At 38.6% G+C, this 56,268-nt stretch overlaps 1 long non-coding RNA gene across 2 annotated transcripts; it reads left to right on the forward strand.

Moving 5' to 3' along the window:
- The first annotated feature begins 21,406 nt into the window (after positions 1-21,406).
- Positions 21,407-38,188, forward strand: LOC124960017 (uncharacterized). Of its 2 annotated transcripts, XR_007104016.1 has the most exons (5): positions 21,407-21,763; positions 22,310-22,433; positions 26,837-26,995; positions 35,204-35,258; positions 35,606-38,188. It is a non-coding gene; the product is annotated as an uncharacterized LOC124960017 (long non-coding RNA). The 2 variants fall into 2 exon arrangements; XR_007104017.1 differs by lacking the exons at positions 35,204-35,258; positions 35,606-38,188 and adding an exon at positions 31,051-31,105.
- Positions 38,189-56,268: the final 18,080 nt, after the last annotated feature.

The raw sequence follows: 56,268 nt of genomic DNA on the forward strand, positions 1-56,268 counted from the left end.
ATCATGAGGTCCTCAGAGGAGCTGAGAACATGCCAGTGCCATGCCCTTGAACCTCCAGAACCACCTATATAAACCTCTCTTCTTTATAAAAGTATCCAACTTCAGAAATTTCATTTTAGCAACTGAAAACTAGTACAAAAAGAAAGATTCAAAGATACTACAATGACTGGCTTTTAAGATGGAAGAAGGACAATAGTCAAGGAATGTAGGTGACCTCCAGAATCTGAAAAAGATAAGGAAATAGATTTTCCCCTAGAACCTCAAGAAGGAACATAGTCCTTTCAACACCTTGATTTTAGGATTTCTGATTTCCAAAACTGTGAGGTGATAAACTCATGCTGTTTTACACCATTAAATTGTGAAAATTATTCACAGTAGCAATAAGAAACCAATACAAATATATAAAACTTTTATGATGGAAAATGTTATTTGACTAAAACAGGCTTTATTTGTTTAAAAGGAGTTTTAATATTTGTGGTCCGGGGTTACTTCACCATTAAATGTCACAAAATATAAGCAATAGAGCTTACTATGTTTCAGATGAATATATCTTACCTTTTCATTCTTGTTATCTACATGGAAATACCTTATTATGCAACAACAAACACTGGGTTGGGGCAATTTGCTTAATACTGACATTTAGTACATAAAACTCTGAGAAGACAAGCAGCAGGAAGGAGAAGCTAAAAAAAGGGGAGAGTTGATGAATCATAAACAAAACACACCCCCTGAGTTGAGCAACTTTAGATTTATGCAAATTCAACACTGCACAGATTTTTCCAAAAGGCACATACTGCAATTTTGGAAAAATAGAAAATTCTAAGACATTTAATACACAATGGAGATACGAACAACTGTAATCATCTCCTTACTTACTGTTCTCCCTCAATTCGGCCTCTTGTCCCACTCTGGACCCTCAGGTTGATTTCCAGTTGACGTTCTTGCTCCTCCTCCATGGGTCTTTGGTCAAGAGTGTCTGACTCCTGGTCTTCAGCTCTCTCACCTCCAGTAGCCCTCCACCACCCAACTCTAGTTTAGATTTGCTCCACCTGTTTTCCCCACCCAGACTATTTCTGGTTTTAGGGCTGCCTAAGCTCACCTCTCAAGACTCAACCTCTAGTCTTGGGCTCCAGGAGATGATGAGGGGAGAGGAAGATGAAGGTGGATGAGTGGGCAAAAGTATCTCTGAAGCAAGGGCAGAAGAGAGGGCAGGAAGAAAAGTCAGAGAGAGGGCTAGAGAAGGGAGAGGAAGTGAAGAGGGAGGTGGAAGGAAAAGAAGAAAGAAAAAGAGGGCAAAGAAGTGCACCACATCAGTAACCTTAGGGAGTAAATACACTGAAAGTTGTGGAAACCATTCCATCACCTTCGCGAAATGTTTGACAAATACTTATTCTGGGTAAATGGCTCATTAGCAGACTTGGCTTAGGGTTGAACTGGTTTTAGTGAGTTGGCCTGTTTTCCAAGGATACCCTAGCTCAAGTACACATGTGTACCACTTGGCAGGTTCTGTACACCCTGAAAGTGAAGAAAAATGTCTCTAGCCATCCTAGCTTGGAGAAAGACTGCTCAGAACCCCTAATTATCTGGCTCTGTGTGCACTCATCAAGCAGACTTCTCATTATAATTCAGCTTCCCATGTAGATTTTCCTACTGGGAGACAACAGGCTGACCTGTGAGTAGTCTAGTCCCATTGGTGGTTACTCAGCATGGAAATTAATAAATCAGCATCCTCTTGGGAATTGTATTTACATGTTCATTCTTCAGAGTCTAAAAGAATTTTACTGCACACACACAAAAGTTATGTTAGTGTTTTAGTTAAGCCCTTTTGTGCTGCAAGTCAATGAAACCCACTTTATTAGACACTAATAAAAGGCAGGAATTATTTATAAGACAGAGGTTGTATGTCACAGAATTCAAGAGCAGAGGACAGTTGACACTGAAACCACAACCTGGAAAGCAACCAGCACTGAAAATTCTTGTCCTGCTCTTTTTCTGTACTAGAAGAAGGTGTTTTCCTCTACTTACAGCACCTCCAGCAACAGCCGCTTGGGTGTCCACACCAGGTCACTTTCTAATTCTCTATGGACACCAGCTGGATGTCCTATAACTTAATTCAACTCTGATACTCACCAGAGTCACTTCGTACCCTACAAATTAAGGGTTCAATCCCACAAAGGTGCCCCTCATTCGAAATGCCAATTTCAAGAAGTGGTCCCCACATTACCAATGCCTCCATCTGTCTTGGTTACAAACCAGGGTCTACACATAGTAGGTCCCCAGGTAATCCACACTTCAGTCTGATTTGGCTACAACCCCCTCATCAGTTTCAATAATTTGCTGTGACAGTTCATGGAATGTAGGAAACATTTTACTTATTTTATGATATCAAGGATATCATAAAAGACAAATGAACTGCCAGATGAAGAGATACATAGGGCAAGGTATGGAAAGATCTGGAGTTTGTGAACTTCTGTCCCCATGAATTTGGTGTTCTCCATTCTCCTAATACATGGAGGGTGGAAGCTCTCCAATCCCTTTATTTATAGTTTTTAGGGATGCTACAGTTTTGATGTGGAATGTCCCCCAAAGGCCCATATGCTAAAGGCATGGTCACAAGTCTGTGGCACTATTGGAAAAGTGGTAGAACTTTTAAGAGATGGAGCCTAGTGGAAGAAAGGTAGGTCATTGGGGACTTGCCCTTGATAAAGATATTGGGACTTTGGCCCTTCCTCTCTTTGCTTCCTGGTCACCATGAGGTGAGTAGCTTGGCTCCACCATACCCTTCCCACCATGATGCCCAAAAGCAAGGGGGCCAAGTGACCACAGACTGAAACCTCTGAAACCTTGATCCAAAATAAACCTTTTCTCCTTTAAGTTGATTTCCTCAGATATTTTGTCACACAGTGGAAAGCTGACTAATACAATGTAAGTTACATTTCATAGGAATGATTGGCTAGAACATTGGCCATTGGTGATTGAACTTAATCTCCAACCCTGCTCCCCTTCCTGCAGGTTGGGAGGTGACCCTGAAAGTTCCAACCCTCTAATCACAAGGTTGGTTCCTCTGGTGGCCAGCTCCTTTTTTCCAAAAGTCACCTCACTTGCACAATCATAGGAAAGATCAAAAGGGACTTATGACTAACAGATGTGGTTCCTCTCACCCCCACACTCCTGAAATCCCAGCATTTCTAAAATCTCTGGTCAAGAACCAGGGACAAAGACCAAATACATCACAACATCACAGTCAGAACCTCACATTCCTGCTATGGTCTGCCCTCTTCACTCCCAGGTGCAGGGACATTCACTTCTATCTCCCTCTTTACACCTACTTTTCATCTCTCTTTGGAGATCAACTAACGTTTTGTCACAGGTATATACCTAAAGAAAGCTGCTTTCACCTGCTTTAGTCCCAGCCATGAAGAGAGATAAGCATCTATGAATCCCAATTCTAAATTCCCATAAAGAGAATCTGATGGTTCAGGTGTTTACCTCTGGTCAAATTTTCTATGACTGGTTGGGTCAGCTGGGAGTAGGAGAAAAGTGTTTTCTAGCTCTGTGAAACTGAGAAAAATTCTCAAGAGAGAAAAATTTTGGATGGGACAACCACCCAGAAATTGCCACAGGTCCACAAACTCTACAAATCCCAGATGCTTCAGAATTTTTTAGATTCTAGAATATGGTCATGTACCTCACAAACATCATACCCCAGCAGTCTAAGGCAGTTTCCCATAATCAAATATACCAATATTTTTGCAATGAAAACATGAATATTTATGCAAACTAGGAAATAAGGATTTATAAATAGTCTTACATAGGTTCAGATCAGATATTGCCTCAAAAGGAGTCATGAAAATACTCTTGGTTTTTATCACTTCTGGATTTCAAAGTTGCAGATAAAGGATTTGAACTGTACTATTCCAGAGTTAAAAAGCTAAGGACCAGACTGATGCTCTCAGTCTACTTTCTCCAAGAAACTCTCTAGGACCTTACTTCTCCAAGTGTGGTCTCTGGACAGGCAGCTTCAGTGTTACCTGAGCACTCATCAGAAGTACGAATCTCAGGCCTTATTCCAGATATACTGAATCACAATCTGCATTTTTAAAATATGCCCTGGTACTTCAAACCCACATTAAAGTTTGAAAAATGCAGTTATGAGTGACAGTCAACCTCCTTAAGTCATCAATTTTTGCATTCATGTACATGAAGTGCAGGACACATGTACATGAAGTGCAGGACACATTTGCACAATCATCCCTTCTTATAGGTTTTTGAAAATAGCTCCAATTGTGATTTTTACAATACAAAGAAACAACCTTAACACCAAGTGGGTGGCATACTATTCACCAGCCTGCTCAGCTAAATAGTAAACAGTCTCTGTCACCACCACCATGCACCCTTAATGAACACTTCATCCTGTTCTAGTATTTAAGCTTTTACACCTGGGTAGGGGCTTCTTTTTATGAAACTACATCTATCAGAAAATACTTGTATAATCCTTCACGAAAATGTATCAAATAGGATATAAAGCAGCTGGAGCTATAATTAAGAAATATTTGATAAAGAGCACAAAGAAGTAAAATGCAGAGCAGTAGTCAGAGCATTAATTTTCCTTGCTGCTTACTGGGGAGTAGAATTTTCTAGAAAGGTAAGCAATACATACCCAGGATATTTTTGCAATAGGGTAATAGCTTTTTTACTAAATACCTTATACCTTACACCCTATAGTTTTGGAATTCATAAGGGCAATTAAAAAAAAGGAGTAAGGAGATAGAGGAGGTTTTTCTCAAAGAATATATTCATTGAATTTACTTTAAAGTTCTTTGAAAACAGAAGAAACTTTCAAAATACCAAATAAAATAAAGTATGAGCACAGAAGTGTCCCTCAGACTATAACTTCTTCCCACCTGCCAGAAGCAGCAAGAAGAAAATAATTAAAATAACAAAATGGTGACATTGGCAGCTTTTTAGGACAACTCAAACACAGGGCCCTGAGAATCTGCTAAAAGCAAATGACTCTTCAGCAAACTAACGTCAATAAGTGGTTGAGCAAGCAACAGCAGCCAGAAGTACCCCACTGGATGCTCTCTAACCAGCATCCCCCCACCATGGAGCAGATGGTATGGTTTTTTGTTTTTGTTTTTTCAATTTTTTAGTTGTCAATGAACCTTCATTTTATTTTATTTTTATGTGGTGCTGAGGATCAAATCCAGTACCTCACATATGCTAGGCAAGCACTCTGCCACTAAGCCACAACCCCAGCCTGGTTGTATGGTTTTTACCCACCAAAACTGTGAGATAGTAAATTCCAGTTGTTTTAAGTCACTTGGTTTATGGAATTTGTTTCAGCAACCCTAGAAAACTAATACACCTCCTGAAGGCATGACCTCTCCAGAAATCCTCATCTGAGGAATTATCAAATTATCCCACTCCTACATTCCTCAGACTTGGAAGTTGTTATCAGTACTCCTCACTATCCAATGAAGCTTCTAAAACCCATACCTCCACTCCGCCTCCCGTAATCCTTTGCTCCTTTACGGTTTATGACATCTCATCATTAGCCTCCACTTCATTCTTATCCATCATTATCTAGCCACCTCAAGTCACCTCTATATGGTCAAAACTGAATCCTTCTTCCACTCCCAGACTTTCCATCATCTTCTTCCTAATCTAAACCTATTTCCCTGCTCCTGTCCCAATTAACAGCACCACCACCACCTACCCTGTCATCTAAAAAACTGAAAGTCAACCTTAACTCCTTCTTCCTTACTCTCAAATCCATCACCAACTCTTGCCAGTTTTATCTCTTAAAGCATTTCTTGACACCATTGTTCTTTTACATTGGTGTAGAAGTGCAACCTCATTCCCACCTAAATCAGACTAAATTATCAGTTACAGAATTTTTTCAATAACCACTTAAGGGAGATTACCTGCCTCCAGGATTATGTCCCTTTAACCTGTCCTTCACAACACATTTGAAGTCCCCTACCATAGAATAAAATAAAATTTAAATGTTTTAAAAACCTCAATATTCTTAATTCCAAACCATATTCGTAGTGTGGATGGGGCTCCAGAATATGTATATCCTCTAAAGTTACCTGTTAAATTTTGAATGTATGGTTATTTTTCTAGGAAAAAGTTTCATAGCTTCCATTCATTTTTCAATGGGGTCTGTGACTCTATGAGGATTATTATTCTGGTAATTCTCAACTATTTATGGTTTTCCATGCCTTTTTGTGCTTATAACTTTTCCTCCACTGATATTTCTTTTATAAATTCACTGTATTGAATGTTTACCATAAACTAAACCGTGTACTAGATGCTATGATATGCTAAATGTTAGAAATTTCACAGTCAACAAACCAAATAGGCTCTTGTTGCATTAATCATCTTTTGTTTCTGTGACAAAGATACCTGACAAGAACAATTTAGAGAAGGAAAACTTTATTTTGGGCTCACAGTCTAAGAGGTTCAGTCCATGATTGACTAAATCTATTGCTCTGGGCCTTAGATAAGGCAGAACATTATGGTGGAAAGTCTGGTATAGGAAAGTTGCTCAACTCATGGCATCCAGAAAGCAGAGAAAGAGAAATAGCTCACAGAGCCAGGAACAAGATAGAATCCTCCAGTGGTACACACCCCATGACCTACTTCTTCTAGTCATGCCCCAATCTGCCTACAGTTACCACCCAGTTATCTGTTCTAATTATCAATCCATCAAAAGGATCAATCCACCAACTAGTTTATAGTTCTCATAATATATCATTTTACCTCTGAACATTCCTACACTGCCTAACATGAGCTTTTGGGGACACCTCTTCTCCAAACCATAACATTCTGCCCCTGGCTCCCAAAAGTTCATATCTGTATTACAATGCAAAATGCATTTAGTCCACTTTGTTTTGTTTTGTTTTGTTTTGTTATTATTGTACACAAAAGGGATACATGTTGTTTCTCTGTTTGTACATGGCGTAAAGGCATACCATTTGTGTAATCATAAATTTATATAGGGTAATGTTTGATTCATTCGGTTATTTTTTTCCCTTCCCCCCACCCCTCCCACCCCTCTTTTCCCTCTATACAGTCCTTCCTTCCTCCATTCTTGCCCCCCTCCCTAAACCTAACTCTAACCCTAACACTAACTCTTCCCACACCCCATTATGTGTCCTCATCCACTTATTAGCGATATCATTCTTCCTTTGGTTTTTTGAGATTGGCTTATCTCACTTAGCATGATATTCTCCAGTTTCATCCATTTGCCTGCAAATGCCATAATTTTATCATTCTTTATGGCAGAGTTATATTCCATTGTACATATATACCACAGTTTCTTTATCCATTCATCAATTGAAGGACATCTAGGTTGGTTCCACAATCTGGCTATTGTGAACTGAGCAGCTATAAACATTGATGTGGCTGTATCTCTGTAATATGCTGATTTTAAGTCCTTTGGGTATAGGCCAAGGAGTGGGATAGCTGGGTCAAATGGTGGTTCCATTCCAAGTTTTCTAAGGAGTCTCCATACTGCTTTCCAGAGTGGCTGCACTAATTTGCAGCCCCACCAGCAATGTATGAGTGTACCTTTCTCCCCACATCCTCGCCAACACCTGTTGTTGCTTGTATTCTTGATAATCGCCATTCTAATTGGGGTGAGATGGAATCTTAGGGTGGTTTTGATTTGCATTTCTCTTATTACTAGAGATGTTGAACATTTTTCCATATGTTTGTTGATTGCTTGTAGATCTTCTTCTGTGAAGTGTCTATCCATTTCCTTAGCCCATTTGTCGATTGGATTATTTGCATTCTTGGTGTAGAGTTTTTTGAGTTCTTTATAGATTCTGGAGATTAGTGCTCTATCTGAAGTATGATTGGCAAAGATTTTCTCCCACTCTGTAGGCTCTTTCTTCGCATTGCTGATAGTTTCTTTTGCTGAGAGAAAGCTTTTTAGTTTGAATCTATCCCAGTTATTAATTCTTGCTTTTATTTCTTGTGCTATGGGAGTCCTGTTGAGGAAGTCTGGTCCTAAGCCAACATGTTGAAGCTCTGGACCTACTTTTTATTCTATAAGATGCAAGGTCTCTGGTCTGATTCCAAGGTCCTTGATCCATTTTGAGTTTAGTGTTGTGCATGGTGAGAGATATGGGTTTAGTTTCATTCTGTTGCATATGGATTTCCAATTCTCCCAGCACCATTTGTTGAAGAGGCTATCTTTTCTCCATTGCATATTTTTGGCCCCTTTGTCTAGTATGAGAAAATTGTATTTATTTGGGTTTGTGTCCGTGTCCTCTATTCTGTACCATTGATCCACCTTTCTATTTTGGTACCAATACCATGCCGTTTTTGTTACTATTGCTTTGAAGTAGAGTTGAAGATCTGGTATTGCGATACCCCCTGCTTCACTCTTTCTGCCAAGGATTCCTTTAGCTATTCTGGGTTTTTTATTCTTCCAGATGAATTTCATAATTTCTTGCTCTATTTCTGTAAGGTGCATCATTGGGATTTTAATTGGAATTGCATTGAATCTGTATAGCACTTTTGGTAGTATGACCATTTTGACAATATTAATTCTTCCTATCCAAGAACATGGGAGATCTTTCCATCTTCTAAGGTTTTCTTGAATTTCTTTCTTTAGTGTTCTGTAGTTCTCATTGTAGAGGTCTTTCACCTCTTTTGTGAGATTGATTCCCAAGTATTTTATTTTTTTCGAAGCTATTGTGAATGGGGTAGTTTTCCTAATTTCTCTTTCTGAAGATTCATCGCTCATGTATAGAAATGCCTTAGATTTATGTGCATTAATCTTATATCCCGCTACTTTACTGAATTCACTTATGAGATCTAAAAGTTTTCTGGTGGAATTTCCTGGTTCCTCTAAGTATATAATCATATCATCAGCAAATAGGGATAGTTTGAGTTCTTCTTTGCCTATTCGTATCCCTTTAATTTCTTTGGTCTGTCTAATTGCTCTGGCTAGAGTTTCAAGGACGATATTGAATAGAAGTGGTGAAAGAGGGCATCCCTGCCTTGTTCCAGTTTTTAGACGGAATGCTTTCAGTTTTTCACCATTTAGAATGATATTAGCCATGGGTTTAGCGTAGATGGCCTTTACAATGTTAAGGAATGTTCCCACTATCCCTATTTTTTCTAGTGTTTTGAGCATGAAGGGATGCTGTATTTTATCAAATGCTTTTTCTGCATCTATCGAAATAATCATGTGATTCTTGACTTTAAGTCTATTGATATGGTGAATGACATTTATTGATTTCCTGATGTTGAACCAACCTTGCATCCCTGGGATGAAACCCACTTGATCATGGTGCACTATCTTTTTAATATGTTTTTGTATGCGATTTGCTAAAATTTTGTTGAGAATTTTTGCGTAGATGTTCATTAAGGATATTGGTCTGAAATTTTCTTTCCTCGATGTGTCTCTGTCTGGTTTAGGTATCAGGGTAATATTGGCTTCATAGAATGAGTTTGGGAGGGTTCCCTCCTCTTCTATTTTATGGAATACTTTGAGAAGTATTGGAATGAGCTCTTCTTTAAAAGTTTTGTAGAACTCGGCTGAGAACCCATCTGGTTCTGGACTTTTCTTTGTTGGTAGGCTTTTGATGACTTCTTCTATTTCATTACTTGAAATTGGTCTATTTAAATTGTGTACGTCCTCCTCGTTCGGTTTAGGCAATTCATATGTCTCTAGAAACCTGCTGATGTCTTCGAAATTTTCTATTTTGTTGGAGTATAGATTTTCAAAATAGCTTCTAATTATGTTTTGTATTTCAGTCGTGTCTGTTGTGATATTTCCTTGTTCATTCCGAATTTTAGTGATTTGGGTTTTCTCTCGTCTTCTCTTTGTTAGTATGGTTAAAGGTTTATCAATTTTGTTTATTTTTTCGAAGAACCAACTATTTATTTTGTCAATTTTTTGTATTGTTTCTTTTGTTTCAATTTCGTTGATTTCAGCTCTGAGTTTAACTATTTCCTGTCTTCTACTACTTTTGGTGTTGGTCTGTTCTTCTTTTTCTAGGGCTTTGAGCTGTAGTGTTAGGTCGTTTATTTTTTGAGTTTTACTTCTTTTATTAAATTCGCTCCATGAAATAAATCTCCTCTAAGTACCGCTTTCATGGTGTCCCAGAGATTTTGATATGATGTTTCTTTGTTCTCGTTTACCTCTAAGAATTTTTTAATTTCCTTCCTAATATCTTCTGTTATCCATTCATCATATAATAGCATATTGTTTAATCTCCAGGTGTTGGAGTAGTTTCTGTTTTTTACTCTTTCATTAATTTGTAACTTCAATCCATTATGATCTGATAGAATACAAGGTAGTGTCTCTATCTTCTTGTATTTGCTGACATTAGCTTTGTGGCATAATATATGGTCTATTTTAGAGAAGGATCCATGTGCTGCTGAGAAGAAAGTGTATTCGCTCTTGGTTGGATGGTATATTCTATAAATGTCTGTTAAGTCTAAATTATTGATTGTGTTATTGAGATCTATGGTTTCTTTGTTCAATTTTTGTTTGGAAGATCTGTCCAGTGGTGAGAGAGGCGTGTTAAAATCACCAAGTATTATTGTGTTATGGTCTATTTGGTTTCTAAAATTGAGAAGGATTTGTTTAACATACATGGATGAGTCACTGTTTGGGGCATAGATGTTTATGATTGTTATATCTTGCTGATTTATGCTTCCCTTAAGCAGTATGAAATGTCCTTCTTTATCCCTTCTGACTAACATTGGCTTGAAGTCCACATTATCTGAAATGAGTATGGATACTCCAGCTTTTTTGCTGAGTCCATGTGCATGGTATGTTTTTCCCCATCCTTTTACCTTTAGTCTATGGGTATCTCTTTCTATGAGGTGAGTCTCTTGCAGGCAACATATTGTTGGATCTTTCTTTTTAATCCAATCTGCCAGTCTATGTCTTTTGATTGATGAATTCAGGCCATTAACATTCAGGGTTATTATTGAGATATGATTTGTATTCCCGGTCATTTGGTTCATATTTAAAATTTTATTTATTTATTTATTTATTTTTTGACACATCTTGGTTCCTCCTTTATTTGACAGTTCCTTTAGGATAATTCCTCCCTTTGCTGATTTGCTTCTTTGTTTTTTATCTCTTCCTCATGAAATATTTTGCTGAGAATGTTCTGTAATGCTGGCTTTCTTTTTGTAAATTCTTTTAGCTTTTGTTTATCATGGAAAGATTTTATTTCATCATCAAATTTGAAGGTAAGTTTTGCTGGGTATAAGATTCTTGGTTGGCATCCATTTTCTTTCAGAGCTTGAAAAATGTTGTTCCAGGCCCTTCTAGCTTTTAGGGTCTGGATTGAAAAATCTGCTGATATCCGTATTGGTTTCCCCCTGAATGTAATTTGGTTCTTTTCTCTCACAGCCTTTAAAATTCTCTCTTTATTTTGCATGTTAGGTATTTTCATTATAATGTGCCTTGGTGTGGGTCTGTTGTAATTTTGTGTATTTGGAGTCCTATAAGCCTCTTGGACTTGATTTTCCATTTCATTCTTCAGATTTGGGAAATTTTCTGAAATTATTTCATTGAATAGATTGTTCATTCCTTTGGTTTGTTTCTCTAAGCCTTCCTCAATCCCAATAATTCTCAAATTTGGCCTTTTCATGATATCCCATAGTTCTTGGAGATTCTGTTCATGATTTCTTACCATCTTCTCTGTTTGTTCAACTTTGTTTTTGAGGTTAAATATTTTGTCTTCAATATCTGAAGTTCTAGGGCTGGGAAGATAGCTCAGTTGGTAGAGTGCTTGCCTTGCAAACCCAAAGCCCTGGGTTCGATCCCCAGCACCGCAAAAAAAAAAAAAAAAAAAAAAAAAAAAACAATATCTGAAGTTCTGTCTTCTAGCTGTTCTATCCTATTGGTTATGCTTTCTATGGAGTTCTTAATTTGGTTTATTGTTTCCTTCATTTCAAGGATTTCTGTTTGGTTTTTTTTCAATATCTCTAACTCTTTATTGAAATGATCTTTTGCTTCCTGAATTTGCTCTGTTAACTGTCGATTGGTGCGATCATTCAATGCCTGCATTTGCTCTTTCATCTCATCATTCAATGCCTGCATTTGCTCTTTTATCTCATCGTTTGCTTCTCTGATCATTTTAATTATGTACATTCTGAACTCCCTTTCTGTCATTTCTTCTGCCATGCTGTCGTTGGATTCTATTGATGTAACATCTAGATTTGTTTGGGGCATTTTCTTCCCTTGTTTTCTCATATTGTTCATTAATCAGTGGGTCATTGAGATATTGCAGATTTCCTCTATCGACTTATAATGTCCCTGAAGATTGCTAGTATATCCCCTCTTATCCTTCAGTAGCCTGAAGTCTTGGAGGAAGTTGATAATGCAGAGCTCCACGAAGAAGCTGCCTCTCTAGGGGTGGTGACCCTCAGGTGGCATATATTCCCTGCTAGTGGTCAGAGGTGTCTCCACTTGTTGACCAATGGTCATCCAACGGGGAACTAGGCTGTGGGCTGAGGCAAGTCCTGTTTGTGCCTGTGTCTCTGGTTTTACCGTCCCTGTGGGAAAACCTCTCCCGGCAGGGAAGACTCACTCAGTGGGGACTTCTCGCTGGTCAGTTCCCCTCCTAGAGGTTCCCCTCAATCTACAACTACCACCTGGGCTGGGCTGTCGTCCTCTGCAGCGTTCCCAGGGGCCCGGACCTATCTCCTGGGCCTGGGAGCCTCACCCTCTGCAGGCGAGTCTCCTTAGGCTGCCTCTCCCAGAGAATCCACCCGCAGTCCTGGAAACTTCGCTCCACCCCTAGGCGTGTCTCTGTGCGGCTCTTTCAGCAAGAAGCCACCTAGCTCCTGGGACCCTGCTCTGCACCTAATCGCCTGGCTATGCAGCCCCTCCTTTGAGCCGCCACCTGGAGCCCCGTACAATAGCTCCGAGACCCAGAGACCCGCCACACACCTCCTCCTCCGGACAGCGGCCCGGTTTCCGACGCAGTCACTAGGAGCCCAAGCAACTCACTTCACGTCTCCTCGTCCTGCCAACCGCCCGTAGCCCTAGGCAGTCACTCCAAGCCCAAGTGACCCGCCCTGTTCCTCCTCCTCCTCCTTGGGGTAGCCCCCCCGGTGTTCAGGAGCGGTGGCTCCGAGACCAAGCAACCCACCGCGCTCCTCCTCCAGGCAGGCCACTGGTGTTCAGGAGCGGTCGCTTTGAATACAATCAACTCACCACTCGCCTCCTCCTCTGGCGACCGCCTGTGGCTCTGATGCAGTCACTCCTAGACCAAGCGACCCACCGCGCTTCTCCTCTTCCTCCGGGCAACCCCCCGGGTGTTCAGAAGCGGTTGTTCTGAGTCCAAACAGCTCGCGATGCAGCTCCTCCTCTGGCAACCGCCTGTGGCTCTGATGCAGTCACTCCTAGACCAAGCGACCCGCCTCGCTTCTCCTCTTCCTCTGGGCAACCCCCCGTGTTCAGAAGCGGTCGTTCTGCGTCCAAACAGTTCGCCACGCAGCTCCTCCTCAGGCAGCCGGCCGGAGCCCCAGTGGTTGCTCCGAGTCCAAGTGCTACTCCATTTAGTCCACTTTGAAGAGTCCCAACAGTCTTAATAGTTCCAGTATTACTTAAAAGTGCAAATTCAAAAAAAATATATACTCTGAGACTCAAGGCCAACTTCGTTATGAGCCCCTGTAAAACTCAAAAGCAAGTTACATACATCCAATACACAATAGCACAGAGTAAAATGTTCCATTTCAAAAGGGAAGAATGATGGCATAGAAAGAAGAGATGGGGTCAAAGCAAGAACAAAACCCAGTTGGGCAGATATTAGGTCCTGTAGCTCCATGGTCAGCATCTGGAGCATAGGGCAGTAAGATATGATCTCCAAAGGGTCCCACAATTTTGGCCTTACTGGCTAGATCCCATATGACCTCTCTCTTGGCCCAGCTCTGCTTATTTTCTGCAATTTTCCTCTATGGATGTTCCATATTCCTGACATTGCTTAGTTCTGGGGGTCTACATTCCAGCTTTGGTTTCATTCCCACAACTTTATGCATCACCATCTCATGGGCTATCCACAGAGATTCCAACTCTACTACAATTTGCCTGGCCTCCCAGACCTTCCTTTGAAATCTCTGTGGAAGCCTCCATGACTCCCTAACTCCAGCATCCTGCATTCCTACAGAACCAGCACCACATGGACATTGCAGTGTTCTGCTGCTAGATTGAGTGGTAGTCAGGTCCCCTGAGATCATGACCGCAGAGGTCTCTGGGTGCCTGGGAAATTGAGCATGGTGAATTGAATCCTAGGAAAACAACTTCCCAGGAACACTTGTGTGAGCAGGGTACCCAAAGGTCTCTTAAATGGGTTTTCACCTTTGTACCCTTGAGACTGTGGTAGTTGTGGTCTTTCTGATTCCTGAGATACCCTCAAGCCATCTTTCTTATTGACTCTGCAAAGTATTTGGCTTCTCTTCTGTAAGGTAGTCTTTTCAGCAGTCACACTTCGCCTGGTCCCAATTTTACATGTTTTTCTTCTCTGGTTGAACTAAAAGGTTTTCAAACATTTCTTTTCTACATTTTGCTCTCAATTCTCACAGTAAAACTGCCCAAAATTCACCAATACCCATGCTGCCACTTGCATGCTGTGTCACCTTGAAATTTCCTCTGCCACATTAATTAGTCCATCATCTTTAAATTCAGCCTCACAGAAAGTCTCAAGACATGGGCAAAATGTAGACAAGTTCTTTGCCAGGATGTAACATGAATGACCTCTAGTCCAATTCCCAATCGAGTCCTCATTTCTGCCTGGAACCTCATGAGCAAAGTCATTACTGTCCACATTCTTCTCAACATTCTACTCTTCTGAGTTCCTGCCAGAATCACTCAGTAAGCCCTGTTTACAACATTCTAAGTCTTCTCCATCCTTTATCTCCAAACTTTTCCAAAATGCTCCCTCAAAGCAGTTCCAAAGATTTCTTCCCCATGTGGTCAGATTAGTAACTGCAAGGACCCCACTTCTGGTACCAATTTCTACATTAGTCAGCTTTTTGTTGCTGTGACAAAGATACCTGCCAAGAACAACTCAGAAGAGGAAAAGTTTATTTTGGGCTCATGGTTTAAGAAACTCAGTCCATGGTTGGCTAACTTCATTGCTCTGAGTCTGAGGCAAGGACAGAACATCATAGAGGAAGGTGTGGCATAGGAAAGCTGCTCAGAACATGTCAACCAGAAAGCAGAGAGGGAATGCAAAGAGCCAGGGACAATAGATAATCCCCTGAGGGCACATAACCAATGGTATACTTCCCCCAGGCATGCCCCACCTGCCTATAGTTATCACCCAATAATCTATTTAAATTATTAATCCATCAAATCAATTAATCCACTGACTAGGATTTATCTAGCTCTCATAATCTAATCATTTATTTACCTCTGAACATTTATGCTTTGCCTAACATGAGCCTTTCAGCAGACACTTCATTTCCAAACCATAACAGCTCTTCTTGTCCTTTTTGCTCATCCTGCAAGTTAGCACAGACCTCATCTTCCCCAGAAGTGAGGGTAGAGTTATGCCCTTCATTTCCCACCCCTTGATATATAGAATCTGCCTCAACCATTTTATAATAAAAATATCTGTTTATGTCTCTTCTACTCCCAGGGCCTAAGAGAGTTTTCCTGGTGTATGATAAGATGCAATAAACATTAATGAACTGAAAAAAGAAAAAAATCCGAGATATTTTTTCCCTTATGAAATGGAACCCACTAGTCCACTCCCTACTAAATTCATGAGACTATTACTAAAGTCACAACAGGATAGAAACTATAAGACTATTCAAAACCAAGAGGAATTTCATTAGATAACTTGTTTTTCTACAAATCCCAGGGATCCGTCAATAGCAAAAAAATGTTAAGGAAGGATAATGGCACTGCTGATAGATGTGAATAACTGCATGATGAACTTTATCCTCAGGGCCTGATGTTGGGAAAGGACCATGGTTCCACATGATGCACATCCAGGAATGCAATCTGGGGCTCTGAGAGTATCCTCCAACTCTTTTGAACAAGATCTTTGCACACCTCCTGTGCTGCTTCTTGCTTCTCACCTGCTTCAGAAGCCTCATCCTCCCCAACAGGTGACCAACAGGTGACCCTGGTCTTTAGAAGTAATGCTTAAAATGTTAATTAAGGTGCTTTTCATTTTCACCTTTCCTTATACTCTGTTTCTCCCCAGTGAGAGTTGTGCATCACCTCAGGGAAGATTAGGAGTGTTGTGGCAGGAATACAAAGAGCAAGACTCAGTGCTTAGATTTTGACTTTCAAAATGGGTATATGAAATAGGTCAATAGAAACAGCTCTAGGAAAAAAGGCAATTTACCAGATAAGCTTTTTGAGGAAAAGAGAACATGTTGAAAGGCAGACTGTCAAGGGCATAGGGCATCATGTTTATCTGTTTAAAAACAAGCCTCATACCAAAATTCTCAACCAAATCTAATAAAGCCTTTAAAATTAATTCCCAATTTACAGAAAATACAAGAGATATATTTTTTAAGTTAAGTGATACCACAGAAATAATCAGACAAATTAGAAGGTGGGACATTCTGCGTTACAACTGGTCTGGCTCGTCAGATGCCAATGTAATAAAAAAGAAAAGTGGGATTGTTTTAAAATAAAAGAAATTTAAAACCATAACTAAATGTGATACATGGACTCTGACAGTATCCTGGTTCTAAATAACCAGTTTAAAAATTCATATTGGGGAGAGTTGGAGAAATGTGAACATATAATTTAAATTAGATGATACTAGCAAGTTACTATTAATTTTCTTTGGTCTGATAATGGCATTGTCATTATGTAGATAAATGTCCTTATTCCTAGAAGAGACATACTATATACTGAGGTGTGTAGGAGTGGTTCCTATAGATGTCCTATTAAGGAAAATAAGAAAGAACATTAAAAATTATTTAATCACAAGCAAATACAAGGGTCATAATTCTGTTCTTTTCATTTTTCTGTATCCTTGAATATTTCTGTAATAAGTAATTAAGAAAACAGTTTAAAAGACAGCAAATGAAGATCTAGACCAACCCAAAGGGTTAAGAGTGGTGTTGTTATGGGTGAGAGAACAGGGGCATGAGAAGGGAGGAGTACAGCCTCCAGGACTAGAGTGGCCAAAAAGAGTCAGCATCAAGATACTGCCTCCCCAGGACCAGGTAAACACAGTCAGCGGGCAACACCAGGGGACCACATGGGAGCTCAGCCAATGCCCGTGGTCAGCCATTTGTTGCCTGGGCTGATAACTATGTTAGCTGCACTCATTTTCCTCAAGCAAGGGTATCCCACCACCAGCCACCTCCACGTAACCACCCAATGCCCGACCAGAGTTCAAAATGTTCTTATCCTAAAAGATCTACTCTCTAAGGAAAACCCAGGTTTTAATGGCTCAGGTCCCTCATCAACCCCACCAAAGGAAGGACAGGGACCTACCTAGCACTCCTGCCCTCCTGTGCCTGCATTTGGGCAGGAATGAATGAAACAATTTTGAGGTATCTCCTGTCATCGAGTCATTAAAACCCACACACAAGATATGCAACAATAAACATGTTCCTGAAGGAAGGTGTAAAGGAATGGCTCCATAAAAATGTGTCGCTTCTGAGCAAACACCCCTCAGTTCCCACAGTTCTAGGAGGATGGTAAATGAAGCACTAGGAGAAGCAGAAACCAGTCTGTAAGCCACTCTGAGGTGGAGATTGACCACACAAACCTCCACGCCAAAAAGTTTGAGTCCATAGGTTTCAAGGCTCTCCCACCTCCTGTTTTCTCCGTTTCCTTTTGTTCTCTGAAAATGTGACTAAACCCAGAACATAGTTAATAATGGTTTCATCTATTTCTCAAGGTCCCTCATGAGTATCATAATGTAGTCAATAGAGGTGTACAGTCCCTACACAATGGCACTTTTGTGGCTCCACTTGGAAAAACATTTTAAATTAAATGAGATGAATGAATTGGCAATAGAATACACCACATAATTGTGTTAGTAACAAATCAAAACATATGTTACCCAAAGGTTGTTGGCCCTCACCAGCCAACAGGTACAGTAGGGCCACATTCACTTTAATATCTGAATGTCATTGGCTTGGCACGCCAGCTGGTCAGTCAAGAATTAGTCTCTTGCAAAGTTCTCCTAAGACTCTCCAGGAGTCCCATCCCTACGGAGGTCAGCTCAGACCTCCCCAGGCTGCTGACCTGTTTCCACACAAACCCAAACTGCTAACTCACCCGCTGCCAGGCTTGAGAACAGAAGTTCCTGCCTGCTTTACACCATCACAGTGCCTTAGAAGCCCACTGAAGCCACCACACTGCCCCGGCTGAGTTGCATGGAAACTTCCCTCCAACACCAATCGCTGAGCCCCTGATGCTCACAAAACTGCTACTCAGCTCGCCAGTCACTACCAGGGAAAAGAAGAGATTGGGGCCCTTAGTCCTGTGGTACCTTTCCTCAGCAGGTTTGCTGTGGACCCCAAAACACTATAGAATTTAGTTAAGCAGGTCTTGTAGCATTCACACCTGGTCCTCCTAGAGTGCTCTGAGGACCCTGGAGCGGCTCCCCTCATGCCTGGGCTTACTGGCTCCATTTGCCCTGCAGTGATTTCTCCTTCAAGGGCCAAATTGCCTTCCTGAAACGTGGCTGCAATCAGATCCCCTCAAACTATTAGTGGAAAGAGTGCATGCCTGAATCCCTGAATGGGCATGACTTAAGAGTCTTCAGTTCCCAGGTAAATCATCAGGTAGAAATGAACACGTGAGAGGAAAGGAATCACCCCATTCCACATGTCACATGTTGGCATCTCAGGCAGCTCCTACTCAGCGGAGACCCAAGATGAATGGTACACAATGTATTTTACACCTTATTTAAGAAGGTAACTTAACATCTATCAACACCTAACCTAACAAAGAGGTGTACAGTCCCTTCACCTTTTCCTTCTCAACTTACAATAATTTCTGGAAGAAAATGTTGTTTTCTATCTACTGCTTAGAAGCTCTGAGAACTTTACCTCTCAGTTCTCTAGGAAGTAGACGCAAATGATCCTTGGAGATGCTGCACTAAGTGAAATAAGCCAGTCACTGTGCTGCATGACCCCACCTAGGAGAGGTTCCTGGAGCAGTCCAAGAGAGAGAAAACAGGACAGTGGTTGCCAGGGGCTGGGGGAGGGCAAACAGGGTGCCATTGCTTCTTGGGTGTGGAGTTTCTGTTTTTACAAAAAATACACGCTCTGGAGATGGATAGTGGTGAGGGTTGCCCAACAGTGTGGATGCACTAAAGGCCACTGAGCTGTACACCTTAAAGTGGTTAAAATTATAAAAGTTTAGTTATATTTTACCACAATAAAAAACAAATAAATAAAAAAACGAATTTGTACACCACCATGGTAGGGGTGTGGAGAAGCAGCAGCAGCAGCAGCAGCAGATGCAGAATGGAGCAGAGGGTTAGTCCTGCCTCTGAAAGCCAGAGAGAAGTGATCTGCCCAGGTCCCCAGAAAGCACCATCCACAGGCAAGACTAAGTGGAATGTGAAGAAAAGAGAAACAGATTGAGGTGGGGGCTGGTGTGCGTGATAATCACCCCTCACAGGAATGCAGCATATCAGTTTTACATGTCCCTGAGTGGCCTACCCGGCTGCCATGACAAGCCCAGGAGGTGAAGGTCAGCAGTGAGACTCCAGGGCTCCAAGGAGGGAAGGCTGTCCTGCAGAGCACTGGCCTCCGCATCTGCCAGTGAGAAGCTTCCAGAGGTAGACTGGCTCACCCTAAATCCCATGGTTACTAACTAGCAGGGCAGAGGCTCGGCCTCACTTCTCTCAACTCCCGGTGCTCATGCCACAACCAGGGATGACTTAAAACAGAAGAAGGCTGAAAAAGTCCAAATTATTCCCTACTGCGTCAAAGAATAGAAGGATTCCTATTGTACGTTAAAACTCAAAAGACAAAAGTATATAATTTGAGGATATATTTGAAAGCGTACAGAATCCTCCCACCCCTGCCTCTGAGTAGGACAGTTGGTAAAAACAGAATCTGGGGTGAGAAGTCATCTGACTCAGCCATGAGGTGGTGGAGAAGAATCTGCAAGCAAACACCCTGAATTTATTTCAAGTACTGGTCTCATTCTGCCAGCCTTGGCAGCCAGCCTACTGTGTGTGCTTCGGGGGCCCTCCTTTGGAGACATGGCCAGAGCCCAATCTTAGGAGGACACTAGAAGCCTAAATCATGTGGCCATTAAGCTAGAATTTAAAAGGACACACACACACATACACAAAGGACACACAAAGCCATCTGACTGCCATGGCGGGGAAGCATCCAGATGAGAGCTCAAGGCTTCTGTGACACAGGGGCAGCCTTCACATCGTCCCTGTGTCCTGACCTGTTCCAGGAAGAGCCAGCGAAACTGCCTGCAAGAGAAAGCATGTGGCCTCAGAGGTGAACCAGGGACATCCACCGAGGTGCCAGGGATTTATCTGAGCAGCCAAACATTCGTTCACTGACAGACAGGCCTGTGTGTGCTGGAGAAACCCGTCCCACAGCTCAGATGAAGGGCTCGTTGCGGAATTCGCCCACAAGGGAAGTGAGCTAATGACTGGGGCGTTTCACCTTCTGCCTAGATGCATCATAAAATCAACTTGTACAGCCTGGCTCAGAGAATACATTTGCTCACCCAGGACTCTGAGGCCTTTCACAGAGAAGCGGGTTCTTAGGTGTTCTTTTTCTATGTCAGGAACAGGGCCAGAGGCCTGAGCCTGACAGCTGATTCAGACTGTGGTCAAATCTTCTGACGAGCAGCCCAAATCTGCCTGGGGCATCTGCTCCACATCTGGAACTTGTGATTCACCAGCCACTCTCTCCCCTAGCTCTACTTTTTCATGCAAGCCTGAGCATGCAGGCCCCACAGAGCTGAGGCCCCAGTGCCCAGACTTGTCCCTCCACCCAAGCACTCATTAGGATTTGTCCTTATCTCCAACACAGCCTTCCCCTCCCCTGTAGACTCAGCCTGATTCACCAGCTTCAGGTCCAGGTGAAAACCCTGCCTAGGCAACTCAGACCCATCCTGAGCAATCGTAAAAGCCTCTCAGGCTGGAATGGATTCAATGTCTCCTGGACACTGGTGTCTATTCTGGCCCTTTAAATTTAGCAGTCCCACACTGCTGCCGTGCCCAGCTGGCCCACCAGAGACATCAACAAGTGGAGCATGTTCTAGCCAATCCTGTTTACCCTGGACCTACTATTTTTGCTCTCAACTCCCTGGTTCTCAGAGTCCTGGCTCCACTTCCCAGCTGCCACAGCTACTTCTGGCCCCTTTATTTTGGTGACCCTTGGACTTCTCTTTTTAGATCATAACCTCTCACATGTTTCTGACTCAACTAGTTTCTGCAGGGCTGGCTTTCCTCCTGGACTGAGGGAACTCAGTGAGGACTCCTGATCCAGCCCAGACCCTGGGTACCCCTCAGCTGGGATCCTGCTGAGGAGAGGAAGAGAGGGAGGATTTGTTCCTGTGCTCTCTGCCTGGCTTCTGATCCTCAGTCCTGCCTTGCCCTTCAATTCCTGCACCTGGGCTTCCCTGGTCATGCTTCTGGCGGCTGGCTCTTAATGGGCCTTGATCCCTGGAAAACCCTCCCCTGCCCAGGACAGCTCTATCCCGGGCTTGGCTTCTGGTGTCATACTGGCCTTGATGGGTTACCCCAAGTCCATTGCCCCACTATCTCATTGAGATCAGAGCAAGGGAAGGGGCTCACAAGCTTCTGAGGTGAGTGGGGGCAGGAGAGGAGGGAGCAACACTGCCTGAGGCAGAGCCCTGACAGAGCAGAGCTAGGCTGGGGACAATGACACATCTCTGGGAACTTTTCTGTATGGGGATGTAGTGAGTCTTTATAAGGAGAAGTCTAGAGGGGCAGCAGAAGTCAAGGCACCTGACTACTCTAAACTGTGTGGAGGAGGAGATGTTCCAGAAAATATCTTAGCTTTCTAGTTCCAAAGTCCTAGATGCTAAGAGTGGCCAAGGAACAGAGACAACCCTCAGACCCCTGTGGTTCAAATCTTTTTCCTTGTCTGCTACACTCTATCTGTGGTTTTAGCACATATCTGTCATAGATGTTCTAACCCCTCCAAGCAAATGAGTTTACCCAAGGTTCCCCCACTCCCAGTGTCTCCACACCCTCCATTCCAGAAGGCTCAGAAACAAAGGCCTGCCCTTCTCCAGCTCTTATCATCAGGGATTAAAGACTATTTTCCCCTAAAATCCCAAGGGGTCACTTGTTTTTGTTTGTTTGGTTTTTTGCTTTTTGTTTCCCAGAAGCCTAGAAGGTAGCAACTTTGCTTAGTGACCATGTCCTGTGGTGGACTAGTGAGAAGCAAGGCTCTGCTGCCTGGCTCCAGAGGGATTCCAGCCCTGCCTCTTGCTAGTGGTGCAACCCTGGGTAAGTGATTCAACTTCTCTATGCGTGTTACCGCACCTCTAAAGTCAAGATGCTAATAGTCCCCACCTCACCACATTGTTGTTAATATTATTTGCATTAATTTATGTAAGAATGGTACCCCTTATGAAATAAGTGTGGCAATTCTACAGGCTTTTGTTTATTGATTATGCTCCCTATATCAGACTTTACTCTAAAGACCGTACATCCAGTAATTCATTCTTCCTAAACCAAGTAAAACAGAAACAGCATCATTCCAAAATTCTAATTTTAATTACTGCTAATGTTTATCATAAACAGGGATGGAAGGATACTTCCACAATTATAATTTAAACTATGGTTAATATTCATTGTATAAGTCCCATCAACAAATGTTACATTATCAAAATTCATCACAATTTCTGCTACTCCAAAGAATCCTGCTGGCCTTGGTAAGTTTTATGTATAATAAATATTCATGCCTGGTCAAAAAATAAACTAAGTCATAATAGATTAGAGAACATCAGAATATACAAACTCAATGTGTAAAAATGATAAATATGAAGTACCTGGGAAAGAGTAATTCCTAATGGTGCCTCTCTTGTGGATGCACGCCTATATCATAGTATATCATAATATGGACACATTTTGTATGCACCTTTTAACTTAACATTAAATCAAGAACGATTCCCATATCAATGTATAGTATAATCTTTGAAATTAGCACTTCAGTGATTAAAGAATAACACATTTGGTTGAATTTCTGCAAATGAACTGATCTCCTCATTAGATAGATGTTGGTAGTTTTTTACTAACAGAAATTCTATACTAAGCATGTTAGCACAAGTGACTTTTTCTTCTTATTAGATTAGGCTAATTCTCAGAGGTAGGGTTACTAGATCAAAGACTTTTTAAAGCTATCATTGCTTCCATGATCTCATGCATCCCTGAGATAGCTAGTAGAGGGCTCTATATGAAGACTCAACTCTCCTGGGAAAAGCACAAAGAAGGAGAAAGGAGATAACATTTGCTATTGTGTCAGACATCGTACAAGGCTTCAAACTGAACCTCTGATATGCTGCTGATCCAACTTGCCCAAATTTGTCATCGTCAGTATTGTTTTGACCATTATGTTCATTCTATCTCATTTAATCTTTACAACCATGCACTAAGACAGGTATTACCACTCCTATTTTATAAAGAAGGATGCAGGCTGGGATCGTAGCTCAGTAGTGGAGCACTTGCCTAGCATGTGTGAGGCACTGGGTTTGATCCTCAGCACCACATACAAAACTAAATAAAGTAAAAAAAAAAAAGAAGAAGAAGAAGAAGAAGAAGCATGCAGATGCTCAATAAGTGTAAACCAAGGTCCCATAGCTAAAAAAAAGAAGGGCCTAGACTGGATACCCTGTCTGGATTCAAGTGTATGCTCTCTCTGCTCTGCCACATTATACTTCATCCTTTTCCCCACTGCCCATTCCCATATCCCATATGTAAAGATTGGGAATTTCACCCCTGCTCTGGATGGGTGGAGAAAATGCTGGAGATGTGGACCTAAAGGGAAGGTCAATCTGCAGGTTTTCTCTGATAAGGATTGATCACTCCTGAACTTCAACTTCAACCTACAAATTATTTCTCTTTTTTTTTTTCCTTGCTGGGGAAATTTTAATATTAAAGAAGATTTTATTGTGTATACACACCCACACTCCAAGAAGAAGACTACTATAAATAGAGGTCCTGCCACCTATCAAAGACACTGACCAAGGGCACATCAAATGCCCTTCGAAGCCAAATATCTTTCAGAACAGTTAGTATTCAGCCTGAGGACATGGAGTGGTGCTATCCTTATGCTAACGTAGTTCTCCCATGGAATTATTTGATCTGGCCTAACATTTGCCAATTTTGTGCACATTTTCAGTATCTCAATTGTCTAACTCAGTCTATATTAATTATAGCCTTTTTTTCCCCTACCAAAAAGGACCTTTGCTTGCATGTTTTCCCTGCATGTTTTGAAATGTTTGTCTCTGAAACACACTGAATTCATAACATTCCAGATGTTGCTCAATGATGCCTCTGGGCCACTAATATCCTGACTTTCTTAGGACTACCAAGGAACTAGATGGAACTGAGGCTGCAGCTGCAGAGGGTTTTAGAAAGACAGGGCTGCCACCTGTGCAGACCAAGGAGACTAGATTTGGTGCCATGAATAAATTAAGAGCCACTCAATGAACCCAGGAGCTGAGCTCTGCAATGTGTAGAACTAAGCAAATAGGTCGTCTGTCAGGCATCTTTCAGATGCAAACGACAGAACCTGACTGGCTAGAGCAGAGGAGGAATTATTGGCCCCCTGCTGAAAATTCTCAGGGTAGTTTTCAAGTGTAACTGGATCCAAGTGCTTAAATGCTATACCAGGAATTTATCACCATCTCTTTGCTCTGCTTTCTTTCTCCAGAGAGAATATAGCCACCAGTAGCCCTAGGCTTATTTTCTACAGAAACTCCAGGGAAAATATGTCCCAATTGTCCCATGGAAAGTCCTAGAACCACCTCTCAATTGTCTTGACCCCCAAATCCACTCCCTACTCTAGCTAGGAGGTTTGACTCTGTCTCTCATCCCATAGGTGCTGCCTGCAGGTCTCTCTGTGCCCCGCTCCTTTCTTTGAGTTCCAATAATGGCTTCCTAATCTTACCTCCTCAACCTAAGGGTGGCACCACTGCCCTACTATGAGCAGCCCCTAAAACCTGCACTACTATAATTATAATTTTCCTATAATTATAATTGCATTATAATTTTCCTACCTATACTCTGCCCACACCTCTGTGGAAGGGTTGGATATTTGATAGCCCAATTTGCAAGTGTCACCTGTTTCCAGGATCCTGACCCGATGTAGCTAACAAGTCCAACCCTAAGTCAAACCCATGTTTCTCACTGGACAGGCCCGAATTCACATGCCCATCTCTGGAATAAAGGTCAGAAATCAGCTCCATTCAAGCTGCAGGTACTGAGAATAGAGCAGGGGTGGTCCTCCAAAAGGACAGGAACAAACAGCCTATGATCACTACAAACAAAGTAGTTAAGAAGGAATTTGGAATAGGTATTGGGCTACCCACACATTCTTCAGAAGCAGCACCTACATATCAATAAAGTCGAATTTCAGAGAGTAACTGCATGCTGAAACAGCATTCAGGACGCCTTTCATCCATGTCCACTCAAATCAATGCCTTCTGAAGATCTGGCCACTCATTTTCTGAGTTCTAGGCCTGTTGACAACTCTCTTTGGAAGCAAATTGAAATCTCTATCATCGATTCACTTTGAAATGTCATAAAGCAGCTTAGGCCTTGGCTGGCTGAGCAATAAAGCAGGCCCTCTTGGCAGCTCAAATGAGCTGCCCCTGACAGAAGGACAGGGGGCAAGGCATTAAACATTGCCAAGAATGGACAATTTGGAAGCTTCCTAGTGGCAGGAATGACAAGGCCAAAATCATAACCACTATGAATAAAATGACATCTTTGAAGGATAAATGCAAAACAGGACAATAGCAACCTCATCCCCAGAGCTGTAGAAGAACATTTAGCCTGATACCCCAGGAAAACCCTAAATCTTAGCGAGGATTTCTTTTTACATTTAGTTACCCCGATTATAAAGACTGGCTAAACCATGAATGAGTTGCTCTGCAGGTAAAATCATGGACCACTGCCCCATTGGATCTCAGCCATGTTTTTAACAATTACCAGAAAATTAGCAGTATGGCTCTTAGCTGCCTCATCCTCCAAAGGTGTTTTGATGGAGGCTTCACTGTGTCTTTTTAATGGGCAGGATACTTGGCTTTCCTCATCCATTTTCTCAGTAGAGCTCCTTTGGTTGGAGTTCAGAAATATGCTTTTACTTGAAGGAGAGGCTACCTGACCTAGTTGTTCACCTCTCTTGATCCCACTAATTTGTTACTCCTTTCCAATACAGTTCCACTGCAGTTCTCTTCAACTATAATAACACTTTGGGGGAAAGAGGTATTCTCCGGAGCCTAGAAAAGGAAGAATTTGGGGCACAGAAAGAAATGAAATCCAAGGGCTCTTGCTGATAGAATCCCTTAGCCATCTGGGGCCTATGAGTAAAATGGAAAGATTGTGGGCTTTAGAAGTAAACAGATCAGGTTTAAGACCTAGTGTGTGACCTTGAACAGGTCATACCTATGGACGTGAGTATTATTCATATTATAATATTATTATCTGTAAGACACTGATGATGTGATAAACATTGAAAATAAATGATTTCTCTGAGCCCATGAATCTGATTGGCATATTTCAGGACATTCCTGCTTTGAAGGACCTATCTAGGTAAAAGTTATCAATAAATTTAGAAGACAGAATAGTATAGTGGAACTGTCAAACAGGTCTCATCTCACCATTCATCTCTGTTTGACTGATAGAAGCTTCTTGGAGCACTGTACTCAAGAGGATTCTAAAGTCATATCTGGACTCGGTAGAAAAGAATGCCTAGATCCACAGGAACAAGAGGAAGGTCTAGGACCAAGCATAACATCCTTGTTGTACACTGAAAGTTTTTAACTTGAAGGTCAATTCTTAAGGTAAGGAACATGGATCCACTTTGCCACAGTAACCAACAACAAGAAACCCCACAATTTCAACATCTTTTAACCTCAAATATATTTCTCACCATCCAGAGGGTCCAGCTTTGGATTAGATTTGGGTCTTATTCTACTTTCTTCTCATTCCAAGACCAGGAAGAAGGGTCTGTAACTTATTGTGCTATGGTGAAAAGCTGAAACAGAAATGCCAAACCAAATCAGGCAATTGCCTTTAAAGCTTCTGCTCAGACATAGTATATGTCATATTGCCAAATTTCATTGGCCCAAAGCAGCCATATAGCCAAGCCCCAAGTTAATGGAGAAGGGAAGAGGAGGTCACCTGTGCTGTTCGAAATTGGGAAAGAGGAAAAGGCAAAGAACTGGGGCTATGCAGAGAACATATGGGTTTAAAGGAAGAGATGATAAGGGAATAAGTAGATCCACAAAAGTTAAAAAAAAAAAAAAAAAAGCATCAACAACAAGGTGATGAGCAGGTGGGGTGGCATGGGTGGCATCCAGGATATGCCACTGGGAGAAGCAGACCAGCTCAAGACCTGCAGATGGCTCAGAGGTCTCAGAACGAGGAATGAATTTAGGTTAGAAATGTCTAAGGAGTAATGTCTGTGTCATAATGGTAACGTTGATGGACAGGAGTCTTCTAGGATGACAATTTTAAAAGGGAGTCAAGCATTAGTACATCATTGAATAAATAATCAATACCTTCAGGGCAGTGGGCATCATGCCAAGTGTTGTAGGTATGCTGGTGTACAATAAATGAGACATGGCTTCTGCCCTTACATAGCTGCATGAACAGGGGAAACAAACAATGAAATCTTGAACGGCTTCTCAATCTTCTTTCAATCCAAAAACACTTTGCTTGCGTTCACTTTATTCCATTCAAAATGACTATTTCCCATCTTATTCTCTTTTTACAAATTCATAACCCCAACACCCACCAACCTACCAGGATGCCTCTTTTTTTAAAGACAATTTATAGCTCTCCCCTCACTTCCCACCAACAAAATACCAACCTATCCAATCAGCATACATTCTCTTTCCCTCTTTCCATCACAATGAACAAAACATCCCTGCCCCATTTAGACCTCATCTATTCCTGAGCTCTCAGTCTTCACTCCTGCAATTCTTCTGTTTCTCTCCAGCACTCTCCCTCTCTATTGGATCATTTGTACCACTGCACAAAGATGTTATAGTTGGGAAAGGGAAGAGGGACAGGATTTTCCCTTCCAAGGAGACTTTGGAAATAGATGAGGGTGCATTTTAGTGTCACAGGGACCAGGGAGCCTTAGTGGTATTTAATGGAGGCCAGGGATGCTAATTGTGCTCCATAGTATTTAAAAAGAATTTCCTTAGGAGCTGGGGATAGAGCTCAGTTGATAGATTGCTTGCCTAGAATGTATAAGGCCCAGGGTTCAATCCCCAGCACCACAAAAAAAAAAATTTCCTTAATTTCTCATAACTTCCTCCAACTATTACCAACTACTTATCAAACTGTCTATAGCAAAGCTTCTTGATAGAGTGGTCTATATACACCCCTCATCTCATAATCTCTCCTCAATTCACTCCAATCAACTTTCTGTCCCCATCTCTTGCCAGAGACTCTGTCCTGAACATTACCAATGATAGACATATTGCCAATTCAGTGGTCACTTCATGATCTTTATTTTATTTGATGTCTCACAGGATTTGAACCGAATGACCACTCTTTCCTTCTTGAAGTAGTTCTAAAATAAGTATTTTGAACTAACAAAACCAAAGCAGAACCTTTGATTTAATCTTCTCACCCAAGCAACTGACCAATCAAACAGCAAAAACAAAAATCTGCAACTCTTCTTTCCTTTGTCTGAGGAAAGGCTGTCTAGGTATTTGAGCCAAGAACTAAAAACAAAACAGACAAACAACAACAAAACTAAGAGTTACCCTGGAGTCCTCTCTCCCATTCCCTACATGAATCCATCTTCAAGTCCTAGCCAGTCTATACACAAGAATTGTCTCAAAAGTCTACACTTCTCTTCAGTTCCACTGTTGTTCCTCTGATCCATACCATTAGTATTTCTTACCTGAACTACCAAACAAGCCTCATTGTTCACCCTGCCTACCTATGACTCATTCTTCATACAGCTCCTGGAATGATCTTTTTTCAACACAACTCTCGTGCTTAAAATCTTCATCCTCACTCTATCTTGCAAACCCTTACCTGAACTGAACTTTGCCTACTTCTTTGACTCCTCTTGATACCACTATTTTAACCAAACTGGCCTTGTTTCCTGCCTTGAAACACCAATATCATCCATACCTTTTGTGCATCAAATGTTAAAAAATTTATTGTATTCAAGATGTTTTAGTTAGCTTTTTCACTCCTGTGACTAATCAGACCCAACCAGAAAAGTTGTAGAAGAGGAAAAGTTTATTTAAGGGCTTACAGTTTCAGAGGTCTTAGTCCATAGAAGGCCAGCTCCATTCCTCAGGGCTCGAGGTGAGGCAGGACATCATGGTGGAAGAGTGTGGCAGAGGGAAGCAGCTCACATTGCAATCAGAAAGCAGAGAGAGAGAGTTTCTACTCTCCAGATACAAAATATATACCCCAAAGCCATGCCCCAATTCCCACCTTCTCTGGTCACACTCTACCCCTTCAGTTACCACTCAGTCCCATCAGGGATTAATTCACTGATTAGGTTAGGGCCAAAACTCAATCATTTCTCCTCCAACCTTCTTGCATTGTCTCACATGTGAGCTTTTGGGGAACACCTCACATCCAAACCATAACATAAGATATGCTTAAAGTAGATGTTGGTGGGAAAATAGGCTGAATTTTCATAATTGATCACTCTAGATGGTCAAGAGCCTCTGACAGGAAGACAAAGAAGTATATTATATATTAATAAGGGGATCAATCCATCAAGAAGATACAACACTTATAAACTCATATGTACCTAACAATAGAGCCCCAAAATACGTGAAGTAAAACAGACAGAATTAAAGGGAAAAATAATACATCTACAATAACAGTTGGAGACCTGGACAATCTCACCTTTTTATTGGTTCTTTTTGGTTATACATGACAGTAGAATCTATTTTGACATATTTATGCAAACATGGAATATATCTTATTCTAATTAGGACCCCAGTCTTATGGATGTACATGATGGTGAACTTTTAATAATGGATAGAACAATTAGCAGAATATCTATAAGGAAATAGAGAATTTGAACAACACTATAAGACAACTAGATCTAAGAGACATATATAGAACTCTTCATCCAATAACAGCAGAATACACGTTTTCTCAAGTACACATATGTGGAACATCCTCCAGGGCAGGTCATATCTAAGCCACAAAACAAGCATCAATCAATTTTAGAAGACTGATATCATATAAAACATATTCTCCAACCATAATGGAATGAAAGTAGAAACAAATAATAGGAAACGTGGAAATTTACAAATATGTGGAAATTAAACAACACACTCCTTAACAATCTATGGGTCGAAGTAGAACTCAGCAAAATTTTGCCAATCTTGCCTCTCTCAGTAATTCACACCTACTACATTAATATCCTAGAAGAAAACTTGTATGGTGTCTAGGAAATGACGTGAGTTCCTTTATAGTTAGTTTTTGCTGCATTATAAACCACACTACAACTGACATGAAACAATAAACATTTATTGCCATGCTCACAGGTCTCAGGATTGGCTGACAGTCATTCTTCAGGCTGCAGGTCTTGTGGAGAAACTGGAGAGTCAGGCTGAAGAAGTAATGGCCCCCTGGAGTCATTTTCTTCTCCTGGCAGAGGACAAATGCTCATACAGCTTAGGTAGAGAAGTATACAACTCTTCCTAAGGCCTAGGTTCAGGTCTTAGAAGATATCACTTCTTCCCAGTTCTATGAACCAATTATTTCTGCCCACATTCTTTTGGCCAAAGAAAATCACAGCCAAATCCAATATCAATGGAAAGGGAAGAATACTTACCCTTCTACATTAGAGGTTGAAAGGGAGGGAATGAGCATTTGCTGAGTAATAATCTGTCTTCCACAGGCCCCTTGGAGAGGAACTTTGAAAAATGGTGCTACTGTTGCTGCTATGGATGTGGAATAATAATATCTTCTTATTAAACATGTTGATTGTATTAGAAATGAATGATTAAGACTCATCTTTTGCTGAATTTGTAACTATCAAAAGCCACTTAGAAGTTTTAAATTCTTTGAGGTCATTTTACCCAGATTCAATCATCAAGTGTTCACTTACTAATTTATTCGTAGCTAAACAGCATTATGAGCTCAAAGAGAACTTTTGCTTCAGTGATGATGTTTTTCTAGTCCTGAATAGGAACTTTTAAAAATGTACTATATAGCAAAGCAACAAGAAAGAATCTGACACCATCCATAGGAACTGAATAAATACACCTTTTCTTAAAACCTTCTTAAAAGCGTCTCTGCCTTCTGAATTTTGACTTATTGTAGAAAACTTCAACTTTTTTTTTAGTTTTAAATTTTTGCCCCCCCCCCCTTTTTTTTTTAAACAAACTTCAACCTTTTGAAGGAATCTTTGTGAGCTTCATCTCTACTGAAGTAGAAAATGCCTACTATAAATCCAATATGGAGTCTAATCTTTCCTGGCTTGAAGACCTTGATATGTTGCTAATATTTGCACTTGTGCAGAAGCATGCATGCAGCGCGCGCGCGCACGCGCACACACACACACACACACACACACACACACACACACTGATTGTGAATGATGACCTCATCCTGAATTCTGCATTACTCGGGCAATTGACGGTACATAGCCTCCTCTCATGCTACAGCCCCCTTCCCAATATCTGTTTCACAAACATTTCCATCTATTTGTATGATTTACAAATTGGTGAAAAGAAAGATATTTTTATCTTAATTTCATGCCAGAAAATATGAAGTCATAAAAACATACTGAAAAGGATAGACATTTTTAAACAAGACCTTAAGAGCCAGACCCAATTCCTGTTGCCAAACTCAATGAAGAAGTGTTTGGAGTAAGAACAGAACATTGCTCTGCGAATGAGCCAGCTAGAAAGGCTGATACACCATGACATCTCTGGCTTGTATAACCCCCCTGCCCTTGAAATGAACTCAGGAAAGAGGCAGCTCAGCCAACATTGACAAAGAGCAAGGAGTGCTTTTCCAAGTCGACTTGTTGGGGGAAAGATTTGCTAAATTAATGGAAAGTCCAAATTTTTATTATTTCCAAATACAAAGAATGCCTTTGGATTTAAGGAAGTGACAAATGGAATCCAAGTTTTTTCCAGTTCCACTTCCAAAAATGCCATTGAAATAATAAAACATAGAAAGAAAAAAAAATATTAATACTAGAAAAGTCAGGAAGAATATTATCAGCACTACAAGGAAAGATGATGAATTTCTAGAGGATAGTAAATGGATAGGCTAAATATAACTCGATATATATTTTAAGATTATGCCTCAATATGAAATATTTCACTTCCTAAAAAAACTGATAAAAATTCAATGTGTGCCAAAGTTGAGCACCCAACACACTTAAGAAAGTAAGTAGACAGGTTTTCCCAAAGGAGTCGTAAAAAATCAGCATAGCAAGAACATAAAAAAAAAAGTAGACTGATTATATTAAAGGACAAATTTTAGAACTGTGTCACTTTCTCATGTGTTGGATCTATAAACCAGCAGTTCTCAGTATGCAAGACTTGTGTGATAAAAACTATTTTCAGGGCTGGGGATATAGCTTAGTTGGTAGAGTGCTTGCCTTGCTAAGCCCACGGCCCTGGGTTCAAATCCCCAGCACTGAAAAAAAAAAAAAAAAACTATTATTCAAAGTAATACAGAGTTGTTACTTATTTTTCACTGTCCTGATATTTATATTAATAGTGCAAAAATAATTGTGGGTAAAACTGCTGGTGCCCTCTTGGTCTGATCTGTGCTGCTATAACAGAATACCCAAGGCTGTGTAATTTGTAAAGAACAGAAATTTATTTTCTGGCAGTTCTGGAGGCTAGGAAGTCCAAGGTCAGGACACTGCCATATTAGAGTCTTGCTTCTTTTCTTTCAACATGGTGCCTTGAACACTTTGTCCTTCAGAGAGGAAGAATGCTGTGTCCAGACTTGGCAGAAAAGCAGAAGCCAGAGAGAGACTGTTCCCACAAGCCCTTTTCATCGTGATATTAATCCATTAATCCTAAACACCTCCCATTCAGCCTTGCCATCCAGTACTGTTGACTGGCAATTAAGTTTCCAACACATGAATTTCAGAAGGGTCAAAAATATTCAAACAACAGGAAGCAGGAAAGCAGTGCTAATAGCCATTATATTCTTTACCACCAGGCACTCACAGGAAAGGGGCAGGGGAGCCAATTTTGCCTAATGCCCTGATGAAGCAGTAAAATAATTTTTAATGTTATTAAAATCTCATCTTTTGGGTCTTTTTAACATTCTGTGTGACCAAAAGGAAAATAATTCTATATTAGCAATTCTTTTGAATGCTAAAATCAGGTCATTGTCTCAAGAAAAAAATACTCATGTACAATTATTCAAATTGCAAGCTAAATTTGCTGCTACTTTTTTGTGAAGAACTATCTTTTCTTCAATAGTCAAGCAATAGTACTTCAGACTTGGGTATCTGTCAAACATCTTCCCAAATGAATGAAGTGAGCCTACCACTACAAGGAAAACAACTGACAGGATTTGTTGCCAATGATAACATTCTAGCTTTCAAGTGAAAGTTAGAATTTGTGGAAGCTTCTAAACGCCACCATAAGCTTGACAACATCCCAGTACTGAGACATTTTTCATGTGATCAGGGATAATATTAATGTTTTTTAATGTTGTGTAATAAATTGTATCAAAATTGGAAAGATTTGAATAATCCAGTCAACTAATATTTTCCAAATGACCAATGCATGATGTCACAAAACAGACCTCAAGACTTTTAATTAGATACGAGTGTTCACTGCTATGATGTCAGATTCCACATGGGAAATATCCTTTAAGAAACTTTCACTTGTCAAGTGTTGGTGTTGTATCAAAGAAGAGTATCCACATTTATCTTAAAAAGTTATTAAAATACTCTCCTCCCTGGAGTATTTTAATGCTGGATTCTCTTCATATACTTCTACCAAAGCAATATACTGGAATAGATTGATTTCTCACACAAATGGAGAATTCAAGTGTCTTCTCTTGATCAGTCATTAAAGAAATTCATAAAAATGTAAAACAATGTTTCTCTTCTAATTTTTTTGTTTTGAAAAGCATAGTAGTTTTCATAAAATGTTATTTACTTTAACGTTCAGTAAGTTTATTGTGTTTTAAAATAATAAATATTTGTTTAATTTCTACTCAGTAACTATCAATAGATAAACTCTCACAAATAAAAGCTGTTTAGGATCTTCAATAATTTCTAAGAGTGTAAAATGGTCTTGAGATGAATTTGGAGAACCAGTGCTATATTCACTTCCATGTTTGCCATGGTTGGGAATAAAAAGCAGACAGAGAGGTGGGAAAATAATGTTTCGGTAACCAAATGGGAGGGAGAGTGACACTTCAGAGCAGTGAACCCACTTAACTTTATCTGCTATTTGGGTAAATTTCTTCCTATCTCTTTACAGGGCCAAGGTCCAGAGGGAGTATAGACACTCCTAAGGCACATTAATAGATGCTGGAGGTGATAGTTGGAGAGTAGGTTTTGGGGAGCACATGAAAGCTTTCCCACACCTCCCATTCATACATGGAGCTGCTAGCCTGGCCCCATAAAAATATGAGGAAAGTAGAGGGACCAAATGAATACCCTATAATGAAAAGAGAAAAAAAATCATCTGATGTCAGTTTACAACTCCCTACCCTTAGGAAAAATGGTATGAATTCATACATGATAGCAGGTACTTTCTTCCCCTAATGCCCTAGGATTTACAAGATCAGGCACTGGCCTGGCTATAAAAATGAAATAGTCATGATATGAAGGATTTGGAGGCCCAGGCAAACCTCAGGTCAAGTAATCAGATCTGACAGATGATGATGATTAAACAGTTAGTCATCTATTTAGTCAGCAAGAGCTAAATGTGTTAACCAATACTGGGTGCTTTTATGAACAAGAAAAGGATAGTATTTGAATTTTTTTAATTTTTAAATAAACGTGTCTGCTATAAGATACATTTTCTTTCAGAATATCACAAATTTTCTTTTCCTTTTAGGAGTGACTTCTGATTTTCAGCCTGGAAAACAAATTATTACCCTATCAGTGATAAGGTAAGGCACTTCAGTAAATCAATCAATGTTTCATTAATTCCAAGAACATACAAATCATTCTAAAATCATCGGCAAAATGCCTTGGCTCTCCAAAAACAGTCAATATAGTTCCTGTGACAACTGATAAAATTAACTGCTTTCTCTATCTCAATTCTGGTAACTTAATTTGAAATTTTAAAAGCATATCATGGGTGGAGTTATGGGTCTTAGGAGAAGTGGAAAAATGGCAAATGGTTTTAACTGATAACACACTATCTTAGTTTCTCATATAAGTGCCCCCAGTTATCTCTCACTCTCTATCTCCATTTTTTTTTTTTTTTTTTTTTTTATTCTTTTTTGGTAACTAGGAGGAAAAGTTTGAGAACACCTGGGCCCTGGTCTACTATTACCTTCAATCATCTTTGAAATTCCGTCTCTTCCCTCAAGTAGCTAGCCAGCTGTCAAAGGCAAAAGGACTAGAGATCTCAAATGTAAACATTCTCACTTCAACAATACCTCTTGCTCCAGAAAAGTAAGAGAACACATGTGCTTATGAGAGAAAGGGGGGCATACCGATATTGCTGAAAGGTGAATGAAAGGTGGTATTATGTTCATTTCAGTACTAGTATCTTCCACTATCATTTTGGGTTTCAGAGGACAGATGCCACAGTGCTTGTCAAGGATCCTAGGATTTCTTCAATAATGTATTTCCTATTTTGGGGGGAAGGTAACCTCTGAGACTTTTTAGCAAATATAGCAGGCAGGTGGATGTGCCGGTCACACCATCAAAGTCTACTCCAACATTCCTACCTCCTTAGCTTTTGGAGTCCTTCTATATATTATCCTGGGGAAGTTCCGGCATCAAACTTTGCTGAAAGTAGGCCATTGCTGAGTCCAAAATTTAGTCATCCAAGCCAGCAATTAGAACCATTTTTAGCTTTAGCTAAAATATTAAATCCAGAGTTGGTAAATGTTCCCATATCAACATACTAATCCTGATACAAAATTATATTCTATTATTTTTGGCCTAACATCCAGCACCTATTCTCACTTGTATTTCTGGTTTGACGAATCATCAAAGTACCTTTGTGTTTTTTTGAAGGTAAACAATTTCTCCATTGGTCTGAATCTGGCTTTGTTTGTTTCAGCATACTGAGATAACTCTAGTGTAGGTCTAGGCTAGGAAAAAATAAAAAATGGGGAAGAACCTTTAGAAAAATAAGCATCTCCTTGCAAAGAAACTGCCTCAGAAAAGGTGATTATAGAGTTTTCAAAAAGAAAAGGTGAGTCTTCTTTGTCCTAAGAAGAGAGACTGCTTCTGCTTGCTCAGAGCACCTGTGTGTTCAGTTTCATCAAAATCCAATCAGAGTCTTAGATTCCACTTGTTCCCATTGACCTGACTGTCACATAAGTGAATTGGTGAGTCTCTGAATTTAGTTTTCATTATAAATCTGCAACCATCCCAGTTTTATTTTTAATAAGGCTAGTTTTATGACTATAAGTAGTAAGAAATTCTTCTAGGGTTGCCATAAAGTTCTCTGATTGTTTGAATGTGACTTGAGCTCAGACTCTAAAACCTGGAATTTGTCATTTTCTTTCTGAAAACTTTCTATTGCAGTCATGAGATGTCATCCCACCCCACAGCCCTTGTTGCCATCATTACCACCACAGGTAAAGTGCAACTGCCACTTGGTCCCCAAAGATATAGCATCCCAAAAAACCACAGGTGATACTTTTAGTACCTACAATTCCACTGTTATAAAGTACTGGAATCCTGTCTTCCACTATCAAGAAACTAAGCATTTTATTCATGACCAAGGACATCTACAAATCAATCCCAAATTCCTAAAGGAATAGAAGAAATGATTATACTGTCTTGAAAATTAAGTAGCACTGCGCCAACGTATGAGTTGACCCTCATGTCTGAGTCCAGTCAGAAAAACAAAACCCACACTAGGTATTTCAATAGAGAGAATTTATTATAGGGAAATTGGTTATACAGGTATTGGAGGGCTGAAAAAGTAAAAGGCAAAGACTGAGATCACCTAGAAATAATACTTCAGGAAGCAACTACCACTCTGCAGCTGGAGGAACAAAAGAAGAGAATGAGATAACTAGAACCTAAAAGCCCAGAATAGGGAACCCCATGGAGCTAGGGCTCAAGCCTCTGCAGGGGGTGGAATCATCTGGCTATTGCCAATACTCACTGAGGGGGCACAATGAGGCTGGTTCTAGTAGTGCTCAATGCAGCTGGAACCACCTGCCATTGCTGGGGGGAACTGTGCAACAAATGAAGCATTGCCAGCCTGCAAAACACTAACAAGAACAGGAGGTCTGATCCCTTCTCCAGCCTCCAGTTCTCCTCTAAAGCCCCCTAATGACAGAACCTAACAGGAAGTGAATTTACAAAGGCATCTGGGAAACATTTGAGGATAACTAGCTCCAGCAATCACAGAAGGTAAATTTGGAGCTGAGGGACAGTGAGTGAATGACTGGCACTGTTTAGGTCTAGTGCTTTTTTCTGAACAAGTTTCAGATTTCATGTTCAAGCACCTTCTATCTAAGGCCTGTATCTTTACTGTATTAACATGCATAGGTCAGTGGTCTTTAGTATATTCACAGAGTTGTGCAACCACCACTGTATCTAAATGCAGAACATTTACATTACCCCACAAAGAACTCCTGTCCCATTACCAGTCACCCTCCATCCCTCCTTTTTCCCTGGTCCCTGACAAACACCTACATTCTGTCTCTATGGATTTTCCTATGTTCAACATTTCATACCAGTGGAATCATATAACATGTGACCTTCTATGTCTTCTTTCATTTAGCATAGTATTTCCAAAGAGCATCCATGTTATAAGATGTATTAGGACCTCACTGATGTTTATAGCTGAAAAATATTCAATTCTAATGTGTCAAATTATATTCAACTGTCATGTATACCTAAAAAGAACAATAAATAAATAAATAAATAAATAAAATAATTAAAAATATTCAGTAGTATGATTATGCTACATTTTGTTTATCTACTCATTGGTTAACAGATACCTGGTTTGCTTCCACTTTTTGGCTATTGTGAATAATACTTCTGTGAACACTAAGATCTAAGTTTTTGTGTGGTCACCTTCATTTTTGTAAAAGAAAATCATCTTAATAAAATGCCACAAAGTAAGGATAAAAAAAAAAAGATATGCAATGCAAACAGTAATAATAAAAAAGCTGGAGTCACTATATTTATATCAGGCAAAACAGACTTTAGATATGTGTTATAGTTTGGGTCTGAAATGTTCTCCAAATGTTCACATGTTAAAGACTTGATTCCCAATCCAGCAATATTCAGAGGCGAAATTATAAACCAAAATAAATCTTTCTTCTTATAAGTTGATTTTCTCAGATATTTTGTCACAGCACTGGAAAACTAACACAACATGCAACATTACCAGAGAAAAAAGGGACATTTCAGGATGACAAAAGGGCTAACACATCAGAAAGATATAACAAAGATATGTATGGATTGTATATAAGAACTTTAAATTACATGATGAAAAATTAACAGAGATAAATAGATGTCTGTAAACATAGTTGGCCACTGCAAGACCCCTTGTTCTACAATTGATAGAACTAGATTAAAAAATCAATAAGGATATTATAAATGATTTACATGACATATCAAGTACCTTGATTTAATTGGCATTTACATAACACTATACCCAATGACAATAGAATGTACCTGATTGTCAAACATATATGGAATATTCATTAAGATAGACTGTATCTTAATCTATCATGATGACACACACCTGGCACACACATGTAATCTCACTGGTTCAGGAGGCTGAGGCAGGAAGATGGCAAGTTCAAAGCCAGCCTCAGCAACTTAGTAAGGCCCTTGCAAACTTATCGAGACCCTGTCTCAAAGTTTAAAATTTAAGAATTGGGAATGTAGCTCAGTGGCTAAGTGCCCCTAGGTTTAAACCCTGGTCCAAAAAATAAAAAATAAATTTAAATATACATATATTTATATTTCAAGCAATCAAAATTTTATGGTACTTCATATCTGTGCAAAATGTAATTTAAATTAGAAGTCATTAACAATAAGGTATCTAGAAAAGCCCTACACCTGGAAACAAATTAATATAATCAATATACTTCTAAATAACTCATGTGTCAATGAAGAAATCAAGGATATTTTTAAATCATTTTGAACTGAAGCAAAATTTAAAACACAGCTAAATTTTGGGATGCAAAGCAGGAAATTTATAGCTGTTTGGAGAGGAAATAAATCTTAAAACCTAAGTTTCCCTCTAGCCAGAGCAATCAGGCAGATGAAAGAAATTAAAGAGATACAAATAGCAAAAGAAGAACTCAAACTATCACTATTTGCCAATGACATGATTCTATATTTAGAAAATCCAAAAAATTCCACCAGAAAACTTCTAGAACTCATAAATGAATTCAGCAAAGTAGCAGGATATAAAATCAATACCCATAAATCAAATGTATTTCTATAAATAAGCAATGAATTCACTGCAAAAGAAATTAGAATAACTATCCTATTCATGATAGCCTCAAAAAAAAAAAAAAAAAAAAAAACTTGGTAATCAATCCAACAAAAAAGGTGAAAGACCTCTACAATGAAAACTACAAAACACTAAAGAAGCAAATTGAAGAAGACCTTAGGAGATGGAAAGATCTCCCATGCTATTGGATTGGCAGAATTAATATTGTTAAAATGGCCATACTAGCAAAAGTGTTATACAGATTTAATGTAATTCCTATTAAAATCCCAATGATATTCTTCATACAAATAGAAAAATCAATCATGAAATTCATTTGGAAAAATAAGAGACCCAGAATAGCCAAAGCAATCCTTAGCAAGAAAAGTGAAGCAGGAGGTATCATAGTACCAGACCTTAAACTACACTACAGAGCAATAGTAACAAAAATGTCATGGTATTGGTAACAAAATAGATACGTAGACTAATAGTACGAAATAGAAGACACAGAGACAAACCCACGTAAATATAGTTATCTCATACTAGACAAATGTGCCAAAAACATACATTGGAGAAAAGATTGAGCAAAGGGTGCCGGTTAAACTGGAAATCCATATGTAACAAAATCAAATTAAACCTCTCTCTATCACGTGGCACAAAAATCAACTCAAGGTGGATCAAAGACTCAGGCACCAGAACAGAGACCCTGAGACTAATAGAGGAAAAAGTAGGCCCAAATCTTCATCATGTCGGCTTAGGACCTGACTTCCTGAACAAGACTTCTAAAGCACAAGAAGTAAAACTAAGAATCAATAAATGGGATGTATTTAAAAAGTTTCTTCTCCGCAAAGGAAACAATCAATAACATGAAGAGAGAGCCTACAGAATGGGAGAAAACCTTTACCACATGCACCTCAGAGCACTAATCTCCAGGATATATAAAGAACTCAAAAAACTTAACACCAAAAAAAACCAAATAACCCAATCAATTAATGGACTAAAGCACTGAACAGACACTTCACAAAAAAAGAAATACAATTGATCAACAAACATATGAAAAAATGTTCATCATCTCTAGCAATTAGAGAAATGCAAATCAAAACTACTCTAAGATTTCATCTCACTCCAGTAAGAATGGCAATTATCAAGAATACAAGCAATAATAAATGTTGGGTGAGGATGTGGGGAAAAAGGTACACTCATACATTGTTGGTGGGACTGCAAATTGGTGCAACCACTCTGGCAAACAGTATGGAGATTCCTCAGAAAACTTGGAATGGAACCACATTTGACCCAGCTATCCCACTCCTTGGTTTATACCCAAAGGACTTAAAATCAGCATACTACAGTGACACAGCCACATCAATGTTTATAGCAGCCCAATTCATAACAGTTAAAATATGGAACAAACCTAGATGCCCTTCAACAGATGAATGGATAAAGAAACTGTGGTATATGTACAATGGAATATTATTCAACCTTAAAGAAGAATAAAATTATGGCATTTGCAGGTAAATGGATGGAGTTGAAGAACATCATGCTAAGTGAAATAAGTCAATTCCAAAAAACTAAAGGCAGAATGTTTTCTCTGATAAGGGATACTGATCCATAGTGGTCGGGGGAGGAGTGGCCCAGCAGGGAACAATGAAGCAACTTTGGATTGTGCAGAGGGCAGTGAGAGGAGGGTGGGGCAGTGGGAATGGGTATGACAGTAGAATGAGACAGACATTATTACCATATATACATGTATGTTTACACTACTGTTGTGACTCAGCACCATATACAGCCAGAGGAATGAGAAGTTATGCTCCATTTGTGTACAATGTGTCAAAATGCATTCTACTGTCATGTATAACCAATTAGAACAAATTTTAAAAATTAATTTAAAAAACCCTAAGTTTCCATCTAAAAAAAAAACTAGTAAAAAATCCAATGTAGAAGACAGGAAGAAATAAAACTAAAAGCAGATAACAATGAAAAAAGCAAATATACAAATAGAGAAAATTAAGAAAGCCAAGTAAAAAGAGAAATGTAGATTGACAACATCAGAAATGAAGATCCTCCAGGCTTAAAAGGATAATAAGAAAATATTATAAACAGGTTTATGCCAAATAAATTTGACGAATTCTTTGGAAAATACAATTTTTGCAAACCTATACAAGCTTAAATAGACCATCTGAATAGGCTACTACTGCTTTTGAGAAATTGAATTTTTTTTTCTTAAAGAAAGGGAATAAAAGGAAGTAAAGAAGAGTAAACTTCAGGCCTAGATAATTTTACTGGTGAATTCTATCAAATGTGTAAGCAAGGTATATTACCCACCTTCCTTACACAAATTCTTTTAGAAAACAGAAGGAAAAAGGACATTTCTCAAACTTCTGGGTGAATGGTACTATCCTGATGCCAAAGTCTGACAGAGAAATTCCAAGAAAAGAGAATTACAGCCCAATATCCCTCATGACAATTGCCGCAAACTCTAACAAAATATTAGCAAACCAAGTCCAGTAACGTGAAAGTGATGATGCTTATGACTAAGACCCAGGAATACAAGATTACTTTAATATTTGAAAATCAAATAAAACATACTTTCTTATAAATTTTTAAGCTATCCATTTTCTTAATTTCAAGGTCAAGGAATTAATAGTTTGCAGTTTTGAAAACAAAAATACTACATTTTAACCTAGGAACTCTCTTATGGGAAAGATTACTTAATAGTTCAGTTATTCCTAATGTAACCACAGCCACTTTATTACTGCTTTGTCATAAGTCACATTGCCTTGTTTCAGTTACCCTGGATACTAGAATAGATATTTCTATTTATAAATCCCAGTGAATTCTCTTAGTGTGGTTTATATGTGTGTGAATATTATTTGTTTTGCCTTTAAATAAAAAGCCTTTCTTGTTTAAAATCAAAACGACGTGCACATGAGGATATATAAATTGTATCTCTTTTTATACAGGCAATGAAATATGAATACCAAAAAAAAAATACAGTACCATCTAAAATCACTAAGAGAAAAGAATAAATGAAATATTTAGATGCAAATGTAGCAAAATATTCACAGAACTTCTATTTGGAAAACTACAAAATACTGATGAAGGAAATCAAAAAGAATCTAAACAAATGGAAATTCATGCTGTGTTCATCATTTAGAAGATTCACCCTATGAAAGATATCAATTCTCCATGAATTGATAGCTTTAAAGCTATTCCTACTGAAATTCCAGTTGCTGTTCTTTCCTTCCTTTTCTTTTTTTCTCTTTCTTAAAAAAAAATGACATTCAGTTTCTTGAAGAGGTATTAGCCTCTTTAGATGGTCTATTTAAGCTCATATCAATTTGTAAAAATTACATTATTCAAGGAATTTTCAAATTTATTTGGCATAAACCTGTTCATAAAATTTCCTGCATTTTGTAAATATAGACAAGATCATTGAAAATTTTATAGGGAAAAGCAAAGGAACTACAACAGATAAAACCATTTCAAAAAAAAAAAAAAAAAGGACATGGTAGAAGTTCATCTACCCAAACTCAGCAATCAAGAGGGATAGACACAGACAGCAATGAAATAGAATAAAGAACCCAAAAATAGACCCATGCAAATATGCCCAAAAGATTTTTGACAAAGTTACTAAAGCAATTCAATAAAAAAGAAAAGATATCCTTTTCAACAAATGGTGCTAGAGCAACTAGATAACACAGGCTAAATAAATAAAGAGAACCAAAAAATTTACTCAAAACGAATCACAGACTTAAATGCAAAACTATACATCTTTTAGGAAAAAATGTAAGAGAAAATCTCAGGGATCAGGGTAAGGCAAAAAGTTCTTAGACAATACAAAATATGACCTGAATTAATTAATTAGATTTTATCAAAATAAAAACCTTGTGAAAGTTCATGTGAAAAAGATGAAAATATAAGCTACATACTTGGGAGAAAATATTTGCAAACCATTTATCTGACAAAGGACTAGTATATAGAATATATAAAGAATTTTCAAAATTAAAAGTAAAAAACTAAAATTCAGCAAAATACATGGAGAGACATATCACTGATGATTTACAACAAACCCATTGCTAACATCATACAAAATGGTGAAAAACTGAAACCATTTCCTCTAAAATCTGCACTGAAATAAGGGTTTCAATTCTAATTCTTGTCACTCTTATTCAATATAGTACTATAAACTTAAGTTGGAGCAATCAGGCAAGAGAAAGAAATAAAAGGGATACAAATAGGAAAGAATTATACCTGTTTTCAGATTATATAATTCTATACTTGTAAAAACCTAAGAGTCCACCAAAGATTTATTAGAACTAATAAGCAGATTCAGCAAAGTGGCAGAATACAAAGTCGATGTGTAAAAAGTGGTAGCTTTCCTATATACCACCAATAATCTCATTGAGAAAGAAATCAGGAAAACAATCCTATCACAATAGTCTCAAAAAGAAAAAAGAAAAAAAAAAAAAACCTGGGAATAAACCTAACCAATGAGGTAAAAGACCTCTACAATGAAAATTATAAAACATTGAAGATGCAAGAAGATGGAAAGACATCTCATGTTCAGGGATTGGGACAACTGATGTTGTTAAAATGACCATACTACCAAAAACAATCTAGAGATTCAATGTAATTTCCATCAAAACACAAATGACATTCTTTACAGAACTAGAATAATAATCCTAAAATTCATATGGAAGCATAAAAGACCCCAAGTTGACAAAGTAATCCTGAGCAAAAAATACAATGCCAGAGGCATCACAATACTCAATTTCAAAATATTCTATAAAGCCATTACAACAAAAACAATAAGGGATTTGCATTAAAATACTCATGCAGATCAATGCAATACGATAGAGGACTCAGGAATAAACACACACATCTATAGCCATCTGATTCTTTTTACTTTTCTTTGCAGTGCTGGGGATTGAACCCAGGGCCTTATGCTTGCAAGGCAAGCACTCTACCCACTGAGCTATATCCCCAGCCCACCATCTGATTCTTAACAAGGGAAACAAAACATACATAAAAGAGACAATGCCTCTTCAGCATTTGGTTCTGGGAAAACTGAACTTCCCCCTGTAGAAAACTGAAATCATAGCCCTATATCTTACCCTATCCAAAAATCAACTCAAAATTCATGAAAAACCCTTTTATTTTGCAGTGCTGGGGATTGAACCCAGGGCCTTGTGCTTGCAAGGCAAGCACTCTACCAACTGAGCTATATCCCCAGCCCCCCAAAACTCATTGTCACTGGGAAAAGCTCACAACTTGGTGTTCACTGCTTATCTTCCTTCCTCTGGGACCCATTGCTACCTCGAGCTTCACTATTTGCTTTTCTCCTTCCAGGACTCATCTGCAATGGGGAAGGGTAAAAGTCCAGGGCCCAGCATTTCAGTATTTGCCTCCCTCCTTCAAGATCCACTGGGGTTGGAAAGAGGTAAATGTTAGCTTTTGGTGGAGATGCTGGGAATGAACAAAATTTCCCCTCAGGGCCCATTGTTTTTGGGAAAGGGTGTACTGGGAGAGAATTAATATTTGATTAATTTCCCTCCTTTCTCCCAGGCCACATTGTCCCTTCGTTTTTTCTTGGGAAGCTGTCTTGTAGGAATATCATTTTTCATAACCCTTCAGGCTAGATACCAACCAGCAGGTGAATGGATAAAGAAAAGGAGGTATATATACACAATAGAGTGTATTCAACCATAAAAAAGAATGAAAGTATGTCATTTGCAGAAAATGATGGAATTGTAGATTATCATGGTAAGTGAAACAAGTCATACTCTGCAAAACAAGTAGCACCTGTTTTCTTTTATGTACAGAATTTAGAAAGTAAAAAAAGTAACAAATTAGAAGGGGAACGATAACCGAAGAGAAAGGGGTCCACAGGGAATGGGAAGGAGAAAAAAAAGGGAAATAGGGAGAGGAGATACAATCAAATTATCTTATATGCATGTATGAAATTGTCACAATGAAACATTTTATACAATTAATATGCACTAATAATTGTAATATTAAAAAATATTTAGCCCTGCAACATTTTATTTTGGAGGAGGAAGAGTAAGGGAGAACTTTCTGCACTAGATATCAAGATATAGAGCTGTAGAAAATAATAAAAATGAAGTGATGCTATATTCATGTCAAAATAGGCAAATAACTATCTGGAAAATAGAACAAAGGATTATGAATGCTATTTTTGAAAGATGACATTTCAAACCACTGGGACTGAAACAAAGTAATTAACCTATGATATGAAATAACTAGTTAAATATTTGGAAAAATATTGAAGTGGGTCCCTTTCTCATAGCTATTCTAAATAATACACCCCACAAGGATTGAAGAGCCTTAAAACTGCTGTTAGAAAAAATATGAGAAAGTCTTTTTATAACCTTAGCATAGAGGTGATGGAAAAATTTTCTCCTTACGCAAGATGTAAATCTCAGAAATTATAAAAGAAAAGATAGGTTTCATATATATTAAAGAATTTCCTGGGGGCTGGGGTTGTGGCTAAGTGGTAGAGCACTTGCCTGGCATATGTGAGGCACAGGGTTTGATTCTCAGCACCACATATAAATAAATAAATATAATAAAGGTCCATCTACAACGAAAAAAAATTTTAAAAAAAGAATTTCCTCAGTCAAAAAAAGAAAAAAAAGTCAACCATTTCTTAAATTAAAAACAACAATCTAGGAGAAACATATCTAACACCACATTCACAATCATAGTATTTTACAAATCAGTAAGAAAAAGAAAATCACCCAGAAGGAAAATTGGAAAAGCCCCTGAATAGGCAATTCACAGGAGAATAGATGTAAATGGTTGATAAACATAAAAAAATTTCTAAAGGGATACAAATAGGAAAAGAAAAACTTAAGCTGTCACCATTTGCTAATGACATGATCCTATATTTAGAAGATCCAAAAAACTCCACTAGAAAACTTCTAGAACTAGTAAATGAATTTAGCAAAGTAGCAGGATATAAAATCAATATGGTAAATCTAATGCATTTCTATTCATAAGTGATGAATCCTCTGAAAGAGAAATTAGGAAAACCACTCCATTCACAATAGCCTCAAAAAAAAAATAAATAAAATACTTGGGAATTAATCTAACAAAAGAGATGAAATACCTCTACAATGAAAACTACAGAACATTAAAGAAAGAAATTGAAGAAAACCTTCAAAGATGGAAAGATCTCCCATGTTCTTGGACAGGCAGAATTAACATTTTCAAAATGGCCTTTCTACCAAAGGCACTATACAGATTCAATGCAATTCCAATTAAAATCCCAATGACATTCCTCATAGAAATAGAGAAAGCACCATGAACTTCATCTGGAAGAAGAGACCTCGAATAGCCAAAAGAATCCTTAGTAGAAAAAGTGAAACAGGAGGTATCACAATACCAGACATTATACTACAGAGCAGTAGTAGCAAAAATGGCATGGTATTGGCACCAAAATAGACAGGCAGACCAATGGTACAGAATAGAAGACACAGAGACAAAACCACATAAATACAGTCACCTCATACTAGACAAAGGAGCCAGAAACATACAATGAAGAAAAGATAGATAGCCTGTTTAACAAATGGTGCTGGGAAAACTGGAAATTCACATGCAGTAAAATGAAATTAAACCTGTATCTCTCACCCTGCACAAAACTCAACTCGAAATGGACCAAGGACATAGGAATTAGACCAGGGACCCTGTACCTTAACAGAAGACAGAGTAGGCCTGAATCTTCATCATGTCGGCTTAGGATCAGACTTCCTCAAAAAGACTCCCAAAGCACAAGAAATCAATAAAGGGGATGAACTCAAACTAAAAAGTTTTTTCTCAGCAAAGGATTCAATCAAGAACACGAAAAGAGAGCCTACAGAGTGGGAGAAAATCTTTTCCACACACACTTCAGATAGAGCACTTATCTCCCAAATTTATAGAGGACTTACAAAACTTTACACCAAAAATACAAAGAACCCAATCAATAAATGGGTCAAGACACTTTACAAGAAGATGACATACAGCAACTAATAAATATATGAAAAAGTGTTCAACAACTCCAATAATTAGAGAAATGAAAATTAAAACAACTCTAAGATTTCCTCTTACTCCAATTAGAATGGCTATTATCAAGAACACAAACAATTATAGATGTTGGTGTGGATGTGGGGAAAAAGGCACACTTTTACATTGCTGACAGAGTTGCAAATTGGTGCAGCCACTCTGGAAAGCAATGTGGAGAATCCTCAGAAAACTTGAAATGGAACCACCTTTTGACCCAGTTATCCCACTTCTCGGTTTATACCCAAAGGACTTAAAATCAGTATACTACAGTAACACAGCCACATCAATGTTTATAGCAACTCAGCTCATAATAGCTAGATTGTGGAACCAACCTAGATGCCCTTCAACAGATGAATGGATAAAGAAGTTGTGGTATATATACATATTGGAATATTATTCAACCATAAAGAATAATAATATTATGGCAATTGCAAATAAATGGATGGAATGGGAGAATATCATGCTAAGTGAAATAAGCCAATCCCAAAAAACCAAAGGCCAAATGTTTTCCCTGATAAGTGGAGAATGATATATAATGGGGGTGGGGAGGGTGGGGAGTGAGAGAAGAATGGAGGAACTTTAGATTATGTAGAAGGAAATGAGGGGGGTATGAAAAATGGTGGAATGAGACAGACATCATTACCCTATGTACATGTATGATTACACAAATGGCGTGAATCTACATCGTGTACAACCATAGATATGAAATGATGTACCCCATTTGTGTACAATGAATCAAAATGCAGTCTGTAAAATATTTAAAAATAAATAATTTTTTTAAAAACATAAAAAAATTTCAACCTCAGTAATCAAGAAAATACACTTTAAAATCAGTTTTTCACCTATCAAATTGTAAAATTTAGAAAGACAAAAATATACAAAACAATATTAGCACAGGCATGGAAGATAGGTACTCTTGTGTGCCATTTATGGAACTGTAAATTGGTACAGGCTTTGGGAGGGTACAATTTAATACACACCTTTAAGCCTTAATTAAGCCATTGATTCCACATTAGAAATCTAACCCAAGGAAGGACATAAATAAGTGTATAAAGATGCATAGGATGTTTATTGTAGCATATTTTCTAGTGCTAAAAGATTAGAAACAACCTCAAATTTTCCCATAAGGGAATGATCAAATACATGAATGGAAAACAATGCATCTGTTCATGCTGGCATGAAAATTTCTTCAAATCAAATTGATGATGTCAAAATGTGTTGCTGAAGTAATTTATAAACTACTTATATCAATGATATATATTTGTATCTGTACATATATGTCTGGATATAAAAAAAACTATTAGTTGTAATTAGCTTTGGTTAGTGAGAGGAATTAAATGGGAAGGGATAAAAAAGATACTTTTTTCTCAATTCTGCACTTTAAAAATTATAATAAGAATGGTTTCTCATGAAATGTTTATTTTTATGCTTTTTTAAGAGAATACATGCTATATGGAAAGCACTCAAATTTTCTCAGAGCAGTGTACTGCATATATTCAAGGAGCTGCTGTTATTACACTCCTTATTGTCAGCATCCTTATTCTTTACAACTGCCAACACTGATAGACCTTTCATCAGAGAAATTTAAACAAGATTTACAAACAGAAGTTCATTTATTCACAGAGCACATCTTTGAGGCAAGGCTATAATTCCAAAAAATGCAGACATAATAAATGACTTGCCCAAATTCTCAAACAAGTCAGGAAATGATGCAGAGCCAGGATTCCACTCTTGTAAAAATAAATATATACACTGGCTCTCAGCACAGTACTATAAATAACCCCATCCCCTGGCATTTCAGTCTCTCCCCCAAGTAATTGAGTGTTTAAATGACTTGCAAACCTTCACTTTGGCTTTAAAAATTGCCTGTGTCTGGCATTCTTTGTAAAGGGATGGCTTTTAAAAGTTGAACATCAACCTTCCTAAGAAAGTCAGGAGAATAAGATTAGTTTTCACCTTCTATAAGAGGATGACCCTAGAAGAACATAATGTTTTTCCAAGTGACAGCTGTGATTATATCATTTGGCAGGAGCACTCTTAAAACTATCCCAATCCTGAAAACTTTCCTAAGAAAAGGAGGCATGAAAGACACTAATCTGAATCAGGAAAACTGGTCCAAATCCTGTCTCATCTAATAACTGCATGTGATCACAAGTAACTCCTTCAACTCCTCTAAATCTCAGATTCCTCAATTATGAAATAAGAATAAGACTACCTCCCTGTTTAACTAGAGAGGTTGTCTTGAGGTTCAATTAAGAGAGAGAGATTATGGAAGTGCTCTGCGAAGTTCCAGATAATTGTTAGCAATGTATGAAATCGGAGTCCTCATACAAAGATATTTCCTACTCCTCCCACAAGATGTGAAAAAATATCTGATTTGCTATATTCAAGCCTCTCATTTTGGGGTCCAGTAATTTCTAGACCAATAATTCTTAGCTGCAGCATCTAGAAAAAGAGTATATGAAACTTATTTGTGAAGTGTGTTATGACTGACAGTGATAAAGCGACAAGCTTTTATTAAAGAGGATTATATCAGATGTTACTCTTCAATGTCTGCCATTGCCTTTTTCTGCATGAAATGCTCCTTCCTTCAGCTTTTGCTGCTTATATGGTCCTCCTTTTCCTAAACCACAGACAGAGCTGCATTCAACTGTAGACAGTTGGGTATATGCCCAAATCATTTCCCATAAAAAGACACTGAAATATCATTGGGATAATTAGTAACTATAGAACAAGTTAAGGTCACCATACTCAATCTATTACACAGGTTGAGGAACATAAATTTACCCCTCCTTGAAATACAGTTTAGGAAAATGGACAATAACAGTATTAGTCTAACAGTTATTGTATGTTTTTTACATGCCAGGCCCTATACCAAGAGCTTCACATGTATTATTTTATTTAAACCCAGCAACTATTTATGTGATTATTTTTAAAACCATTTTTCTGGTGAGAAAATAAAGATGCCCAAGATTGTACAATAGCAGGTGGTGAAGGTATGATTTGCAACAAGTCTTCCTCCAGGACCTATGCTTACTAGGCATCACAGTAAACATAGCCAAGTCTAGCTAAGTAGAGTCTAGCTAAGTCTGTCATATGTGCTTGTGTCTTGCACTTATGCAGGTATAATTCAATGAAATTATCAGATAGACTAAATCCAAACCCAAATAATTCATGGATCATGCTGTTGGTGAGGAACCAGGGATCAATTTTAGGAATAAAATATTTAAGGACTAGTTCAGTGGTAGAGAGATTGCCTAGCCAAATGTGAGGCCCTGGGTTCAAGCCTCAGCACCACATATAAATAAATAAAATAAAGGTATTATGTCCTTCACAACAACAAAAAATTTAAAAATTAAAAAAATTTAAGCTTTCTAAAATATCTCCAAAGAATGTGTCTGGTTCAGAAAAAAATGCAAAAGCAAAGAGAATAGACACTACAAAAAAATGTGAAATATATTGTTAAAATGTTTCAAAGTATTGGCACTGCTTAGGGACCTGCCTATAATTTCAATTGATGGAAAAAAAGTTTTTCACTGCCACCTTGAATTAAGTGCTAAACACATACCTAAAGAACACTTTTGAAAGGTTTATCAGTCAGGATTCAATGGTATATATAACAGATTTGACTCTCGAAAATTAGTGAGAAGGGTATTTACTAGGAGGAATTACGAGTTTATAAAAGCACTGGAAGATCTGGCACAACAGGGCTGAGGTCAGGAGTTCAGGAACAATTTCCAGAACACCATTACAGAACCAGCCCAACCGGAGCACTGTGCTTGTGCAGCTGGGGAGTCAGAAGCTCACCATAGCTGCTGACTCTGCCATGATCTGAACCAGCAAGATGGATGCCTTGCTCCCTATCTTTCTTCACCCTCAGAATTCAGGCACCCAACACTGGGACCTCTGCTAGAACTGTTCAGAGAAACCAACATCGGCCAGTGGAAATAACAGAAGAGGCAGAAATACAGCCTCCACCTCAGAACTTTGAACTTCTATATTGCCCCTAAGGTATATTTGTTCTAAAAACTAGGTTATGAACTTTGGCTATACGGTCTTCTGGGTTTCTTGCCTAGGTTTCTAGTCTCTAGGTTTCTTGCCTCAAACAATAAGATCTGCTAGTAGGGAGCTATAGTTGAATTAAATGCTTCAATCTGTTAGGTTAGCTACAATCAGATATCAAATGATTAATCAGCCTAGAGTTCCTACCACCTTGTTCCAACCCAGACAGCAGTTGAGAGTAGAGACTTGACTTAGGAGCAGCCCACTCAAAGTTGAGCCAGTGGTCCATGGCTTGAAACAACTTGGGAAAATCAGATTCTTTTCTCAGGATTTGAGACTGGATCACTGAAGGACTGAGCCAGTGAACTGAGGTCTTTACACATTTTTGGTCAAATAGATTTGGGGTCAGAATGATGGTGGGTCATGTGTGAACAGTTATATACATATTGAGAAATATGGTGGTAAATACAAAATAAATGAAATAAAATGTTACAAAGGATTCCATCAGAGGGCTGGGGCTATAGCTCAGTGGTAGAGCACTTACGTAGCACATGTGAGACCCTGGGTTCGATCCTTAGTACCACACAAAATGAAAAAAATAAAACTTTTTAAAAAAGGATTGCATCTGAAAAAAGAGCCAATGAATATTTTTTCTTGTTGTATACGATCCTTTCAAGTACTACTGTTAGGATCTATGCTTGTATTGCTGGGATATAATTAAAAATCAAAAACAAAACAACAAAATGAATACCCCAAGCTTGCACTTTTAAGCCAACCTCCATATCACGTGACTAGCTGAAGAGAGGGGCGTTCTAAACAGTCCTATCCCCACCTCCCTTCCCACCTACTGCATTTGGTGCTGTAAAACTGAAAAACAAAAAATTTTAACCAGTTTTTGAGAAACTCGAATACCAAGCCAAGAAGTTAATCACCCAACAAAGGGGATAACTTTGAATAAGGCAATGACTTTAATCTCTGTACTTTAAAATGCTTATCTGTGATAGGATAAATTTGATAACAGATTGGCTGGTAGCCAAAAGATTGGTTAAGAGTTTGATACTAGGATTAAATTGATGATAGTAGAACCAGAGAGAGAAGATTGAACCAAAAACAATGGAGACTTTTTGGTAGCTATTCAGATATTAGGGCAAGAAAAGAAAATTTAGTGCTTATCTTCCACTTTTCCAAAATTCCTTTTTAGCACTCCTCACTCATTCATTCTATGAGATTCTGGCAGTGGATCAGAATAAATTCATTTCCTCAAATCTGAAGGAGATGTGTGTCCCAGGTTGGCTGCTCAGAGTACTCCTTCCCTGGACAGTGTGTTTAGTTCACAGAATCGTAACACCCAAAATGGGTTAAAGTCCTTTCCAGAAATCTTTCTCCCAATCCTGCTGGGGAGAATGCTCTTTCTTCTTGTAAGTTTTGGGATACCACAGGTCATCACACTGCCATGGATAGAGGGTCTGTCAAGAGACTGATAGTTTCTAAACTGAAGTTTCTAAAATAACCAAAGAGACACCATTTGAGTCAATGGATCCACCCATGTCTCTATTAACGGACTTTTACATGTGAACTTGGAAATTAACTTTTTTGCTTATGATTGTTTAAATTTTAATTTCTATCTTTTTAAAAAGGAATTTATTAATGGGAGTCAAAGATGGATAATTTACTGATCAATATTTAGTGTTCTACTTAATGAACAAGTTAACATCCAGTACAATGGGAGATAAAAAGGAATTCAAAGACATGTTCCCTATATACCTAGAGAGCAATTCCAGCATTGTCACCAATTATCAATGTCTTGTGATAACTGATTCATTCTTCCATAAAACTAAGGAAAATGGGGATTGAATTATATTGTTATGACTTAGATATGAGGTGTTTCCCAAAACTCATGTGTAAGACAATGCAAGAAGGTTCAGAGGTAATTAGGTTATGAGTTATAGCCTAATTGTGGATTAATCCACTGATATGGATTAACTGTGTGGTAACTGTAGACAGGAAGGGTGTGCCTAAAGGAAGTAGGGGGATGTGCCTTTGGGATTCATGTCTTGTCCCTGGTGAGCAGAGCTCTCTCTCTGGCTTCCTGGTTGTCTTGTTCTTAGCTGCTTTCCTCCACCAGGCCCATCAACCAGGATGTTCTCTCTTACCTTGGGCCCAGAGCAATGGAGTCAATCAACCATAAACTGAACCTCTGAAACTGTGAACCACAATAAACTTTTCCTCAAGTTCTTCTTGTGAGTCTTTTGGTCAAAGCCACAGAAAGCTAACTAAAACATCTTATATTCTATATTTTCTTAGGCTCTAAAATTTTATAATTCATTGACATGACATAGAAGAATTAGTGTGTCACTGAAGTTTCTAAAATATGGAAGGCTGATATGCAAAACCGGTTAAATGGAAAGAGACTAGAAGATAACAAGACTACGGTGATCATCCAGAAGGAAATTTCTTCAGTCTGGTCTAGGCAATAGATAAGAGTGGGGGAGGGGAGGATGAACATTAAAAACATTAGCAGAAGGTAATAATTTGATGCCTGTATGTATAGAATACAGATGAGTCAAGTTTGCTAGTATGGGATACTAAAAGAATAATAAAATTTTTAACAAAAATAAGGCCATTGGGTCATTAACCACAAATACTAGGAGAGAATTAACATGTTGAATCTAGGTTATTGATATATATTCAAATAGAACATCTACAGACTTGAAAATTAAGAACTGAAATTCAAGTGAGAAATCAGGGTTTGAGTGATAATTATGAGAATCATTGAACATGGAGGAAATAATCAAAGTCCTGTGAGTGAATAAAAGCCATGAAAGAAAAACCCTGATATTTGACATGATCAGTTTGCTTATGAATAGCAAAATGTTATAATTGTATTTCTTAAGCCTTTAAGCTTAATTTATAAATGCTACTAGTCTGTTTACAAATCTCATAATCTTTCCATAAAAATATGGCCACTTTCACTTATGCTCTGCTAATTCATAAGCTAACCAGACTAAACACTCCTTAAAATATTTAATATGATTTGCATACTCAACTAATCAAATTTTCTTAGACATTTTAAACTACAATTACAAACATCTAGCCAGTGAAATCCATAGCATTTATGTAACTTTAGCAAACCTAATACCAACAAGCTAATCTTATACATGCAGTCACGAAATTCTCCCAAATGTTTCATACATTTCAAAGCTGATGAAGCACACATCACTACAATAATACAACATTCACAGAATCACAAAACTGTACGAATCTCCCATCTTTATATTAAAGATTACAAATTGTGGCAGAAATGGAGATGTGCCACTCCAAACTTCCTTCAAGAAAGGACTTGCTACCCTGCTTGGGAGCAGGTAATGTGACCAGCAGATGTCCTCCAGTGGTCAACTCTTTAAGCACCTGCTCAGCAGCAGTCTCACCCTCCCCAGGGCAGTCAACCTCTACAAGGGAGAGAACAAAGGAGAGGTATAAAGGCCTGGGGTGGGACACTATGATGCACAAAACTGGCTCCTTGGCTCCCTGTCTCATCACCTGCTTCTGGAGAACCTAACTACAGTAGAAACTAAGGCAACCAACCAAGGTAAACAGAATTGCCATCTCAGATGTCCTATAACAACCAAGGCTACAAATTTGGAATATAAGTTGAAATTTGTCACTAATCCAGGTTAATGAACCAAGTTCCTTTATTACAGTGAGGTTCTACCTGTTCACCCAATATATAACTATAATCTTATTCACAATGATTTTCTGCCCTCTGTACATTAAATTTGTGGAGAGTACATAGCTTATGGTTCCCACAACCAACATTGCCCTTAATAGTCTCTGCCACCACTTAGCTTTGGGAACTTTGACAAGTTATTCACCTCTCTATGCTCATTGTCCTTACCTGTAAAAAAAGGTCTGATCTTAGGTTTATTATGAAGAATAAATAAGTTAATACATTAAAAAGTGTATAAAATGGCTCCTGGCTCATCTAAAGTATTCAATAAATGCTAACTATAATCATTAATGATCTGAGTTCTATACTGTGCATATTTTATGTCTTATCAACCAACATTTTATAATTTTACAAAGCAATGATAGAAAAAGTCTTTAGATAATGAAGAACCTTAATTATCAGACTTTTCAGATTTTAGTGAAGTCCTACATTTTACTTTGGTTGAACTTATTTAACTTTACCATTTGGACAGGTGGTGCCTGGCTCACTTGTTTTGTTTTTGGTGGTACTGGGAACTGACTCATCATATCACATGTGCTAGATAGAGCTCTACCACAGAGCTCTATCCCCAGCCCGACTGATTGAATTTATTAAACGCTATTTTCCCTACCAGTTTGTTTTGTGTTTCCCAATTCATGAAGACATAAACCAAATGTCTAAAGATTAGATTGGGAGCAAATATGTAAAGGACTTATTTGAATATAAAACAAAAATATAGCATTCTAATATTGTTCTGAAG

The sequence above is a fragment of the Sciurus carolinensis genome, chromosome 11 (assembly GCF_902686445.1).
Source record: "Sciurus carolinensis chromosome 11, mSciCar1.2, whole genome shotgun sequence".
Lineage (NCBI taxonomy): Eukaryota > Metazoa > Chordata > Mammalia > Rodentia > Sciuridae > Sciurus > Sciurus carolinensis.